General features: G+C 41.7%; 1 protein-coding gene across 1 annotated transcript; it reads left to right on the top strand.

Moving 5' to 3' along the window:
* The first annotated feature begins 38,185 nt into the window (after nt 1-38,185).
* On the top strand, nt 38,186-57,828 carry LOC144772143 (vomeronasal type-2 receptor 26-like). Its single transcript, XM_078656295.1, has 2 exons — nt 38,186-38,303; nt 53,904-57,828. Exons 1-2 carry the CDS (start codon nt 38,294-38,296, stop codon nt 54,821-54,823), a joined length of 930 nt encoding a protein of 309 aa, XP_078512421.1. The 5' UTR covers nt 38,186-38,293; the 3' UTR covers nt 54,824-57,828.
* Nucleotides 57,829-72,089: the final 14,261 nt, after the last annotated feature.

The following is a 72,089-nucleotide window of genomic DNA, read 5'->3' as shown; positions in this document are numbered from 1 at the left end:
TGAGACCTCTGTCTATGTCACAAGCTGTAAGTAGACCATAGGAAGCCACTGGGCTCCCAAAAAAGTAACAAGCCTGCTTGCTACCCAAATAGTTCCTCCTGTGGGTGTGTATACAATATAAAGTCTGATATAATGTATGTGATTTATAGTCAGCTAAACGAATCAATGCAACAGGTGTTCAAAAAATCTTCATAAAATGTTTGGAAACGTCTGATTGACTTCTAAAAGATAGCCAAAATATTTGCAGCGTGACATTGTATATTTATTTTCTTCCTATTATTTCTATGCAGATCAGCTTTGGGTCTGAGCTGCCCATGCTAAGTGACAAGTCTCTGTTCCCTTCCTTCCTGCGCACAGTACCCAGCAGCATCTTTCAGATCACTGCACTGGTGCGACTAATGGCACACTTCAGCTGGACATGGATTGGGATGATCATCTCCGATGATGAAATGGGATTGCAAGGCGGGCAAGATCTGAAAGAGGGAATCGAACATAACAAGGGATGTGTGGCGTTTATGGAAAAAACTCATACGGCATATACTAGAACAAAGATAATGACCATCGCCAATACTGTCCAGAGTCATGCAGTGAAAGTGATCATTGTCTACAGTTCTGTTGTCCATGTGAAGGATCTCTTGGAGGTCCTTTCTGAACAGAACGTGACCAATAAGATCTTCATCTTCTCTGCATCCTTCACAATGACTCTTGGGCTCTTCTCAGAGCAGGCGTGGAGGTTATTCAATGGATCATTAAAGTTAGTCCTCCGATTAACCAAGATGCCAGGTTTTGAGGACTTCCTTACTCGACTCAATCCCATGCGTGATCCCAACGATAGATTTATTAAACTCTTCTGGGAGAAAGTATTTAACTGTAGATGGGTGGCCTCCAATGGAAGTGAGACATTGACCCCTGTGACACAGGGCGGAACAGTAACATCCTGCTTTGAGAAGCAGACACTGGAAAAAATACCTCTAAATGAGTTTGAGTTGAATGATCTGAGCTCTAGCTATCACACTTACCTTGCAGTTTATGCTTTGGCCCATGCTGTGACATCTTTGATGCTTTGTAAGCCAGGAGAAGGACCTTTTGGCAATGGAAGCTGTGCTGATGTCAGCAACATTCAACCCTGGCAGGTAACTCAGTAATAACACATTTTCTTGTTACTGAGCATGCATGCCTTGAGACCCAGTGATAACAACTGATCTTCCATAAAGAAAAGGCTCTACCTCCTTAGTTTGGCTTGTTGAGCTTAAGCTCTTCTTCTTCATGTATTCATTTATGTAAAGTATTGCTTATCAAAGGATCTACTGGTTAAATTAATAATTTATGTAAATATGCAGTAACAGAAAATATCACATTGTGTTTATTAGCATTAGAACATAATGTGTAAATGTATATAGTTATCCTTTAAAAAGCAGGGAGTAATATTACATCCTTATATCTTCAAATCAACAGGAGCCCAAAAACTGGTCCAAAAGGTATGTTCATGAAAATGTTTCTCCAAAGATAGGAAGCCGGGCTAACGGATATCACTGGAAATTTAGCAAAGATCTAGAACTATGACCTACTAGAAATCCAGCTGACACCTTACACATTCCCCTCTATTACAAAAATGAAATTAAAATAAAGATCAACAATGTACATAGGAAGACAACAAACACAGAGAAATATGCATCTTATAATGAAGGTTTAAAACAAGTGACATGTGAAAGAATTACCCCCCCCATCATTCTTGACCCTCACTATAACAACCATTACATAATATCAGAGCATTAAACATAAACTGGATGTTAAGTGGCAGAGAGCCTTTCTATCCCTCATTTTTCCAAAAGGAGATCTGCCACCATAAGCCCTTGGTGTGGTTTGATAACTCCACAACAGCACTATGGTAGCAAACTTTTCGAGTAGTTGTATTCCTTCCTTCCAAAAACCTTATCCATCTGACTACAATACCATAACTCTGTGGCTAATACACAGAAGTGTGAATATTTTCAATAGCATGTCTTGATAATAACGACTTCATATCATTAGATATCATTTTTACCCCATTATCAGTCACTTTGGAAAACCCTCTCTCTCTCTCAAAAACATAATTCATAAACTGAATCATATTCGCAGATTTAACATGATTTATAGTTTTCATCTTAAGCCACAGTGACATCTGATCAATCAAAACTATAGCAAATACGTGCCCTTGGGACAAACACATTGAACTAGCAATAGTCAATGAAATCCTTTCACATTCTCTAATGGGTCTAGACAAAGGTGACTTATCATAATCAAGAGTCTTCTGTGATTTATCACTGATGGCACGATCTATACCTGATCTTACTTTATCTTCTACACTTCTATCTATACTAGGACACCAACAATAACTCCCAACCATACTCAGCAAGCTGTTCACCACAGGTAACCAAATTAGCCATTTGGAGAACAGTAGGTCTCAATTCCACTTGTACCACTTGTTGCTCACCCTGGAAAATTAATCCATCTTGTTCAGAACGTTTTTCTGATACATAAAAGTAGGAGAAGAAACATTCCTCTGTAAATGTCTTTATTGGCCATGGTGTATTATTATATTCTAGAACCTTCTGAATTCCTGCATTCTCCTCACATGCTTCCCTCCTCTACCTCTCCGTTAGATACCTTTTAGAAATTGAGTTTCTGGTCGTCAGAGTATGCACCCTGTAAACGCAGGAACTACCACTCTACTCATGGTAAGCTAGAGAAGTACTGAAAGATAACTTGTGCTCACTCTCTGATAGCATGGTACAGGTCAGTCAGACAATAAAAACACCACAAAAAGTACTCCACACTATGAAAAAACAGGGTGTAAATCACAAAAATACAATGAGTAGAATTTTTTTACTATTGAATCAAATTTAGTGCTTTGAAGCAATTAATGCTTAGGGATTACTTGAGGTCATGCTGGGCCGGGGTAAATCCAAAGTTCAGGCCGACTACAATGGCAGTAGGCTTCATACTGGACTCACTCAGGTCCCTCTAAATATGTACCTTTTATAAAGCTCCAGTCCACGCAGGTGATGAAGGCTTCATTGAAGAACCCCTTTATGATGCAGGTAATGTGTCACCATCAAGCAGCTCTGTCCAACGTCCTCAAGCTGAGCATTCTGATCAGTGCAAAGTCCTCACTTTGTCGATTTTGATAGTTCTATACAGCAGAAGTCACCTTTCAAGGGCCCAAGACTGCATTGGCACCACTTGATAGTGAAGGACTCACAGATGGCAGAGGCTATTGCAGGTTTAAAGGAAGTCTTTGATAGCCCTAAGATGTTCGAACAGGGGGAAGGCCAGCAAGCCTTTGAAGTCACTCTGAGTTCAAGTGAGATAAGTCCAGTCCTCATCTTCAGCAGGGTAGAGATGAGAAGGCAGCAGGGCAGCCCAGCAAAGCAAAAAACAGCTCTTCCGGAGCAGCTCTTTTTGCTCCTTAAAGAGCTCTTAAAATTTCTGGTAGTGGTAGTTTACTTTCTTGGTAAGTTCAGAGGCCCAGTACTTATACCAAGTTGTGCCTTTGAAGCGGGGTGTCTTCAATGCAATCCCTCAAAGTGCACAGGTCTGCCTTTCTTCTCAGTTCTGGCTCCGGACCCTCAGTCGGGGATAATCAGTCCTTTGTGTGGGAAACAAGGCTCTGCCTATTCATATGCAAGTACCAGCGACCCCTGTCTCTTCGTGCCCAGAAAGAGATATCAAAATGCAAAGGAATGCAGATGAATTCTCTGTCATACCCACCCTTCCTGTGTTTGCAGCTATCTAGAGGGAATATGCAAAGTGTAGGTGTTAGCCATCCCAGATGTGTTTTGGAGACAGGCTGAAAGGCTGAAGAGCAGTTAGAATGGAGAAATTACGACTTTCTAAAAATTGCATTTCTGAAATCGTAAAGTTAAATCCAACTTTTTCAATAAAGATCATTTGTCATTACCATTATTAAGGTATAACACATGATGTAGCTACTTCCAACTTCTGACCAGGATGTATAGCTTAAAAGTGTATTAAGGAATTTTCAATACTAACTTATGGTAGGAGTAGGCCTCACAGTAATGACAAATGAATGTAACTGTTTTTCATGACCAGGAAATACTAAACTTAAAAGCACATATCCTACCTATTACGATACACTGTACCCTGCCCTATAGGCTAACTAGAGCTTACCTTAGGGCTCACTTATATGTATGAAAGGAGAGCTTAAGGCTTGGCAAGTAGTTTTAAATGCCAAGTCGAAGTGGCAGCAAACTTCTCACTCAGGCCCTGCAGTGGCAGGCCTAAGACACATTTAAATGGCCACTTAGGTGGGCGGCACAATCAGTGCTACAGGCCCACTTGTAGCAATAGATTACAGGCACAGCTTACATGGTATTCCACTCTACAAGGGACTTACAAGTAAGCTAACTCTTTCAATGAGATATACACCAATGTCACCATGTTTAAAGTGGAAGCACATGCAGTTCACACTGCTCAGAGTCCTAAAGTCAATTAAAAGACTTCAACAGACTCGGACATGGTACCTTTCTTTTTGCGACCAAAATATCGGTGCATGTCGGTCGGGGCACACGTCGCAGTCGCGTTGTGAAGCGAAGCGTTGCGTCGGACGATATCCTCACGATTCAGTGCATGCAGCGGCTCATTGACGGAGTTGGTGGGACCAGGGCTGGCATTGAAGGGTGTTTTCTGAGGTGCTGGCAGGTAACGGTGCGGTGATGAAGCCGGTTGATGTTTCGGGCGGGCAGCCACGGAGTTGGTGACTTCCTTGCAGTGTGTAGTGAAGAGGTGCAGAGGTGCTGTGCCCACAGGATGCGGTGCAAGCAGTGGCTCGTTGATGGATTCAGTAAGACTAGGGTTGCGCTGTGAAGCAAGGCGCTGCTCTTGGCGGTGCTATCAGGACACGGAATCCTGTGACAGACTGAATTACAGAGTCAGTTACCCTTTTCTTCTGCGGCAACGATCAGAGAAGGTACAGCCAGACAAGATGACGTATTTGCTGTTCCTGAGACTCTTAGAACAGGGGGCAAGCTCAGTTCAAGCCCTTGGAGATCTTTTCCTCAAGCATGGGGACAAAGCAAGCAGCAAAGCCCTTTTCTCCTTTCCGTGGCAGCAAGTAGCCACTGTAGGCCAACCCCAGACAGCAAACAGCACAGGGGAAGTATGCTTCCTCAGCTTTTCCGGCTCTTCTCCTTGGCAAAGGTTCCTCCTGATTTCCCAGAGGTGATCTAAAAGTCTGGGCCCTCTTTTTGTACACATAAATTCTTTGTCCTGTGAAGGCAGAGAGTGTCTGTACCGAGTCAAAATCAGTTCTGTACTCAATGGTGCAGCTTCCTTGTAGGAGGTGTAGACAGGATTGTTGAAGGCAGACCAGACCCATTCAGGTAAAATGAAATCTCCCCCCCTACTCTAAATGCATCCCAGTTTTATTCATCCCAGCCCTGACTCATCAGACTTTTTGAGTAACTGCCCCTCTCCAACCCCTGTCATCCAAAAGCCAGACATGCAATACACAAACCTAGCAGAGGCACATTGGATGGTTAGGCAAGAAAATACCAACTTTTTAAAGGTGATGTTTTCAAACACAGAATGTAAAAATCACCCTCACTAAAAAATGCGTTTTAACATTCTGAGTTCAGGCATACTAAACTTTATTTTTCTACCTTGTTCCCAGGGCAATATTTATTAATAAGATGTCATAAACAAATCCCCATGCTGCCCTATAGAAAAAGATAGCCTTGCAACTGTGAAAAATTAAATTGGCAGTAATTCACTATCAGGACATGTCACACATCTCAGGGCATGTCCTACCTTTCCCATACAACACAACTTGCCCACAGGGGTACCATGGGCCTACCTTAGGGGTGACAAATTTTTAGAAAAGGGATGGTTTAGGCACTGGCAAGTGTGTGCACTTGCCAAGTCAATATGGCAGTCCCAGACTGCACACAGGCTCTGCAATAGCAGGCCAGAGTTACATTTTACAGGCTGCTTATGTGGGTGGCACAATCAGTGCTGCAGCCCACTAGCAGCATTTGATTTACAGATATTGGGCTCACACATATACACTATACTAGGGTCTGACAAGTAAATCAAATATGCCAATCATGGCATCACTAATTCATAACAACAATTTACAAAGGGAGTTCTTGCATTTTGGCACTGAAAAGCATATAGACCAGCAAAACGAAGTCCAACACACAGCAAAAACATAGGAGGCAAAAGCAAACAATGCAGGGGAGACCCACGCCAATGGTGCCAGGTCCAATAATCTGTTTTCTACACTAGAAGTGGAAAATAATATAAAATGTGTCTCCCTTAAGACCCAAGAAAAAGTTTCAAAATAGCAAACCTCCTCTTATCTGTAAACACATTCTCACTAATTACCTTAACTTACACCCCAAACCCATCCTTCCACTGTGCTCATTACAAAGTAGGATCGCAGGGATTAGTTAGAAAAGGTACATATGCTCAAATCTCTTCCGTATTGTTAATACACTTTGAACACTTTAATGATGGGAAATTCTATGATTCGAAAAATGATTGAGCACTGGCAAGCGTTAGACTGAACATATGTATATGTATGAGGACCATTCCAACAGTACATATTTGGTATGTGAATCACTGAAATAAGATGGACGTCCCTCCCACATACAGTTAGTTACATCATAAGGTTTCACAAGTATAAACAGCTGGTGTGCAAATCATTGTCAATAACAAAGAATTTACTTACATCAGCATAACAGGGTATTTTCAATATGGCCGCTAAAACAGCAGACATCGACGTTGTAGCTTTTTGAGCATTTCCTGTTGCCATGCCAACAGCTTGACTATGCAGCAATTCACTCTCCCAATCATATGCTGTCTCCATAATGGGCCTTGCTCTGTCTTTCTGTCCTTGTGCTGCCTGCATGCTCAGAATGAACCACTGCTTAACCAAATCCACTCAGATCGAAGCAAATAAGTGTCTCACCAATGTAGATGCCTTCAGAGTAATTTGAAATATATCCCAACAGAAGACACGCTGTTCTCTTTGCCGAAAAGTGTTCTCTGGTAATATTGCATTGAAGTATTCTTACCACAGAGCTCCAAGCTTCCCTCTGTAGAATGTTCATTGTCAATATTACATCTGAGTATCTTCAAATCAACTGGATCCCGAAAATTGGTATTAAACACAAATAGAAAAAGCTTCTTCAAAGATAGGAGCCCAGGCCAGCTGACATATCCCAAATTCCGGCAAAGATCTAGAACTTTGACCTTCTATAAATCCAGCAGAGACATCATAAGTAACTTAATTGTGAGAAAACAGGCTTTTTTGTAGGTTCCTCACGTTGAAAGTGCCCTGAAACCTGCTAACCAGGCTCAGGTTCCAAAGATGTTTGCTTACCATTTGATGGATGTGAATTGGTAATGGTAACCCCAACTGGTAAGGACTTAAACCCCCTTATAAGTCCCTGTTAAGTGGTACCAGTAGTTCCCAGGGCATCGAAGTTAAAAGGCTAACCAGGGCCTGAAGCGCTGATTGTGCCACCCTGAGTGACCCAAGTAAAGAGAGATAGAAGACCTGCCGTTGTGGAACGCAAGAGCTGTGCAAACTTCTCCAAATCACTCTGACCCTCACCATGAGTGGTAAGGTCACAGTATTAATTTAAATTTATTTGTAAATCACCCCTAAGGTAGGTTTCCTGAGCCCAGTAGGCAAGGTGTATTTTATGAAATGTGTGGGCATATTAGTGCAGGATTATATGTCCCTATAGTAGCTTCTTTCCAAAAAGGGCTACTCTGAGTGTTCAGGATGATATAGGATAACAAGTGCTGGCACTCCAAGGTTGCCACCTTCATTATGCTCCCACTGAAAAGTGTAATTTTTGTATTAAACAAATTCTGTCATTACATTTGACTTTTTCTCAAATGTGGCATGCACCCAGGTGGCTACCTTAAGGGTTTCCCGCCTGGTTGCCCCAGACTTTCCTGTGCACTAGAGGACAGCATGCAGCTGATGCTGCCAAGACAAGAATCTGACCTCCTGCCAGGAGGTGTGGACACTCCCAGGAGTCAGAAACAAAGGTCTGCCTGGAGAGGAGATGTCACCTCCCTCCCTGACAGTATGGCTAGTGAAGAGTCACATCAAAGTGGTGAGATCCGAAACTTATTTGCACTCGGACATATATAAAAAGTAGGTAGTCTAGAGGTGTGCCCCCCCAGAAGGCTAGCCACAGACCCTAGGGTAGGCTACCTGGTCTGAACAGCCATGGATGGGTTCTGTCATGTTTAAAAGTGGTAGAATAAAGGGTTCTGGGTAGAAAAGTTGACACACACCCTAGATGTGGTCACCACTGGCTACTTGCACCCACATCACTGACATTCCTAAATCTAGGATTTAATGGGTGCCCCTAGTATGAGAACCTCAGCTCTGCTTGAACTGCAAACAAGGACAAAGAAGGGACCTGAGACTACAACTTTTGGAATTGCACAGAGCTAAGGCACAATAACCTGCACATGTGGCAACCACCATGAAACTGTACAACTTCGATTGCACAAGAAAGGATTTTTCCCAAACTGTGATACGTGGCTACAGCAGCCACCCAAACTCTCTTGCTTTGCTGCTAATTGCGTTATTTGCACAATTAGAAAATTGATTTTAGGATTGTTTTTAATCGTAGTAAAATTGTATTCACTCACTGCAGTCACCCAAATGCTCTCGCCTCACTGATAAATCGCGCTACTTTGCACACCTAGACAAATGTATTTTTGGAATTGTTTTTAAATGTAGTAAATTTGTACTCAATCACTGATGTTAAATTGCTAAGATTGACCAGCTGGAGACCCGCGGTCCCATCTGTCAGAGCGAGCCCACCATCTTGAGGGTCAGCGGTCTAGTTCTTCTCCCTCTATGGCTATAAGAATCACGCTGGGCCGACCGCAGCGGGCGCGCCGCAGGCCCGCCTAAGGCACGCCAAATGCAAGCCCGTCTGCGCCCATCGGCACCCGGAAAGCACCCAGCGCCAGGACCCCTGGCCAAATTCCCAATTATAAATATAGCCAACAGCAACTCTATGGAATGCCGACTGGTGAGTGCCCGGCATGTAATAGCAGGCAGGGGGGTATAATTCCGGACTCCTACAAATGTCAGGGTTGCGGCTTTCGCTTTGTTCTAGTGTCCGGGATAAAGGGGAATGAGTCCATCACTTTAAGCGTAGGAGACAAAGACTCCTCTAAAGATAATAAAGGTCACTATTCTCCACAAGGTCCCCCACACAGACAAGTTGATAATAGCGGTCAGAGAAATGAACATAAAGTAGTGAAATTATCACAAAATGTGTCCTGTATATTATTGAACACACGCTCACTTGTTAAACATAAATATCAATTAGAATGCCTTCTTCAATTAGATAGCCCAGATATTGTTTTTCTAACTGCGACCTAGACGGATGCCAATTCAGATCCCAACTGGGATGTAGCTCTTCCTCCAGGATATGCGATGGTGCAACACGATAGGGTAGAAGGCAGGGGTGGGGGTATAGCCTTGATTTCTTGTGAGAATTTAAAGCTACGCCATGACTTTTTGAGGCTGCTTCCAGCAGAGGCATTATTATTTTCATTTAAAATCAATGGTGCCTGTACATTTCGGGGGCTACTCGTTTATAGACCCCCGGGACCCAAAATGGTGTTCTCGCAGGCCATTTTAAATGTTTTAGAATCAAGTGTAGACTCAGATTTCTTTACTATCCTAGGTGATTTTAATTATCACCTCGGATTTGAGTCTAATCCAGATACACTAAGACTTGTGCACAACATAGCAGCATATGGGCTCTCCCAAATAATATTGGAATCAACACATTTAGCAGGTCATACCTTAGATGGTATTTTCACACACCAGCCAGATACAACTATAATAAAGACTCTACCTCTACCCTGGACGGATCATAGAGCCATCTACTTCAATGTGACTAATAAAATGTCTACTCCATCTCCACCCCCTTCTGCCACAAAACACAGGGTTCAGAAATGGAATAGGGTGAAAAAGAAGGATCTGGAACAGGCATTGATGTCAGGCTCGTCCACATTAGACAGGGATAATGATATAGCAGCCAACCAATTTGATAATTGGATTAGAATAGCTGCACATGGTAATGTCCCTGAATTTACTAAAACTGCTACAAGAGCAACTTTAACAGTACCTTGGTACAGCTTAGAGCTAAAAACAATAAAAATGAAATGTAGAAGGTCAGAACGGACATGGAGGACCGACTACAGTATGGAGCACAAGCTCACTTATAACCAATGTCTTGAGGAATATAAGCAATCTATTATTAAAGCTAAAAAAGCGTATTTTACTACGAAAATAGGAGACGCAACCCACTCCTCAAAGGAACTTTTTAAAACTGTGTATACACTTGCTAAATCCCAAAACACAGCAAAATTTAGACCAGATCATGCCTTTTGCGATGTAATGGCCAAATTATTTCAAAGCAAAGTACAAGTGATCTATGATGACCTTCTAAATGTAGTCACTAGTACACCAGACAATACCCCATCAAATATAAATGTAGGGGCAGTAACTAGCAGGCTTGCATGCTTCAGGACATTTAATGTGGCGGAGGTCCTGATGTCCACAAAATCTGGCTCGCCAAATTATACGTTCCCCCCAGCAGTTACCCATCTGGTATCTAAGACAGTGAGTATATACCTCACTCCTTTGCTGAACCAAGTACTTGAGACTGGTATATATTTCAAAGTCTGGAAAAGGCTTGCATAAGGCCAGTTCTTAAAAAGCCAGCCTTGGACCCACTAGAACCAAAAAATGATCGCCCTATTTCACGACTACCTTTACCAGCTAAAATACTGGAAAGAGCCGTAAATAGGGAGTTCATAAAATATCTAGAAGACAACCTGTTGTTGGATTCAACACAACATGGCTTTAGGCCCTATCACTCAACAGAAACAGCGCTGGTGTTGGCTACGGAGGGGATTCGGAGGATAGTGCATGGGGGTGGCAGAGCGATCCTGGTCCTATTGGATCTCTCAGCGGCATTTGACACCGTAAATCATAAGGTGTTGGTGCGACGGCTGAGAGATGTGGGGGTGGAGGATGTAGCGTTAAATCGCCTTGCCTCCTTTCTTGAAAATAGAGAACAAAATATACACATGGAGAATGTACAATCTGGAACCTTTCAACTCCCCTGTGGTGTTCCGCAAGGATCTGCTCTGTCACCAACCCTTTTCAATATCTATGTGTCTCCCCGACTAACTGAGTCAAAAAAGATGGTTTCTGTCTAATAATGTATGCCGACGACTCGCAGCTCACCATTTCAGTTTCCGAACCACTAGAGCCAGTAGCCATCAGCTTTCATGCTTGTCTGAATGACATCATTAGCTGGATGAGTGCAAATTCTTTGAAAATAAATACAGATAAAACCGAGGTACTGGAGTTTGGTAAAGGACCATCGTTATGGAATACTAACTGGTGGCCTACAGAGGTTGACTTACTTTTACTGTGGGAAATGTTTTTAAAACAAAATCGACTTGTGTGTGTGAATTGCTTTTAAAAATGGAATTTATTGGATCTTTTAAAACTTGAATCACTGTTATTTTTTTTTAAAAAGGCACTCAGACTCAGCCTCAGTGAACTTGCACCTCACTGGGCTGATAACGGGTGACTGATGGCGTTGGCATGAGCACTTCCCCCTGTCCACTAGGACTTCTGTTTGGCCTGGAAATACGTAGGGAAAGTTACCACACTAAGGCCTAGATGTAGGTAATTTCATTTTACCACTTCTTAAATACCGAATTTTACCGATTCGGTATTTAAGAAGTGGTAAAATAGAGGGGGGGATGTAGGTATTACAGAATCGGTAAATACCAAATCGTTAAGATTCGGTATTTACCGATTCTGTAAAGTCTGATTCGGTAATGCCCATTGATTCCTATGGGCATTGAAGCCAATAGGAATCAATGGGCATTACCGAATCGGTATTTATTCCAGCAAGGGTGCAGGGGGTGTCACTTTGACACCCTCTAGCACCCCAAATACAGGCATGTGTGCCATGTGGCACACAGACATGCCCTAAGGGCATGTCTGTCTGTCACATGGCATAGGTGTGCATGCACACATGTGCATGCACACCTGGATTCGGTATTTTACCACCCAATTGGATTGGGTGGTAAAATACCGAATCTGAAAGGCCTTTGGGACTCAGAAGAGTCCCACCTATATCTAGAAGTTACCGAATCGGTAAAAGTACAGATTCGGTATTTTACCGATTCGGTAAAATTGGCCCCCTACATCCCAATAACCCATTTACCGGTCGGTAACGGCCGAAATCGGCTGTTACCGCCCGGTAAATGGCCACCTACATCTGGCCCTAGATGCCTAACAGGGGCATAAAAGTACGGCTGCACTAAAGGCGTGCCAAAGGCCAGCCCATCTGCGCCTGTTTGCGCCCGTCTGCGCCTGGCCCGTGCCTAGTGCCAGTGATGCTGCCGGTGTACGGCACCATTCAGCAGCTGTAACCACCTACACTCAGGAACAACTACGAACCCTTCACAAAAATGGTAGGTGTAATTTAAACACCTGTACTAGCACCTTTGCGACTCATTTTAAATGCACTGCTTGTAGATTTTCTTATCATTTCTCTAATCCACCCCAGCCCACACTTAGGGGCCCATTAGGATGTTGGGTCTATCGCCACCGCCATGCGGGTGGTGGCGATCCGCCCGACATCCTTGCACGCCCGCCATCCATTTTCCCCCGCCATATCACTATGACAGGGGGGACCGCGGCGGACGGAAACACCGTCGCCGCTTTTCCGCCCCGATCGCTTTGCGACCAGGGTGGAAAAGGTTTAATATGGTGGCGGTGTCTATGAGACACCGCCATCCATATTAGTATAGGATTTTTTAGATGCCTTTCCAAGGCGGCAATGCCGCACGGAAAGGTAGTCGGTGTTCACTTTGGGGGCCCCCTGTGGGCCCCCATGGTGAAGGCGAGGTGGGGGTGCACATGTGGGGTACCTGTGGTACCCCCCTGCATTTGCATACACATAGCGGCAGGCACCGCGCGGTGCCTGCCGCTTTGTGTATGCAAATGCATCACATGCATTTTTAGCATTGTGGCGGGTGGTGCTGCGAGCACCACCCGCCACAATGTTAAAAAATGCATGATGCGCCCGCCACTGTGGCGGGTGCATCCTAATACCCCCCACGGGACCCCCTCATCCTAATGGCCCCCTTAGTCGAAAGAATTTACTGGTGAAAAGAATCAAACAAAGGTATTGTTAGGCTCCCTTATTAAGGAGGATCTCTTTGAAAACATGCATCTGAGTTTGCTTTGTTTGTGGAAACACACAGTATAGATGTAGCCTTTATTATAGTAACCTGGGGAGCGGCCTCCTCAGCCCCTGAGCTGGCAATGGTGGTTCCCTTAGGATACACTTTATTCAGGCAAGATCAAGTGGACAAAAGAGGGGGTGGGCTGGCCGTATTGTTTCGAAGCATGGGAAAGGGGTTTTTACTTCTCAAAATAATGGTTGATTATAGGCAACCATCACACGTTTAATGGTTTCTATGCTATCAACCCCCAGGTCCTCGGGCTGATTTTTTGAAGGACATAGGCAATTCCCTGGATGTTATATCCCAGTCTCAAGATTTTACGCTCCTGAATGACTTTCACCTGGAGGATCCATTAGAAAGCGATGCTGCACACTTCATTGATGTGGCAAACAGCATGGGCCTTACTCAGCTGGTGACCGGTAGCATGCATTCTGGGGGTCATTTACTGGATGGATTTTTTTACAATAATGACCATTTACAATACCTCTCATCACTGCCACTTGCTTGGCCGGACCATAAGGCGGTTATGTTTTTGTTTCTGGCGTACAATCCTCAGACAGAGAAACTGATAAAAAGACAGCGGAAAATGGTCTGGCCTTGGAATAAGGTGGCATTGTTTACTCTTGAAAACGCATTAGTCCAAACACCTCCACAATTCTTAGAAGACTCAAATGAAGCAGTTGCTGCTTTTGAGAACTGGCTGAGGGAATCAAAAGATCAAGTACTACCAGATGTATCCTTGTGTTTTTATGCACACATAGATCTGCTTCATTTAGGTTTTCCTCTTTGTTTAGAGTGATTTCTTGACTTTCTATGAATTCACAGAGGTACTTCTGCCCTTTTAGAAGCAGTCATAAATATTCACATTGCAGTACAAGAGATAGAGTGTCAATTGATATCTTACATTGAAAATATATGTTGGTTACTCTTTCCAAAGTTAACACATATACTTTAGGCACATTCCCATTAGATGTAAGTATGTCACGTATGTTCCTTGCTGCTTGCACACCATCCTTCATTTGTATTGGGTTATTTTGGAACTTCTATTAGCAACAGAATACCAAGGTAATAAGCAGTGTGTAGGCATCTAGTGGTGATTGTAATGTATACACTGAAGAGTATAATGATGAGCACATTATTGCAATGATTGCCCAGTATGTATCATCTCCATATTTCTGATCTCTAAAGTTAGCAGCTTGAAAGTTTTAAGATTATGTTATCATGCATAAATGCAGTAGGATTGAATCGCTTGGCCCCATAATTTTTGCCTTGTTGATTTCGGGGGGTATACAATTTTTGTGGGAATTTACAATACATGGGAACTACTTATTTTTGTGTTTAATTCTCTAAATTTGTGTTTTCATTAAGGAATGAAGGGAATTTACTGTGATTGATAAATACCACACTGTGGGGTATTGGTACATACCTGGGGCCTCATTTATGAGAAATGACGCATCGCTGTGTGAACACAGCAATGCGTCACTTATCAGTGCACACTCCTTGCGACATATCTCATGCATCATATTTACTGTATGACGCATCATGTCGCAAGGAGTTACAGATACGTCAGTATTTCTGACGTATCTGTAAGTGCAAAAGTGATGCATTGCTGGAGTGTGTCACAAAAGTGACTCAACTCCAGCAATGCATCCTTTCACATGGTGCACGCCCCATGTGAAAGGGCCAGCATCAGTCTTACGCCTGCTGGGAGGCAGGCGCATGATATTGACGCAACAGCGTCCTAGAAGTGACGCAGTGAAATCTCATAGATTTCAGTGCGTCTCTTCTACAAAGCTTTTTGCTGGGTAACGCACCACCTGCATACATTATAGCTGACGCAGGTATAATGTAGCGAAGGGGGTTTACAAAGTGACTTTGATGCGTCACTTTGTAAATAGTGCGCAACAGGACGAATGTTTACGCCGCCGATGCCTCACAAAAAGTGACGCATCAGAAGCGCAAAACTGACGCAAGGACTCATAAATGAGGCCCCTAGTGTGGTAAATACCTCTCCTCATTCAGACCCTGTGATTTGGGTGAGTTCTGTGGCACTGTGACCATGGGAGTCATGTATGGGAATACTCTTTGAACTTAAGGCATCAACTGAAATAAACTACAAAGTCTTGGTTCTGCTGTAATAGGAAGAGTGCAACTTGAACTGCTAGTTCAAAACCTATTTAGGTTTCATCTGTGAAGTATGGCTGGAGTCTTATTGCACAGTGATCATTGGATCAACGTCTGGGAATACTTGTCACTCTTTAGCCGTCTAATGCAAAAACAACAATGTGATGGAACAAATGCCTAAATTGATCTCAGTCACTGGCAGTCGCTACAGGTCTGTCAGAACCCCAAAATGGAATGGTCAAGTGATTTCCACTCTCCAGTGGAAATCACGCAAGATAAACAAAGTTAATTTTCCTTTGCGCAATTAATGGAGAGTACTGGTTCACGATATGAACCTCAAGATGGGCGCCGCTAATGATTGCGGGTTGGCGGTCCAGTTGTTTACAGATTTGCAGGTGCTGCAAGTGATGTGAGGCGCGTGAATGCCAACCGCCCCGCACTTCACCTGAGAATTCGCCGAGACTAGTCAAGTGTTCCAGAGTTCCCTAGAAGTAATTTTCGAGTGCCGTTTTTTGACACGCAGTATTATTTAGCGCATTTGAAGTTTGCAGAGTGACACGTTTATGAGCGCTAGAATTCCTAAACTTCGAGTAGAACTTACCTGGTAGTAAAATCCTTTCACCAGTCTTCACAAGGCCTCCACCAGCAGCAGTCCACTCTGAGAGAGAAGCAGCACGACGTCAACAGACGAAGAGAAAAGAAGATCCAGATAAGTCACTGATTTAGCAACAAATATGTGTACACTGTAATTATTATTCGTTACGGATTACCTTGAACAAGAAATGAAAAAACGCTTACCTGAGGTAAGGAGTTCACAATAGATTTCTAAAAGAAGAAAAGAAGAGGCAATTACTAACTACTGTTATAGAACGTAGAATAGGTTTAATTACACTTATAGAGTAGGGTAGTGCATAGTCACAAGAAAATGAGGATACAAGTTAGTTTACAAATAGGCAAATAGGCACATGTAAAATTAGTGTTAGGAAGTAGAACAGTGAAGAACTTACTAAAAGAATATGGAAGATGTACAGCCGTCAAACAAATAAAGAGAGGTAAGAGTCCTTAACCCTGGGAGTTGTAGAAAGACAGAATAAATCAGAAGTTAATAATTAATCTCGTTAATGTAGGTTTATGCAGAAAAGATAAGAAAAGCCTCAAAAAGACGTCAGAGACGAGAAGCACATCTCTGGACAAATAAGGTTAAGAATTCTACAGAGCATCATTATCTAGGTTTCTCTGAATTCGAAGTCTGCAGGACGGACTAGACAAGAGAAGCAGAGGAAGAGTTCCAGAGCCTTCTACCATTTTCTTATTTTATCCACTCCCCCTTCTCCTTGGAGGGTTCCAGAGAGTCAAGTTCTAAGACGGGCTCTAGGGAATCTTTTAGAGGGAGTCGGGAACTATCGTCTTGGCTACTAAGCAAGTTCCCAGCAGGAAGAATAGAGAATCATCAACTTCTGCTCCGGCACAAGTTTCCAGTGGTAAGAATTCACTTAGTCTCTGACAGGGTCATATTCCAAAGCATATTTTATCAGGCACTGTGCCATTGTAGGCTGAGACTCTCCTTCTACTTTGCAGTAGTTTTTATTGGATTTCCAAGAAATAAATGCACAATTATTATTGCAGCAGTTAATTATAATGTTATATTATATATATCAACTAGTCTAAAGTAGCTCGAATACGAATTCACTTTGAAAAAACACAAGACAAGAGGCATTTGGCAAAACAGAAATTGTTGGTTTAATCAAATACTTGTAGTCTCTTACCCTCTGTGACATCAACTTCAAGACGGTCATCCGCCACATGGATTCAGCAGAACTTTAAATCAATCATCGTGTCTGCTCACCTCCCTTGCAGGTGCAGCTGCTACAGGTAAGAGTAGTGGGCCACTGGGGCGAGGCGGGGGCAGGGTGGGTTGGGATGTTGACATAAGACAAGATAGGGAAAATAAAATAAATAAAACCACTTACCTTGCACTCGCTGCATCGCGGAGTTGGCAATGCAGTGAGTGCAAGGTATGTGGTTTTATTTATATATTTATGTTATTTCTGCTACCCTGTCATATCTCGATTTCCCCCTGCCCCACATCACCCCCACGCTGCCCCTCCTCACCGCTCCTACTACTACTGGTAATGCCTGTTCCCTTGTTACGCAATTGTTAATCCATACGGTTGGGTTCTTCTTCTTTTGGATTTAATCAGGTCTGAGGTACCTATCAGCTACTATCCGGCTCACCAAAATGTTGATTGAATATGAATTTATGAAATAAATGGAAGTTATGAAGCGTTTAGCTAAACAGGAACAGTTGGTTTAATCAAACACTTCGGCGGGGAGAACAGTCACAGAAACGGGGTCTGAGGACTGTCTTAAAGCACAATCTATCTGAGCAGTGTTGTATACATTTTTTAGGGCATCAGAAAAAAATTAGGAAATCCTTTCTTGGTAAATAATGTGGGCTTTGTATTTGGAGTCATAAATAAGACCTCCTGATAACAAATGTAGGCGGGACGTGACCCTGCAAGGACACAGTGAGGGCCAGTGGGTAAACTGTCCACATGTGCAGCATGGGGGTGTGTGCTCACTGCATGTACTTTGTGTACTGTGTTCAGATTGGCTCAGTGTTCCCAACTTCATGTGGCATCTGACTTTAGGGTGTTTTGGGAACATGCACACTCCAGCTACGTATGCTTGATTGGGGCCAATCTCCCTGCACCATTCTGGTGTCAGATTGTGGGATTGATTTGAATTTCCTGTATGTATGTTGGCTAAGTGTCACCCCACCTGTGACCTGTCAATCAGTAACCTCAGGCCTAGGTCTCAGACCTTGCCTGACAACGTACTTCTGAGTTGGGTTGATGGAGAGTTCAGGATTAGCGAATTCACTAATACAGATGTGATCTAATGTTTATACATAAATAGATCAGGGTGCACATCGACTTTTCCAGTATTGGCACAAGGACTCCTGCATGTTGGCCTGTGCTGTACAACTTAAATCCATTAACAATTGCCTGATGCCACTTTGGCTTCAAGAACCGCCAAAAGAGTTCTCATGTCAATCTCAGCGAACAATAGCTGCTTGTCACAGACACCCTCCTTATGCACATCAGGCTTGGCCCTGCTCTAATATAAGCAATCAAGTCTCTCATGTATGAATGCCTGTGGGAAAATTGTGAGGGGACAAGTTCCCTTGAGCAGTACATCTGCATTTATATCATGAGAAAAAACTATCTTAACGTGAGGAAATGGCTACTGTGCTGTTAAAGAAGCAACAGTTTATAGGGGTGCATGTTTAACTCTCCAGTGCAGCATCTGCTGATTTAGCAATTTTTACATTATTCATGAAATACTAAGGATGTTACATTTAATTCAATATTTGTTACATTATTGTTCATTTCCCTTCATGTGTCAATGTCTTCTCCTTTTGTCCGCATCTGTGTTTCAATCTCATAGGTGCTTCACTATGTGAAAAAGATGAATATATCACTAAACATCGGGGCTAAAATATCTTTTGATGAAAATGGTGATGCGCCCAGCCTGTATGACATTGTTAATGTACAGATATTTAACTATGAAGAGATTCAACTGGTCAACGTGGGCAGTTTTGACTCCCAACAAGACGCACATATCAATATCAACAATAGTGCCATATTATGGGCTGAAGACACCCAGGTGAGTATTAGATATGACACAGAAATATTCAGCTTTGGGTAGCATACATGGTCATATAGACCGACAGTGCTGATGTACTGCTTAAAAGCACTCAACAGGTAGAGCATGAGCTGTCATAGTCTCCACACTCAGGCCTTTTCAAAACATGCATCTGGTCACATGGTCATAACTATTAAACAATTGTACAAAATAATACAAGATATGTGTCCACCCAATGGAAGGCTAGCAATGTCCTATGGTGCAAAATGCATGAAAGGAAGTCAAATTACATGTATTATAACACAATTTGTTTTTGTAATACGAAAATGTCAATTAAAAAAGCATTTTAAAAAAAGGTCACGTTGTGTGATTGCTTGTTAATAGAGAGGATGGTCTTGGAAAAGGTTAGTAAATAAAAAATCATTTGAATGGAGCACACTATTTAATGTCCAGTCTATCCTTCATGAGCAGAACAATGGAGAAATGCATTATATCCCAATCTCTTGTCGCTTCATCAGTCTGGATTCTGAGCAGGCTGTAGAAAGGAATGGCCATGTCTTCAAAGCCTTGATGGAGAGTAATCCTCTCTCCTTATAGTTTAAATACTTTTTGGAGATCAGAAAGGCTGATTGAAATTTACATGGTAAGCCTTACCCGGAGCATGTTTCCAACAAATTTATCGGAAACAAATTCATGGGAAAGTTTGGAATCCATTTCCATGGTACATTTTTCTCTGCGGCAGAGAAATCCACATAGGCGCATTTTTTAATTCTTTTTTTTCTGTGTGGAAAATTATTTTCCTCATAGAGACACTTCTTCCCTGAAACTCCCACAGAATGTGGTTGTGGTAAGGAATCTACACAGACACTTAGCTGAAAAGATAATGCAACTCTTTCCTATCTAGGAGTATGTGACTACCCAAACACAACTGGTTTGGAGGCATTCACAAACTTCCAAAGCAAGGCATCCCTTAGAACACCTATCAAAGGCCTCAAGCCCCCTCCCTGAGTAGAGCTTACTCCAAACTTGTGTTGGGGATCTTTTCACTAGTAAAACAGCGGAAATTTGGCAATACCTTCTTAACTTCTGTCAACCACAATTGAGGAAAATGTGATCACCAACATATGATTGTATCTAACTAAAATATTGATGTCTGTATGCTGGCTCGCTTTAGCATTCATCATTACATTTTTTATTGAAGTTTTTTAGGAAAACAATTACATTATGACAATTTTTGTATAAGTAAATTAGATTCTCAGAATGTTCTATGTTCTGCAGCACTTCATTTCCTTCTTGAAATGAGCACACAATCTTTAATGTAGCTCAAAGAAAAATAAATAATTTTCCCTTGGCATCTCATGTCAGCACTTTAATTAAAATATTAGTGGCATCTAAAATGTTCATTTATATGTGGGTTTTGATATCAATCACACAGTTATTAGGGAACTTGAGCTATGTTTTCAGGGTTAAGGCCAGTGACATCACATTCGGGGTGTGTTCAAGTTTAAATGATCCATATTTTCTAAGGTGACACAAAATACTTTGCCATTAAGGATATTTTCTTACATGGCACTCACTTGGCAAACATTCAGTGCATTCAACATTCTAGTAGCCCATGGAGACAAACTGGTTAAAGAGAGCAAAATTATTTTTAAAAGTGTCACCAAGTCCAAAGGAGTGTGAATAAGCAAGTGCAAAGTAACAACAGACATCTCAAAGTCACTGAGATGACAATGTCAGTGCCATGGCTGCTCTGACTTGCCATCTGCAGATCATATTGAACAGAAAGATAATGATTCAATTCCAAAATGTGTGAAGGGGATCACACTTGGAAATGGAACCTGAGTCTTTTCTACTATTTAAATAGAGAAGTGACCAGCCGACTGAAAAGAGATCTCTTTACAATCTGCCTGATGTCAAGCCCTAATTGTCTGTGAGCTTTTACTATGAAAGTTTCATCAAAGACAGTCATGAGTTCTAGTTGAAGGATAGTTCATGTGAGCTCTTCTAGTTTAGAATTTTAGAAGGTGAAGTTCTCAGCTGCTTACCAATCAACCTAGGGCTCCTCTTTATATATGTTTTCCTTATTTTTTCAAGCAATTCTTTTCTGGGAAATTGTTCTGATTAAGATGTCCATTATAAAGAATTGAATTAAGGCACGTGTTGTTTTCCCTCTGCACCTCACAAATCAGTGTCCTACGTTGCTTCATGTGATTGGCCATTTACTAACAGGAAGGTGCTAAATAGGTGCACACATTTAAAAAAGCTGTCAAAGTTGATTGTAAGGGTATTAAAAAGACCCTTTTTGCAACAACCCACCAGTCACATGTTAAGGTTCCATGCCATCTTCTCTCCTTTCTTCTACCAGTCTCTTTTCCTTATCTTTTAGCTCATAAGCTCTCTGGTGCATTCTACTAACACTGTCACCTTGTCCTTCCTGCAGGTCCCACGCTCTGTCTGTAGTGAAGAATGTCCAGAAGGCTACAGAGAGGCAATCACAGAAGGAAAGCCCTCTTGCTGCTTTGAATGTATTCTCTGTCCTGAAGGAGAGATCACGGACCAATGTAAGTTTAACCACAGGTTTAATTCATGAAAGCTCTTGAGATATACCTGGTCAACAGGACATCCGGATCAATTTGACTCAAAATGCAAAATCTGACATTCATTGGTGTCTCTGAACAGTCAGTGTAAAATGGCCAGGCCACTATAACGTGGCTACATAAACAATTTTTCAACATTACTGATTTGTGATCCAACCCCTTTCTTCTATCTATACAGTACTAAACATTAGTGTGATATCATTCTCAAACAGCACAGTGACAGACATCACTGACTCACTCTCAGAGCTGGCATTAGCAATATGTCGTCCAGTGCAACAATATCTTTGGGCGCCACCCCAATCACCTCCTTCTCTAGGGGTTCCCTCACTACCACTCTCCATGACCCGTCTCTATTATCCACTTCCTTTGTTTTGAAGTGCTACTCATATCAGTGTAGGATGAAAGAGCACTTTACATCACCAACACATATTACAGAGACAAGGCATCGTACTTCCATAAATTCGTCCATAGTAAATGTTACACAAGACAATAAGGATTACAAGGTGTAGACGTCACATGTCACCCATACTGTTCAGCAGTATATCTAAAGAGAGTTTGGTCTGGACAAGCACAGACTCAGGATTTCAAACATACCACAGAGGTTAGGTTTGACTTTACTAATAAGAATGTATTTCTACACCCACTCACACTCAATAAATACTAATCTGTTATACTGCTCTAGGGATGTTTTTAATATTGAACACAAGGCTGAAATTCTAAATAAGTTTTAGAACAAAACTGAATCATGCATTTTATTTTTAAGACTTGCGTAAGGGGGTGAAACACGCTTTTATAAACAAACTAGCAGCCCGTCCCGACGTTGTCCGGGTATGAATTGCTGCCGGCCAGTAGTATATTGTTTTGTAGGATTTCGTTTTGATAGCATTTCTTATCACAACACCCAATACAGCATTGGAAAGGGCAGTTGCAGCAGAAGTACATAGGCTATGCAGACGCCCACCATATACATTTAAAAGGTAAAAGAACCGTGCCAGCAAAGTAGTCCCTTGTGGGCTTGTCTGCGTTGTGCTGTGGGCGTGTGCTGGGGGCGTGACAAACGCTGGGGGGCATGTGGTATGTTCCGCCCTTCATGCCATGTCTCATATCGTGTGCTGTGGGCGTGTGCTGGGGGCGTGGGCATGTTTGCAGGGCGAAGGGAGCGTTGCGCCCAATATTTCATTGTTTTTTCTTCCCAGGTTCTGTACATTCCAGCTCCGGGTGTCCACCCTGCTCCCTTTAATTACCCCTGCACCCCATAATCATAACCCACCCATACTGCTTAAAATACCCCAACGCCCTTAAACACTAACCCATCTTAACCCTATTAATATACCCTGTACCCCAAAACTCAAACCTATCCCTAAACCCTAAAAATACCCCTGTACCCCAAAATCCAAACCTAACCCTGAACCCTATAAATACCCCTGTACCTCAAAACCCAAACCTAGACCCCTGAACCCTAAAAAACCCCTGTAACCCAAAAGACAAACCTAGCCCTGAACCCTAAAAATACCCCTGTACCCCTGTCCCCCAAAACCCAAACCTACCCCTGAACCCTAAAATACCCCTGTACCCCAACCTAAAACCTAGCCCTGAACCCTTACAATACCCCTGTACCCCAAAACCCAAACCTACCCCTGAACCCTAAAAATACCCCTGTACCCCAAAACCCAAACCTAGCCCTGAACCATAAAAATAACCCTGTACCCCAAAACCCAAACCTACCCCTGAACCCTAAAATACCCCTGTACCCCAAAGCCCAAACCTACCACTTAACCCTAAAAATACCCCTGTACCCCAAAACCCATACCTATCCCTAAACCCTAAAACTACCCCTGTACCCCATAACTCAAAACTATATCTGAACCCTTAAAATACCCAAACCCCCCAAAACATATACCTCAGTACCCCAAAACATATACCCCTATACCCATACTTACTTTATCCAAACATTAAAAAAAACATGTTTTTACCATTCATGCATTTACAACGAATTTCGTGGTAAATGTATGCGTGGTAAAAGCATATCAAATGTAATGCCATGCGTTATAATGGCATTGCGGAGTCATGGTACTATCGTAATGAAAGTATGCGGAGTGATGATATGCGGAAAGAAAGTTGCGGAATAATGGGTGTTTACCCTCCCCGGTAAGTACATTGGTGGCACGGGGGCCCACATCTCCAGCAACATATTCATATTTTTTCACCACCGATTTGAAAAATGCACAGGTCTCTCTCATTGATGGCCAGCACCGACAGACACTTTTAGACACACCTCCCGCCACAAGTTCTAGGATTGCGAACTTTAGAGCTGGGGAGCTACGTTCGAATCTCGGCATCAGCTCAACATCCTGTGATTCCAGGCAAATCGCTTTGTCTCCCCGTGCCTACCACAAATGAATGTGTTCTTCTGTAATGTAAATTGTGCTCATGCCATGTTGTCGAGTTCGCGCTATATAATATTGCAAGGAAAAATAAAGTAGGATAAGTGGAGTTCACCCACTACTGAACGTGCACTCTTAAGTGCATCAGCAGTGCACTGTGAATCGGAGCATTTCACAGGCCTGACACAAATAAGAAATGCTATCAAAACGAAATCCTACAAAACAATATACTACTGGCCGGCAGCAATTCATACCCGAACAACGTCGGGACGGGCTGCTAGTGTAAGTAGTAAAGACAAACATAAAGATAGTGTTAGAACAAATCAAATAATCAACAATCTAATGATTGATTTAGGGATTAGTAACTAACGGAAAGAGTAGCTTTATTTAATTTTAGTCACAACAGGAAGAGAAACACTAAGGAACTGGGGAAATTGTGCAAGGGAATATAATGGGATAGAGTTGTTTAGTAACTGACAATCACAACCAATGAAGTGTAAAACAATATTAAAACTCATCCGGTATGCATTAATCTACAGAGAAACAACAGGAATCAAGTATGCAAGTGTATGTAATACAGTATATAAGTAATAAAAATATAAATACAAATATCAAATCAAGGTTATTTGTGAATGCGAAGACCACTTTTGAACATTCATAGAAAATGTGCCCTCATTTAAGCTTTCCCAAAATGAACTTGGCACGTCCAATACATATTTTCTATTGTGACTAAATATTTATCACAATTTGTATATGATCCTCTTTGTGTACCTCAACACCAGGCATTCATTTTAGTGTATTACAATGAGACATGTTGGAGTCTCAACACCAAAATACAATCCAGCGTATGTACTTCATGTATACTTCCACCTAAACAGTACCATGAAAAGCACATCACATAACAAACAAGCTTGTGAAGTAAACCCATATTTTTTTTTAAAGGTATGATACACAATAGCAATATCACCCAAGGTAGTTATTGACTGGGGTATAAAAAAGACCTCCATTTTCAGTTTGGGCTTTCTAATTGCACCCTGGTTGATAACTACCTGGGAGAGTCCTATTGCTTAAATCAAACATTTTTCTTTTGCAGAAGATTAACATAAACCTTGTGAGAATGCTCTTTGAAAGAAATGTGACAAAGTAAAACTATATTTTGGATTTGTCCCTATTCATGAACCTAGGCCTTAACATTGAATCCTCTAGGGGCAATTCTACAGTGCCGGAAAATAAAATACACAGTATGTCCTCACTCTTCATTTGTGTTATTTATATCTAAATCTAGATCAATTGGCAATATCTAGTGTTGCCTTCACCCTTCCTGTTTTCTGAAATGTGTTTTTTGCATTAGCAATCTGCACGTTACCACTGCCAGCCAGTGCTGAAGTGCTTGTGCTCTCTACCTAAAACATAGTAAAAGTGGCATACATCTGATTGCAATTTTTAATGAAATTATAAGTTCCTTGTATAGGACTGTAAATTAAATGTTACTAGTGGGCCTGCAGCACTTATTGTGCCTCCCACTAAAGTTGCCATTTGAAGCGAATCCCAGGCCTACCATTGTAGCCCCTCATGCAGTTTTAAGCATCCAATTTGATCTGACAAAATACAAATTTTGCCAGGCCTAGAACTTTCTTTTTGAGTCATATAAGTTACCCCTAACAAAGTCCGGGGTGCATTTTATTCAAAACGTAGGACATGTGGGTTTGCGTTTTACATATCCTGGTAGTGAAGAACAGTTAGGAGCAGGTTGGAATATCATCTTTGGTCTACAATTGACTGTGATTTAAAATCCTCTTTAAGTTGCAATTCTGATATTCTAGAAAAGGACAATTTTGGAAAGTTGGCATTCTCCAGACATAACTGTGCAGGGCCTGCTGCCAATGTCATGACTGACTCACATGAATGACTGACTCACAGTGGGGCTTTGTGTATTTCTCCCTAACACTGTGACAAAAGGTCACTCGGTGTTGGCAGGATGGGCAATCCAGCCAGGATGGTTTGGCGAGAGTCTGTTTCCTGCCCCACTTACACTCCAAAGGGCTGTCTTCAGCACATACACAAAGGGATCTTATGCCAGTCTTATTTTGTCTCCAGACTTTTCAGAGCCATGGTAGGAGAAGGGAAAAACTTTCCAGTACTAGAAGTGGGTGTAGATTAAGGAAACCCCCCACTTTAAATGCTGGCACCTGGGACAAATGTCAGACCTCCTGAGCCAGTCCTCAGCACGCTCCTGGACATGTGGAGTACAGAAGAAGGACTGTCTTGTTTCCCAGACGACTGTGCCACTGCTGCCAGAAGACTGCCCTGCTGCTTCAGGCCTACTGTTGGTAGAGGACTTTCATGCTCCTTGAAACATGTCCTGCTCTCTGAGAAGAAAGACTGTACCTGATCGCTTCATCTCATGCTAAAATAAGTGATTCCAAGGCCAGTTGTCTGACCACCTGTTCTGAGCTGCAGGGACACACAAGCACCAGAGGTCTCCCTGCACTGCCCGGCTGACCTTCTACAACTGGACATGCTTATACCTTTAACTTGACCTGCCTGAACCCTTTTTACCTCTGCTGGAGGGAATCCCTTATCTCCCAAGAGGTGCATTTGTAGGGCATGAACTCTTGCGTGGCATCAGATGAGCTCCTCCTGGACAGAAATGCGAAATCCTGAACTTTTGGGCTCTTTGCCACTGTGAACAGGCCAGTTGGTACTGAGACTCTGCCATTTGTGATGGGAGTCAACAAGAGACCTGCACTTCACACTACAGCTAATGGCAGTCCACTGTGAAAGCCAATGCATTGCTCCATCAACCACCATCTGTGACACTCTAACAGACCTTCTTACTACAGCGATGACCATCAATGATGCCAGGCCAGCTCTTTACGCCATGCATTTGTTACCACCATGAACAGGCTATCTGAAAGGAATATCATAGTCCTGTCAGCGTTGCCTGACTCAGCACTGCCTTCATTCGGGACTGTGATTCAGACTGCTGCCCATCTGCGATCCTGTCAGTTGTAATTGTCAATGTAATGCTGCGGTGGGATCACCACCTACGTTCTGTCAGTGGCGGTCCCATTGCCATCATAATGAGGCCCTATATGACTGCAAACCATATTGTGGAGAAAAAAGAATATACATGAACATCAGGATTATTACATCTCTATGTATCTATTAAGGCTCCTCAGGAGATATACCTTTACGAAATATGATGGATGTATTTTTTACATCAATAAGAATTATCAAGAAATAGATACAAAGTTTGATTGCAATCACAACCAATACAATATTATCATTTGCAGTACTCATCAATTCCATTCTAAAGTTCTTCCAGAAATAAATATAGAACATGCAGCCTTATAGATTATAACATATCCTTACCTTTACAGTCCATACATGTCCATGTAAGCTCAGCATCTATCTTCTTTGAAAATATTTTCAAAACAAAATAATATTGTTTTTCGTATCAACTACAGAAAATGTAAAACAAATCTCCTACATAGAAATTTCTGGTTACTGGGACAAGTTGGTTAAGTCCCCCTCTAGATTGCCTAAAGAAAGGGACACTCTTTTCTGCACGCATTTTGCCAACCAGCACCAAATAGTATAGGTGAAATGTGTCAAGTGTCTCCTGAATAGGATATAGAGAAAATCTCACAAAGAGAAAAAATCTTCTTAGCAATTTTGTCAACTCTTGATTGAAGATTAAGATTAATAATTATTAATAATGAAGAGATAGCAAGGCATCAAAATCCTCCTCAATAACAATGAGGAGAAAAGATCCAAGAAGAATTGTAGGAGTAGAATCCAATGGAAAGGTCCAGCTGCAAGGAGCACAACTCAGGGACAAAACTGGAAGTAGAGATGAAGAATGCAACAAAAATTAAGGGGAACAAATGCTATCCTTCACTTAGAATTGCCTTTTTCTATATGATGAAAACAGAAAGAGACGCTAAAGGAAAAAGACCTTACTTTGCGTCTCAAATTGGGATGGAGGGACAACATCCTATGGCTTGTCCAGAGAAGAAGCCTGAATTTAACAATTTTCCCACTACTGCATTCCACAGTCTCTCAACTGCCATGCTGGACGTGCACTTCAAACAGCTTGTGGTATGTCCCTTTGGGCAGCCATAAATGTGGAGACACCAGGAAAGTTCTTGTGGCACAGGCAATCAGGCACAACTGAAAGCAACATCCTAGAACATACTGTCTGACTACAGATGCCTCTTGCAAGAGAGCTATTTCTGTTTTACACCTAGACAAAATTACAAAGACTATCTGTCTCTTAAATGCATCACAACTGTATGCAGCATCCCAGAACACATTGAATGACTACAGTTGCCTCCTGGACGGGATCTATATCTGTTTTCAACTTTGACAAAAGCGCCAGACCCTCTGTCTCTTCAATGCATTACCTACTCTTTAATCATTCTTTAAACAGTTCTCAACATCTGTAGATATATATACATTTAATACATGGATGAGTTGCAGAGCAGGAATGTAAAGCACAACATGCAAAACATGAAGTTAATGGAATGGGAACCCTTACAAATATCAAAGAAATCAGAAAACACAACTTAAGAAAAAGAACATGACAAATCACTAGGAAAAAATATAACCCTGAGTTCATATTAGTCTGTACATGGCCAAACCGGAAAATGAACTTACATAAAAAAATAAAATGTAATGATCACCACCATAATGACAAACCTACACTTACTCCAACAGTGATACAAACTGAGCAGAACATGATACCCTGACATACATTACCAACCTAAGAAGAAAAAATAACAGGAAGATAGGGGCTGATTACGATGGTGGTCGTAGGCACATCCGTGGTGCTGGCGGTGCAGGAAAATGTCCATTTTGTCAGTCCTGCGGTGGTCCTCATGACCCCCATATTACAATGGGCAAAGATAGCCCTTTTTCCACCCGTCGCGAGTTTCACGATCATCCCGATTTTTTGCTCCACAATGGTGCCAGAGGGAGCCAATAGAGAAAAACCGCCGTGCAGAATGACATTCTGGCCGCTGGGCAGATCACGATGCGTTTACCAGCGCATCTAAACGCAGTGTGGAAACCAGCTCATCTGAGATGGCGGAAGCACAACTGCAGAGATAGAAACTAGAGTCCGAGCCACCTCCACATGTTCCTGGCCACCACGGATACTGCTCTACAAGCCCTTCGCTGCTGTACCTTATCCACTACCAGCAGATAATGCGCTGTGAAATACGTGTCTTGTCTACAACAAACACCCTGGTGGAGACAGGAACACATACCATAGTCCAATTACACATGTCTAGCACACAACAAATTGTCACCTCAGCATCGGAGTCACCCATCTCCATAGAAATGATTGCAACTAGCCCAGTTATGCCGGTCACGTCACCGCAGCAATGAAGCTGCAGTAAAATCTGCCCACAATGTAGTACGAGTCCCGCACATTGTCCCAGGCAAGCAAGACATCATCACAACATCGACACCACATGTAGCCTAAAAGAAGCACCACTCTGCACAACATATCTGCAGCAAGAAGTCATGTGCAGGGACACTGCCTATATTGATATCTCATTAGGATCACCAGTAACTGTATAGTAACATGAGTTTGGATTGAGGCAAGAGTCCTTTCAACATGACAATAGTCATAATTGCAGCCAAGTAAGGGGCAGTCCACATACAATGTGAAACAGAGGAGTGCAGAGCAAGCAGGGTGTGTATGTATGTTTCACAGTAGTCCAGCAAGGTGTTGGAATGAGTCAAAAGCCCAGGTAGATGACACGTTTATGTGAGACACCACTGCTACATAATCACAGATCAGCACAGCACCAAACAGATATTGGTAGGCTCATCACATACAATGGCAGCCATATCACGTAATGACAGCCCATACCATGCAACACAATATACCATTTCTGACTCAAACAGCAAACTCAAACTAAGCACCACTGTGCATTTGACTCACATGTGTACTGCTGTAACAAATGACACAATGTGAGTATGTCCAGTACATCAACAACACTAACTACACTGCCAACACACAGAACACCTACACACCATTACTCCACCACAACTAAGGTAGCACCAACTATAAAGTATTCAATGAATGCCAAAGTGTTAAGGAAGAGTCCATCTTGATAGCATTAAATTCTGACCGGAGACTCGTGACAACCCTCCTCTTCCTCACACCTGCCTTCCACTCATGTGAATTAAAGTGAGTAATTGAATAAATGAAGAGTCACTGTTGCAGATTAACAACCTTGGAACTGTTCACACTGCATGTTAAGTCCTTGATACAGCTCACACACTTAAAATCTGCCTCATACACATACCATAAGTCAGCACTGCTGTGCCATAACAAGTAAATTATCCTAAAGTGGAGTGCACAGTGCATGAAAAACATGTAGAAATGGCTAGTACCATTTGTACATTGCATTCAAGAGGTCCCACATATGAAACTACAATCAAATAATAAATGGGTGGCACAGAGATTAAAATTGTATGACAGTGCCATCTGTGCAGTATCCATGTGATACAGCAATGCAAGTAATGCATTTGTCTGAATGAGATGAACTATCAAAAGCCATGCAGTGACCAGACCCTCATCTGTCAACTAGCTTGACCTGTGCATGCCACCAGCATTACAATCATGGCTCACGGTGGCATTCCCTGACTGTCAAACCCAAGTATGACCTTCACACACACCCCTCATCTCCCCATCTTACACCTTCAAAGCTCAACTCCTGGTAGATGCACCGGTAAATGTGAAAACAAGGTCCTATAAGTTCCCTGATAACCAATGCTACACCCTGTTGTGTATGTATGAATGTCTGAGTGCCGCTCAGGGAAGTCTGAACCAATGCTGATCCCAAACCAATTGACAAACACATGTATCACAAACCACAACACAAGAAGTTCACAAAACTTGGCCATGTGCAGCCAAAGATTGGATAGGCAATGTGATCCTAGACAACCCTGGAATAGATAACATTCTCCTATGGCCCACTGCACAAACATCATAATCAAAGCTAATCCAAAAATACATGAACACGTGTCAATTATAAACACAAACTGTGTGCAACCAGACAACTCTGCAAACATAGGCACTCCACCAGTTACAAAGTGAGCATGGTGTCAATGTGTAGCACAAGCATTCACATGCACAATCCTGACAAGTGACTGTTCAAATATAGGAGGCCATAACCCAATTGTGCACAAAAAAAAGCTTATAAACAAGACTCCACATTGCCACATGCGACATTCACATAAAAAAGGCACAACATCTGAATGCATTCAAATACAGAAACTCCTCACACACAATGTCATGCTAAAAAATATTACTCACACGTGGATCTGTAAGTAGAAAGAGCCAACACAGGACAGAGACTGCATCCCTCAATAACAAATATATAACATATGCACATATAAGAACATTGCATAGCAAACTCAGCTGGACATCAGGGGACTCATACCTGGCAAGTACAAAGTAACATCCACTGACAGCAGTGCATGCACCAAGCAGTGTATGGACACCACCAAAACCAGTATCATACATATTGGAGTTCACCACCATGAACTTTAACATCACAAATCATCACGGCATACACACCACATCACACTCAGTATGGGTAGCAGTACCTCAGCAAACAGGTACACACGGTAGCTATCACCCACTGCTGCACAACTCAGGAAAACACAGATGCATGGAACCTGACTGGAGGACTGCTGGAAATTCATCTGCACAGTACATGAACAACCATGACTGCAATCAAGTAACAGAAAATAGCACATAACAAATTGTGAAACAGTGGTGAGGGGCACAATGGTTCTGGACACAGATCATTCACCCACAGTATAGTGTCACACAATGTAGTGGTTGGGAAGGTCAACCACTGGCAAGGCATGGAGTGGAAGATATTAGACTGAAGTGGTGTGTACAATAGTATGGTACAGGTGAGGAGTGTACAGAGCAAAAACACATATAGGAGTAACTCACAATGTGTAGGCCTCAAAAGCTCTTCTTGGGGCTGTTATGACTCTGAATACCAAATAGTGGACAAAACAAAGTATACATTGGCATTAGTGTATGTGAAAAGTCAATTATATTGTTTGTTTGTCATTCAGCACAGTGAGCACAAAGGTAAGCAACAACCATCGATGATCACAAAACCACAACACAGACATTGCAGTGACACACTCTGCATACGCGTAAATGACGTGGACAACAAGTAGGTGTACTCCAGGACTACAAGGTCATACCGACACACTGCACATTGCTCAAGAAACAACTCCTACTTGTGCCCGCAATCTACAGCAGGTGTCTGAATATGTAATCAAACAGGCACTCATCAACTGGATAATACATGTGAGTAAGGGTCATGGTCAAGGGTACATACACATCAACACTTCAGCTAATGACAGGACAACCACTCTGTATGAGTACTCGAAAACACACAATTAAATGTACCCATGTGAGTAAGAAGCCAGATCTACACAAGATGATTACACATCTACACTGCTGTGTATTCATCAAGATAGATTCCACAGAGATGACGGACCCTGTCCACCCCTCAAGTTATCATGTGAATAGAAGTATCTTCTTTTGGGATGTACGTTGTTACAACGCATGCTTTTACCACGCATGCTTTTACAACGCAGGTTTTTGTAACGACTTGCGTTGGGGGGGTGCTGGATAGTGAATAGTTTAATTTACTATTTCAACTCCAGTCCCCGTGGACAGTAGGGAAGGTGTTGGATAGTAAATTAAACTATTACCTATCCTAGAGCGCCCCCCCAGCGCAATTCATTGTAATGACTTGCGTTGAAAAACCTGCGTTGTAAAGGCACTGCGTAGTAAAAGTTGCGTCGTAAAGGATGTTTCCCCTGCTTTTGTGGTACAGCATCCAAATATGACATGTGTACAACACTAGAAACCCAACAATAGAATGATTAGGACAAGAGTAGACCATCACAGACAATCATTATTGCACCCTCAAGCCTCTGGGTCAAGAAGCACAAAAGTGGCTGTAACCTCTGGCAACCTCTGCAAAAGACAATCAAGCAGATGCCAATGTGAATGTGGCATACAGAGGATGTATCAGATAAACATATACACATATATTGCACTGCATCATTAGCAAGGGCAGTGACAAAGTGCAGATCATAAATACTAGTTTTCATTACATAAACTCGACATAGGCATCAAAACTGCAAACTATTAAGGCAGTGACCAGTCCAAATTTCAAATCTGAACATGTGTGCATGAAAAGGTGCACAACAAACATGTAACACAGTCCACTGGCGTGGGAATCACCACATTATAGGGGCCTCACATGGGCAGTCTCTTGGGAGGGCGAGAACTGGCTGAGGTAGAGGAATCCTTGGATGTGGGAGTCTGAGGGCCGGTTGGACCGGGTGAGTATTGGCGCAGGGAGGTGGAGACATGCTGTGTGGAGGCCCAGTGGCTGATGGTGAATGTGGAGGGCTGGGTCTCACTTGTTTTGGGATCCCATATCCCCAAATGCCTTTCACTGTTCACTGCAGACAGTGCAAGTGTGTATTTAGGATCAGGTGTGGGGATGGGAGTGCTCTTGGAGAGTGAGGAACCGGAGGAATGGAATGTGAATGCAAGTTTTTGGTCCTTATGTCTCTGAGTGTCCTGTGATGGGCTTTTTGTAGTGCAGTCATGTGTGCTCTTTTTTGTGCAGTGGTGATGGTGTATGGTGTCTCATTCACTTAGAGTGCTGTTGTAATGTGCTGCATATTGATGACTGGGTGCCTGAGGGCTCAGGTGTGTATATAATCTGGTCAGGTGGGGGCACTGGAAGTGTGTTTGCAGAAGGGACAGGAGCTGGACTGGGAGCTTGGGACTGCTGAATGACTGCCGTTACTATGGAGGACAAAGACGGACAGTTTTGTGTAGGCCACCTACGCCCGAATGAATATCATCCATGAAAGCAACAACTTGTGACAACATTTTGCCAGGATCAGGATGGGCATTCAGGAGCGCAGTCTGACCCACACCCAGCTGCTACAAAATGTCTATGGCCTCCACACTGAGGGCAGCATTAGAGACAGGGGCATGGGCAGTGGTGCCTGGGGGGAAGGAGACTCTACCCGTCTTAGGGCTGCAGGCACGGATAACACTTTGGGGAGCATCTAGGAGGGTGGAGACAGGACGAGGTGTGACAGAAGAAGATGCAGATCCTGAACTTTCTGTGTCCGCCAACACTGAGGAGTCACCGCTGGAGTGGGAAGATGCAGAGGTTGGTGTTTCTGGGTGGGAATCCTCCAGGGCACCCCTGTCCCCCTCCGAGGGGCTGGTCCCCTCAGTGTCACTAAACTCCTGTGTACCAGTTGTGCCAGTAGCTTTCACAATGGTGTTGGGTCCCTCTCCTTCCCTGCCCTTGGTAGATCATGCAAGAGACAGAGACATAGGTTTAGTAAATTTGCATAATTACAAACATTATATGCAATACAGACACAAATACTTTGGCTGAAACTCCCACATTTAACTACTCCATGTACTGTCAGCATATTGCAAATGTGTGCAATCATCAGCTGATGCATGGAAACATACCTAGTCAATATTCATGCTCCAAGTTGCTTCGACACAGCCACATAGCTGTGCATGTACCTACATTTCAACATCGAATAAAATTGTCTGTAGGCACACCTACATGCCTAATGGTAAGATAGCTACACATCCAAGTATGTTGTCTCAGTCACATTCGAAGTATATTTCACTGAAATCCACCTATACAAAGTAAAACCTATCCATTTGAAAGTGATATTGCCTCCTGAAATCTACTATGGCACTGAAGCACAACTACAGTTGTACATTGGTGTCAACTTTGTAGATGTATTAATTTAGTTGAAGTGCACAGCAAACATCTCTAAATGCACACTAACATGATGCTCACTGCTCTTCACTGCCAGATGATGTCTCTGAAAATCACACTGCTGCATATGTCACACTGACACACCTGGTTTGGTAATGAAGTGCAAATAAGACCGATGTAACAATGTAGTCACATAGACAATGCACGATATCATGATAAGGGCAATGTAATTCAAGGCCTTCATGTGTTGTGACATCTCACACACCAACATCTTAGAAATTGCCGGACACGCCTCAATTGATCCAAGGCACAATAGTGCCTTCTGTAGATGAATTTGTGAGGGGCTTCCATTAGGATAGGTAATGTGTGCCAATATCTAGGGTCTTTTAATATCTAGGGTCTGGCATATGACATCCCTACTTTGTGCCGTCTGATGACATCGATGACACATGAATATGCCAAGAATTCACTCACAGATTAAAAGCAGTAGCCACAACTTCACCATGCACTGGACACCCCTCCACAATACACACATACTGAGAACTGGCACTCTGAGTAACATTTGCTTCTTTTTATTTATCAGTTTACAGTACAACGCCTCAGTCACATCACAATTGTCCCTACCCACTTATCACATCCAAACATGTTACGAGATGTAGGCTTGTCTTGTGTACTCCTCAGGCCTATGGTATCTCCTTCAAAAATAGGATGGTGGACAACAAGTATGTTTTTCTAAGTCCTTTTAGTGATGGGTCCATGAAACATTGTGCATTTACTGGGCAGGCCTGAGGGCTTTTCACTGCAGACAAACTTGGTCAATCACAGAAATCCCATGCATGTACGATAATGATGAAACAGTGCATACACATGTGAGACTCTACACATTATGGAATCAAAAGAAGGATGACATGTCGACTGTACATTTAGCAGTTGTGTCAGAGGTAATCTTTCCAAAAATAGTGATATATCCAGGATTTGTACTCCTGTGCAGAATGTCCAAATCTCTATAGGGTCAATTTGAAAGCAGTACACATATTATTCACTACCCTCTGGCCAATCTACATTTGACATGTCACAAATGAGCATATACATACTTAATGAACTATCCCATTAGATGGCACAGAGAATGTGTGTTCAGAGTGTGAGTGTCGCATATCAGCAGTGTAACTGTATAATTGCTAAACCACAGTCTGTCCTTTACATCATTGCATGCAGTCAGGGATCTGTGGGAACATCATGTGTGATCTTTGGCTTCAATAGAGCTGTACCTGTGTCTATATCACCATCCTCCCCACAATTCAAGTGCAAAACATTCCAGGTCACGTATGGGCCATGCTGTTGGCAAACTCCTAATGCATGAACATTGGCATGCACTAACAGGCACATACTAGTGTACAGTAACATAATGTGAGCACTCTAAAACTTTTACTCACACACTTATCAGTACCTCTGGAGCACCATATAGCTGCCCATACTGGCCAAGACTTTGTCCATCAGGAACACCAGTTCCTCTGTGGTGAAAGGACAGGCCCTCATGTTCTTTGTACGTGACATAAATGGGTCCAAAGTAGAGGTGCAGCAGCAGTTGGTGCTGATGAAATGCAGGCAGCAGTGTCTGAGTGCAAGTGACAGGTGCGGCTATCTCACAGACATTTATAGGCCCCTAGGGTTGTTTCAGTGGTACTCTGCTGTAATTGGTTCTGCCTAGTTTGCATCTTTCAATTGTGGCTAATGCCTGTGACCGCAGTGGCGGAGCAGGCCTACCGTGATGCTCAAATATTAAAGGCACTACCGCGATGACGGTTCCCATTGGCTGCAATGACAGTCACATAGGAAGTGTCACTACGTGGGGGCCAGGTGGTGTGTACCGCAATCCGGCATCTTTCAATTGTGGCCAATGCCTGTGACTGCACTGTCGGAGCACACCTACCGCGATATGCAAATCTGAAAGGCACTACCAAGATGGTGGTTTTCAGTTGACTGCAATGACATTTGCATAGGCATTGTCACCCGCGGGGGCCAGGTGGTGTCTACTGCAATCTGGCATCTTTCAATTGTGGCCAATGCCTGCGTCCGCACTGGTGGAGCACGCCAACCGCGATGTTGAAATCTGACAGGCACTACCAAGTTGGTGGTTCCCGTTGGCTGCAATGACATTCGCACAGGGTATGTCACTCTGCCGGTGCCAGGTGGTGTCCACTGCAATCCGGCATCTTTTCTATTGGCTGTTGCACTGTCCATATCTTGAGCAGAAAATTACTTGTGAGCAGACCAAACAGCTGTTTTGTTGCCTCTGCTGAAATAAGGGCGCTATTTAATTATTTGAATCAGGCTCCTGTATTACGAGGTTAATGGAGTAAACTCCTCTGTTGCCCTGGCAGAGGTCCTGAGTTATACAGATGTATAGGTTATCACCAATCTGACAGATTTCCTTTTTATGTAAAAAACAAATCCTGTTTAGGAATTATAATTTTTTAAATAGAAAAATATGGTGAGGGGGTATTATTTCTTTTATAGTGTCCCTCACAACTAGGGTTTGCTTGGTGGTGACAGAAAGTTCAATCAAATGCTATTTCTCCGCCGTCCTAATAGAGTGGAAGGGTATATAGCTAATTCTGCAATGGCCCTTACTCTGTCAGGCTGTCTGAGAAGTTTGACTACGGCTCTAACAAAGTAGAAATATCCATTCCCAAATTTAAGGTCCACCTGCATCAAATATGGGAGGGCAGTCCCCTATATTGGCAGGGACAGTTGTGGCAGAGCTCCCTTTCTGCCAATAGATAAATTATCCACTACGTGCCTTCTTTATATCGGTAAATTCAAAGGAATTGACAATAACAGTCCTAGGTTTTACAGTCTTCCTATATAAGAAACGCTTAGGACCCAAACAGTGACCAGTGCACTATTGTAGGAAAACATTTCTTGAGAAAAGATCACCATTCATTATTTATATTCTCTAAAACTTCAATTTGTGTGTAGAAAGCTTCAGTTTCCAGATTCTATATTATTACTTCACGAATTGTTTGCTCAATAACTAATATTTTTGTTTAAAATAGGATCACTTCTCAACAATTCTGTGAAAGGTGCCATTGATTTGAGTTAAACTGGAATAAAGTTGCAAGAAATGTCAATGCATTGACATATCATAAACATATCAATGGTTAAACACAAGTGTAAAACATGGAATATGCAAAGTGAAATTGATCTGGGTTAGTGTTCTCCAAGTTTTGTCTTTTATTTGTGGTGTGTTTCTTATTCTATTACACAGTGTTTATGAGAGCAGGATTACTGCTTGAAGTGGATTGCTTTGTAAGTAATCCATCACATTTTAAATAGAAGTCAATTGTGGAGACTAGCCAAAGGCGAAAATGAAATAATGGAGAAAAGTGAGTATATATTTTTTTCAAAAGTTCCTTTTTCATTGCTGAAACTCTAGTGTTGAACTTTGCAAGCAGAGAAGGGTATTTCTTATCAAATAAGGGTACATTTGCTAGTGAACTATTTTCTACTAGTCTTTCTGTACAGTTCTTTTCTCAGTAGACAAGAATACTATGAACAGGATTCTTTATTTGGTTTAATTTTCACCTACATTCAATGTATCCCTCACTACAGCAAGCAGGGACACTCTAACACAATAATGAAACAGACAACAAAGACAACTGGGCCATGTTAAATACCATAATAGATCAATTACTGAAATGCTGTTATTTCATCTTTGTTTCTCAAGCAATGAAAATGATGTCTATTAAACCAACATATAATGCAAACAGCCAGGTAGAGAACAGGATCCCATATGAACATACATACAAAAAAACAAAGTGACTCCCCATGCTGTCAGTATGCACACTGCTGACCTGGAAGTAACCACTGACTGCACATAAAATCACTTAAATGATCTAAGGATGAAAATCAGCAAATTAGTATATGTTAGGAGGCCCACCAGCCTGTCCTCTGCTGTACTGGTAGAGGGTCACCCACCATAGCTAGAGATCCTTGCTGTGTCATCTCAGATCATATCAGATCATTTTAGCAAAAATGATCTAGCCTAATCAGAATGAAAATGTTTATCAAAATTGTGGAGTCAGCTAGCCACTATATATTACTCCTTGAGGATTTGTCCACAGAAATTTGTCTGGTAACATGGTGAGTTTCATAATTCCATTAAGCAGAAACAAGTATGTACACAAACTATATGAAGGGCCACTCACAATTAGGGAATATATTGCACATGAGCTAAGAAAGTGCACTCATCTGATTTGCCAGTGCTATACCTAATGTAGAATCTTGAGCCTAACTAGGAACATTTCACAGATTTATGATATCCCTTTTAATAATCGAAATCCACGATAAATGCAGCGAACACCCATGTATTTCTACACAGGGATTTCCTAGGTCTACATATTTCTGTTTTACTGCATGATTGCATTATTTCTATGGTTTTCTATTGTCAGCATCTATTATGTTCACTTCCAATAAAACTGAATGTTGCAGTTTCCTGAAAGCCATGTCTAACAGCACAATATTTCAGATATGTAGGCTCAGCTAAACTTCTAGTAAATAATCAATTGTGTGCTTTTGTAGAGGTGTTAATTTGCCTCAAGGCATATGTAATTGTGTGAATAATTAACTAGAATCAGAATAATTAAATTCTAATGAACATTTTCTTGTCTTTAGGTACCAAATCTGCTGCAATGCAGTTGGATACCATATGTATGAATGGGCATAGTGACAATATCTGGTGTCTGTCTTTTGTTCTCTTGTTCAATTCCCCTTTAACTGGGTCACTGCTGCTCAGCATCATACATTTTCATGGCTATTGGTGAGGACAGGGGATTACAATCTCTCCAGTTTCAACTGGTTTTGCTTTGTTGTTGCAAATGTAATACAATATCAAATATATAAGGGAAGGTGCAAAGACAAAATATCAATGTAAAAATATCAATTTGCACAAATATCGAGGTAAAAATATTGTGGGTCAGAAATATCGACAGAAAAAATATTGTGGTCAAGAATATAGACCACAATATTTAGGTAAGAAATATTGATTAAAAAAATATCAAAGTGTTAAATATCGTTTGTCAAAATATAGATGTTAAAAATATTAATTTTGTATTAATGTTATGTATTTTAGTATATATTATATATGTCTGGGATGTTTGTTTTTTGTATAAGAATTGTTTGTACTTTTAATGTATGTGTTAACATTTTAGTAGTTAATAATTAGTTTTTAACTGAATTTTGCGTTTTTAGTTCTGTAGCTATTTGTGGGTTTATAGGGGAAGAGGGTGGGAAGTAATTTAATTTTGATACATTTAATTGATTATTTATAGTAGTTAATATGTTATTTTTAAATTGCATTTTGCGTTTTTAGTTCCGTAGCGGGTTGTGGGTTTATAGGGGACTAAGGTGGGAAGTTATTTAATTATATACAATTTATTGAATTTGTATTTTTTAATATTTGTATAATTGAGATGTTATAGTGTTAAATGTGTGGATTAGTTTATTAATAATTGCTAATTAGTTGTTACGTAATTTAAATTAATTGATTAGTAATTACTTATGGAAATTGTGTAATTAATTTTAGCTGTGTATTGTGGTGTTTATACATGTAAATGGTGGAAAGGGTGGGAAGTAATTTGATTTTTATGGATGAATTATTACAGAGGTGTCTATTATAATGGTGGGCGGATCGCCACCGCCCGTATGGCGTTGGCGATCTGCCTGCAATTATTTACCACCCACCTCCCTTTTCCCCCCACCATATTAGAAAAGAGTGTCCACCAGTTTTCCGCTGGTCAAACAGGTGACCGGGCAGAAAAGTGGCTTGATATGGTGGCGGTGTCTGCAAGACACAGTCATCCTTATCAAGATATAGGTGGTGATGTGCCTGCAGCCATGGAAAGGCATGCAGAGTCTTCATGTGGGGGCCCATTGCGGGTCCCCAGTGTGTTGTGGGTGTGTGCATGGGGGGGTGCCTACGGTACCCCCCTGCATTTGAATGCACAACATGGCTGTCACGTTGTGCATGCAAATGCACAAATGCCTTTTATACATTGTGGTGGGTGCTGCTGAAAGTACCGTCTGCCTCAATGTAAAAAATTAGGATGCGCCGCAGTGTGGCGGGCACATCCTAATTGGCTTTGCGGGAACGCCGCACACAAAGGGGACAGTCCCATTTGCCGATACGATGGCCTCCTGCCATGTAATAGACCCCGTAATTGTTAACTAATTTAAGTTAATAAATTAGTAATCAATTATAGTCATTGTGTAATTAATTTGAAATGATGGGAAGGTTGGGAAGTATTTTACATATTATTGATGAATTATTAATTAGTTAATAATTAGTTTAAATCAGTTGTTAATTAATTTAAATTAGTTAATAAGTAATAAAGTATGGTAACTATTTAATTAATTTTCGGTGTGTGTTATGGTGTTTATATGATTAAATGGTGGTGAGGTTGGGAAGTAATATATTTTTTATTGATGATTTATTACTTATTTGAATGATTTAATTACTAATTATTAATTAATTATGTAAATAATGTTAGGTGTGTTTTGTTGATATTATCGTGTTTAGGAATGTTTAATCAATGAATGTTCATTATCTTTCCTAAATAAAAATATATTTAAATGTATTATTAATTATGTTAACTATGGAAATACATTTAAATGAAAATGTTGATGTATTTTTTTATTGGTGTGGTGTTATAGGGTGATAAATAACAAATACAGTTATGTTTTAAATAATTTGTATGTGAATATTTGTTTCTTTTAAATAAATATTGTTTATAAATGTATGTTTTTTTATATTATATTTGGAAGTTTTTATTATACGTAAATAACATTATTATGTGTTATTTTTATATGTTTAATACATTTAGGGGTCGATTCCGATTCGGTAAATTATATAGCGGTACAGAGCATTTTTCCCGTACGAATCGTACACCTTCAACGTCCCCGTACGTTCGATGAAGTACGATCCGAACCCAAAGTAGATCTCCGTATGAATCGTACGTAAGACCATATGACTTAAAAATTCGTACAAATCGCATTCGGAACACGCAGTACGTGATGTCCATATGGATTGAAGCAGCTTTTGTTACGACAACACTCTGTACGACTCTTTTTTTACGGGAGCTGAAAACGTCCGTAAAAGCATATTTCGACTCGAACCGCGTACATAACGGACCCCCTCCAGGTGCATGAGTACACACCATGATTGCAGGGGTACGGTGCGTAGGGGTACGTTGCATCGGGGTACAGAGCATAGGGGTACGGTGCGTAGGGGTACGGTGCATTGGGGTACGGTGCATAGGTGTACGGTGCATAGGTGTGCGGTGCATAGGTGTATGGTGCGTAGGGGTACCGAGCATAGGGGTACGATGCGTACCCCCATGATTACAGGGGTACGGTGCGTATGTGAGGTTCTCCATACGAATTGCTCATACGACGTTTTCGTACGAATCGCGTTTTCGTTCCCCGGTCCGGATCATACCTGTCGGGTCATACAGCATGTTTACGATTCATACGGTCCACCATGAGGGTCCTGTATCATACAGATTTTCCCTTGCTTTTCGTACGGTTTGCAAGGATTTGTACGTATTTTTTTCCTACTGATCGTACTATGCGATTCGGACGGATTTGTACGATTCGTACGGAAACAGCTATGAATTTGAATCGGCGTACGGATTAGTTTCCCGAATCGGAATCGACCCCTTAATGGTATATTTTTAAAATATTGTATATTTATTTTTATGTATATATATTTTATTTGTTGAAATGTTATTAGTAATTTTAGTTCTTCTGCTATCCCATACTTTTCCTACTATTGCACTTACTGGAGTGGGAATAACAATTTGTACCTCTTCGCGATCCAGCACTTTCTCTTCTCTTGCACTCATGGAGTGGGAATAGTAATTTTTACCCCTCCACTATCCAGCACTTTCCGTACTTTTTCATTCACTGGAGTGGGAAAAGTAATTTTTACTTCTATGCTATCCAGCACGTTCCCCACTGCTGCACTCACTGGAGTGGAAATAGTAATTTTTACCCCTCCGCTATCCAGAACTTTATCTACTTTTTCAGTCACTGGAGTGGGAATAGTAACTTTTACCCCTCCACTATTGAATACTTTCCTTACTGTTGTACTAACAGGAGTGGGAAAGGTACATTTTACCCTTCCACTATCCATCACTTTCCATACTATTGCACTCACTGGAGTGGGCATTGTAATTTTTACCCATCCGCTATCCAGCACTTTCCCTACTGTTTCACTCACTGTAGTGGGAATAGTAATTTGTGCCCCTCCGCTGTTCAATATTTTTCCTACTGTTGCACCCACTGGAGTAGGAATAGTATTTTTTTTCCATTCCGCTATCCAATACTTTTCCTACTGTTGAACTCACTGGAATGGGAATAGTAATGTTTTCCTCTCCGCTATCCAATACTTTTCCTACTATTGCACTCACCCACGCACACAAGGCCCTCCACGGCACCGGACCAGCAGACCTGAACAGCCGCCTCAAATTCCACGCACCCCAAAGGACCCTACGATCAGCCCAGCTCTCCTACGCCGTGGTCCTCCGCACCAGAAAGACCAGATCGGGAGGCCGCTCCTTCTCCTTCCTCGCTGCCAAAGCATGGAACGCCCTTCTGCTCCACCTCAGACAGACAACATCTCTCCCCATCTTCGCAAGAAACCTCAAAACCTGGCTCTTCGACAGACCCCCTCCTTGATGGAATGGAACCTGCACCCCCCACCCCTAGCACCTTGAGACCCTTATGGGTGAGTAGTCGCGCTTTAACAAACCCCTGATTGATTGATTGGAGTGGGAATAGTAAGTTGTACTCCTCCGCTATCCAATTCTTTCCCTACTGTTGCACTCACTGGAGTGGGAATAGTAATTTTCACCCTTCTGCTATCCCGCACTTTCCCTACTGTTGCACTCACTGTCGTGGGAATCGTAATTTCTACCCCACTGCTATCCAATACTTTTCCTACTGTTGCACTAACTGAAGTGGGAATAGTAATTTTTACCCCTCCACTATGCAATTCTTTTCCTACTGTTGCACTCACTGGAGTGGGAATATTAATGTTACCCCTTCTCTATCCGGCACTTTCCCTACTGCTGCACTCACTGGAGTTGGAATAGTAATTTTTACCCCTTTGCCATCCAGCTCTTTCCTTACAGTTACACTCACTGAAGTGGGAATAGTAATGTTTACCCCTCCGCTATCCAACATTTTCCCTACTGTTGTATTTATTGCGATGTGAAATGTATGTTTTTTTATATTATAAAGTTTTAATTATTATAGAATGTATTTATTTTAAATTATTGATATATAAATATTTTATATTGATATCATTTGAAAGTTTAAAAAATAAATAAAGTCAACTCATTTTACAGTAAATATATGTATATATATATACATTATTATGTTTCTGTGTTTATATTTTTTTAATTAGGTTTATTTTTTTAATTTAGTTAAAATGTATCTTAAATGTAATGTACTATTTTTAGGATAACATTAATATTTTATATGTTTTTATGTACATTAATTAATTTTTATAATAATTTTAAATCAATATTTTGACTATCAATATTTTTATCAGCGAACCATAAGGGAATATTCAGAAAAGTAAACTTGCAAGTGAGTAAACTGCATCTGTAAGTTTGCTATTATACTTTTAAAAACATTTACTTCTTTTGGATATTCACCATTGACAAGTTCAGAGTTACTCAAACGTGTAGACTTTAATGTCTACACCCCCAAAACAGGGGTGGAACCAAATGTGTAACTTACTACATTGAAAAAGGAGCTGGAGTAAATTCACCACCACACAACACCATCTATTGACACTTCAACATCCTCAAATAGAAAATGAAGAAAGGCAGGGACTTAAAATAGAACCCCATATTGTTACATTAAAATATTGATTTCAACTGTTAAAATGACACACAAATTAAATTCAATGGTAAATAACCTTATTTGAAAAAAATATATAATGTAATGCTACATATTTGAAGGCTCTTTATTACTTTAAAAAAATGTTTTGAAAGAAAACATTTAAATTCATTTCAGCTAATCTTATAATCGTTTGCAATTATTAATACATAATAGTAGATACTTACATTATCCTTACGGTACGATTTTTTAAAGAAATCCCTCACATTTATTTTAATTATTTAATTAATTTAATATATGTAATGAATTTATTAAATATGAAAAGAATAGGTTTATAGTTACTACTAGTAATATTCATGTTTAGTCACATGTCTCTGTAACTAGGGCAGATATATCTTTATGGTAAAGCATAAGAATAAGTGTAAAATTATATTACATAAAATATATTTTAATTCAAATATTAATGTTGAATAATTGTACATACATATTTTAATTGCAGAACTATATAAAAATGCTACAACATTAATACAAATTCAATTGTGGTTATTTCTAGTATATTCAATTAAAATGAAATGTATTAACGTTATCATTACATCATACAATATTCCAGCTAAAGTGTTGTTTTATTGTGTATTAAAATTATTAAAGTGATAAATTAGAAGTAATCTCATTATATTGACATGAATATGACATTGTTTATGTGAATGCTAAATGAAATATATTTATATTTTTAACTACTTTGAACAATTTCATTTATTTTAACATTATTCTTAAAAAGTGTTATGTTACGTCCATGCCACTATTTTTCTCTATGAGTGGGTTTTCCAGTACCAGTGGTTGTAGTAACTAAAAAGTACAGTTTGTAAATAGAAATTGTTTTTTTTCAATAGCATTTCTCATGATGTCAGAAGTGCTATTGTAGCTCTACAAACATACTACAAAAAGCACTGTGTAAATAGTCCATTAAGACCGTAACTTCACATATCATGCTTCTCTCCATTTTCCCCCTTTCTCCCATCTGCGTATACTTGCCACGTCGTAACATCTGCGTTGGCTGGTGTAGGCGGAACGGAGCATGGGGGATCTACAGCACTCCCACAGCACTGCTTGTATTGACGGTTTATGGTCTGACTTCTGCTGCTAAGATGGTCACCCTCAATAAAGATGTTGCAGAAGACTTGGAGCCACTTAACAGTCCTTCTCATCTGCTTTCCTTTCAATAAATATTGTGATAAAGAGAATATTGACAGGTGGAAATGTTTGTCTTTGTTTCACTCCATAATATTTAACATTTTGATAGAAACAATTAAAATTATTTCTGAATGTCTATAAAACCAATCCTCAGAAACATTGTGTTTTTATGTTTGAGCACTCTTCAGACAGCCCTTTCATAAAAAAGAAACCACTTTATTACCCCTCATCCAGACAACACATAGCATAGTCCTTTCTATGTTTCAGTCATAACATACAATCTAATGAAGACAAATCGTGTGCACAAATTTGTAAAATTGCTTGGCTCTTCATAAATAACCTAAAGAGTAAAACAAGGTTCAATAAATGTACATGATTGCCAATTGCTTGGTTCTTCAGTAACAACCTGATGAGTAGGACAAAGTTCAATAAATGAGAGATCCAGCGACGTTAGATGTGTGTTTATAATTAAATTCTGATCAGTACATACAAAATACAACCAGCCAACACGTGTTTCGTCACACCGTAGTTAATGCTGTGACTCTTCAGGGCTGTTGGAATCAAGAATCATGGAATGGCACGCAGGTCCGATGAGTATCAGGACCAGGCTGCGTGTCGAGTATAGGCAGAAAGCATCTAAAAGGTGGAGTGGACCTATGTTTGGCAGTGGCTGCCGGTGAGGGAAAGCCTCAGGACGGTTGTGTCCACATCTGCGTTCAGAAAATAGATTGAGGCACCTATGTGTGCATGGCGGTAGCGTCCATATCCAGATAACTCACAATCTACATCGTAATTGATTTGATGATGTAGACTAAAAACATTTTTACGATTTGTAGGTAAAATGATACTTGAGCAAATCAGTCTATTATTTGCATGTCATGTTCCAGTCCTTCAATTAAAAAGCGTTTTTTTGCATTTCTGGAAACTGTAGGTTTTGTTGAAGACTAATATTAATTAGAACTGTCTACAAGGCAAATTCTTGAAACGAGAAGAGTTGATTGGAGCAGGCATATGCACAACTACACTGAAAAGTGTTAAAGTCCCCAAGACTGTCCAATCTTAGTCTAAAAATGTTACTAGGTGGTAACAAGTGGAACTTATGTGTATATTCAGGGGTGTGCCCAGAGCTGCAAGATGGCGAATGCATCTTACATGAGCTCCCAGCCAGTGATGCACATCCTTCGCAATCCTGCCCCTATTCCGATGCTTGATGACCTACAGATCAACCGAAGATGCCAAGTGTAGCAGCTCTGACCATGTAGCCATGACTGCATATCGATGGAGCTGGGATGAGTTCTGCAAAACAAGTGTTAGGGGTAGCTGATAGGGGTAGCTGATATGGCGTGGCAATAAGAGAAGCCCTCGTAAGCAACATACAACGAAGGTGGAGCGACACCAGCTACAGAGAGGAGCAGCTACTTGAAAGCATCTGAGCTCCGTGGCAAAACATCAGCTGCAGGAAGCAGTGCACCAAACTTCAGAAGGAGGCAGAGCTGACTCCAAGGCGTGCCTTGGTGGTGCAGGCCATGATAGGCCTTCCTACGTGATCTGACCTCACTGGACAGCGCCTTCTCCCTGCCTTGACCTTACACCACCTGAGCTGCGACAGACCCCTAATTCACCTGGGAACCAACAGCAGAGAGAGATGGATCAGCATCAGATAGAGACGCAGACTGCAAGAGGTTAGCCCAAGGGCAGTAAAAGAGAGTGGAATGGATTTGTGGGTGGGCAGCAGAAATTGGGGTCGTTTGAGGACTCTGTGAAATTCGCAAGTACTGACTAGCAGATTCCCATACTCTACCCTATTGCAACCAGAGAGGTAATGGACCCCAGTATTTCACAAACCGTAGACTGTGGAAATTGAGGAGACTCTTCCTGGGATTCATCAGGGCTACTTGAGTGTGCCATCAAAACAGAAGCCCCTGGACTCTTACTGGGTGGGACTTACCTACTTTTGAGCTGGTATGTAATTGTGTATGGCTAACCTGGATGTAGGTCTTGGAGCCTCCACCATCAAAACCATAGAGTTTTTGGCCAGAGCTGTACATGCCTTCTGCATGTAAGGGCTGGGTGGCCTTGTGGCCAGAAAGGGGCCAATGTACAGATTTGAGTGTTACCTTCTTCTGTAACAGGGTTGAGGATCCTCTTGTGCTACCTCACAGAGGGTCTGAAGGGCTCAGACAGACTCTTCTGTGCATTATGGTGAAGGATAAACTGTAGGAATGTAGGATCTGCTTTTTATGGTTACCCGCACTTTTTGCTTGATGTGTTGCTGGTTTTTACTAGTCTGACTGGGTCCTGCTAATCAGAACCCTAGTCTATCTGCATTCTCTCTACATTTTTGTGTGCAGTACCTAGCTACGTCCCAGATTAGATATTAGGGTACCCGTGTCAGTCCCTAGTATATGATACCCATATACCCAGGGAATAGATACCCCAGAGGTCTCCCATGGGCTGAAGCATGCATTATGCCACCCATGAGAGACATTTCAAAATAGAATTACAGGCCTGCCATTGAAGCCAGTGTAAGTTGGTGCATTCACCACTTGCTAAAGATATAGCTTTACTGTATCTAAGAGTCACAGCACTTACATTCTATAGGTCACCCCTATAGCAGGCCTTTACAATCCGGATGGCAAGGTGCTTGGTTCTAAGTAAGAGGGTGCCCCTCCATGAGCAGGACACCCCTGCAGCCTGAGGAGTCCATTCTCCTGGGCTGTCACTAAAGCAGCCATATACAATATAGAGGGGCATCGTGTGATCGCATGATGACCATCTTGAAAATGGCTGCAATGAGTTGTATCATGTTTAGTATCAAACATGTTGGAATCATACCCCCACACTGTAAATGGTGTGGAGGTGTGAATCCAAGCACCAGGAGAGCCCTCCGTTAGGCTCTCAATGTTGTCGGTACCAGCCTTCTAGTCCTAGACGATTCAGAAAAGGGGGTGGTGATGAACAGAGTGCCTGAATTAAGCAGACCACTCTTACCCAGTCCAAAGATCAGGGCTTGATCCATCACCGTTTTTTAGCTCACTGCACCATCCCAGCTCAGAGCTTGGCTATATGCAAATTAGTCTGTTCCTGTCCCAGTGCATGATGGGAACAGGGCAAACCAAACTACCAAGCCAATTCTTATACTGGGAAGGAAACAAGCTTCCGGGGACCGGTTTCTGCCATTTCAGGCGTCGTCGGCCCGGCTTGCTTGACAGCACAAAATGGTTGCTGCCGACCAGAGACACATTTCGGCCCTCCTGCTACTGAGCCAAGCTTGAGCAGGGAAAGGCAGAACAATAGGCATCTTGTCACAGTGAGACACCTCCCAGACAGGATTTAGTGTATTAGGGTTGGGAGGGTGCCTCAAAGTCTGCATGAGGGCCACATTTGGTGCCCCTGTACATAGTCCAGTACAAAACAGTCCTGGGAGCCATTGGCTCCCACTCTGACATGCATCTGGACAAAGGGATGTGAGTAACCTCCACCCTGTCCTGTGAATCTTCTCAACCCTTTACCTAGGGTACTTAAGGGCTTACCTGGGTGTAGGTTACTAGATTCATTGTTAGATAAGATTCTGAACTGAAACCATTGCACTTCTACCGTATGGGCACTCCGGATTTCGCTGAACTGCGTTTGGGCCTGACTTCGTCTCCCTTCTAGTCTGCTGCGTTGTCTGTGTCTGTGCATCATACAGGAACCTTACAAGGCCTGTGAAGCTTCAAGGACAACTGAAGTATTCTCCCTTGGAGTGAAGGAGTCACTCCCCTGCATTTGCAAGCACCACAATGAAGACGACTGGTCTAAAGATCCCGAGCTCCTCCGGACTCGGTGGGCTCTGCAACAGAGATGGTGGTTTTCCTCTGCTCTACCCTCATACCATGTTTGAGGCCAGTGGTCCTTGTGGGAGCGGCAATGACCAAACCCCTGGGTACAGCATGCATTTGCAAGGACAAAGGCTTGTTGTCATCTTTGCAAGAATACCTGCAGGCTTCAAGTAGCCCTAACCTTGAGCACCCTGATTGCTTAGGGCCTGCCCTGACTCCCCTGCTTGTGGTGAGTCCCCTGAATTTTGCTTGTCCCAACTGTGCACCTTCATGACCCCCTGTGTGGTTTGCATTTTCCAAGGCTTGTTGGTGCTCCTGCCAGACAACGACACCTCAGCACTCGACATCCTTTGTGGGACAGCTCATATCTAGGTCCTGGTCAACCTCAGCATCATCTGGTCCTTGCAGCTGCAGAGTCATGGTCACCATCATCTTACCTGAAGCACCCGACTTAGGAGGCCATAACTCTTCCAAGTCCCCTGGTCACTCGTGAGTGACATAGACACTGTCCCCTCTGCTTTCAGGTACTCCTCTTCAAGAATCCACATTTGGATTCATCCGGACACTTTTTCCTCTTCCAGCAGCGGCACTTTACTCCATTGAGTTTGATGGCTGTTTCCCATGCCACTTCACACTTATGCATGTGGCTTCCATAGGATAGGTAATTTGGGTACCATGGTATCTACGGGTGGGGTGGCTCTCCAACCTTCTGTCTTTCATGGGGTTTCTTCAGGCTCCACTTGAAAAGATGTCTAATTTTCAAAAATCCAAACTGCAATTTGCACATTGACTTGTAAGGAGCACTCGGTTGTGTTCACACACTGCACAAGCTCTCCATGGGGTCCCTATCTACTTACCTTGTGTGGTTCTGTGGGTCCCCAGCAATTGTACATCCTCTCAACATTATCCTGATTTATTTAAATAGTCAGGTCCTGAGGGCCATTTGTTATTCCGTATGTGAGGTAATGGTCTGGAGGAGCGTGTGAAGGCTGTTTCCGGTCTTCGCTGCATTATGGGCAAAGGAGTGTCCTCTACTTCTCTTTGGTAGAATCAGGGAGTATGGGCAAGTGAAATGGAGGTGAAGCATAGTCTTCCTGATGGTTGGTGGAAGCTCAGGTGGTGGTTAATGTAGGCAAGTCTTTGGCTGTGTAGAAACTTGTGTACGTGGGTCAGCATCTTGAATTGACATCTCTTCCATACGTAGAGTCAGTGGAGTTTCCTGGGGTAGGGTTTATTGTGACTTCACCTGAGATGGCCGAGGATCAATCTGGCTGCAGCGTTCTGTATGGTTTAAGTCTCTGTAGGAGATATGCAATGATTCCTATGTAGAGGCTATTGCCATAGTCCAGTCGGCTGGTAATGAATGCTTGTGTCAGGGTGCATTTTTTGTATATGGGTTGCCACTTGAAGATCTTCCATAGCACGCAGAGAGTTAGGAAGCAGGTGGAAGAGATGGCATTGATATTTGATTTCATGGTGAACTTGTTGTTAATGATGATTCCGAGGTCTCTGGTGTGACTGGATGGAGTGGGTCCAGGTATAAGATATGGTGGTCACCAGAAGTCATTCCATGTGTTGCTGCTGTTGCCAGAGATCAGTACTTCTGTATTATCTGTGTTCAGCTGCTAGAAGTTGTTTTTAATCCAGGCGGTGATGTTTGTCATGCATCAATGGAAGTTGCTCGTGGTAGTGTTAGGGTTGTAGGTGAGCGAGAGGATGAGTTGAGTGTTGTCTGCACCAAAAATTATGTTGGGAATGAGCAATCTGACAATGTTGGTCAGTGGGGTCCTATATGCGTTGAAGAGCTTGGGGGTGAGGGGTGAGCCCTGGGGGACACTGCAGGTGATGTCTTTGGGTTTGGAGGTGAAAGGTGGGAGGTGGGTGATAGATCATCAGTGTTCTCCCAGTAAAGAAAGAGGTGACCCATCTGAGTGTTTTTCCTTGGATGATGATGTGATCAAGTCTCTCGATCAGTGTGTGGTGGGATATAGTGTTTAAAGTTGCCGAGAGGGTGAGTAGGATCAAAGCTGCTGTTTCTCCTTGGTCAAGTAGAGTTGGGATGCTGTCAGTGTCTTCAATTGGGGCTGTTTTAGTTCTGTGATTGCTGCGGAAGCCGGATTGAAAGGTTCCTAGCAGCTGGTTCTGTTCCAGGTGTATCATGAGTTGATTGTTGATGATCTTAACCAGTACTTTCCCTGGGAACGGGAGCAGGAAGATTGGCTGGTGGTGTTTTAGTTTGCTGGGGTCGACGGAGAGCGTTATGGGTAGTGATCTTCTTTTGATGTGTTTCCAGACATCTGGAAAACAATTGCAGTGGTGATAGAGCTATTGAGTAGGAACGTTTCTTTGGTTTCAGAGGTTGAAGAGGTGGTGCAGGCATGGGTCTGTGAGAGCTCCCAGGTGGATGAATTTCACTGTGGATGTGGTGCCCAGGGTGGTCAGTGTTTGTTTCGTGTTAGTTACGGTGGTGGAAGTCCGTAGGTATGAATTGGGGCTCAAAGTTTCTGTATTTGGTTGCGATCTTGTTAAGGAAGAGGTGGGGGAGGTTGTCGCACAGCTCCTGTGAGGGTGGGATGTTGTTTTTTGTGGTAGCTGGGTCGGAGAATTCCTTTACAATGTTAAAAAGTTCTTTGGTTGTGTTGGTGCTGGCTTTGATGTGTGCTGCAAGGGCTATCTTCTTTGTTGTCCTCAACAGGTGGTGGTAGTTAGAGGTTGATTGAGCTCTTGAAGACTGTCCTTGCTTGTGAGCCATCCCCTCTCCAACTATTTGCTGTCTCATTTCACTATTCTGAGTTTGAGGGTGCAGCTCAGGCCTGGGGGTTGATATACAAGTGTGCCTCTGATGGTTGTCTTGTTATCCGTAAGGAACTTGAAGTTGAGATGTTCCAAGAGGGTGGTGATGTTGGTGTTGGTGGTGATACACTGTATGGTCTCTTTGTTGATGGTAATGGCTGAACAGAGGAAACAATGGAACCTGATAGTCTGTACTGTTCATTAAAGCTGGTTTGATATTTTTATGCAGTACTGGGAGAGTTGAAATCTGTTTTCACTATGCCATATTAGGATTATTCACCACAATACCATGATCAGTTCCTTCTAGTTCTCATTGTGGATGCCATAGCTGTATGTTGACATATGCTGTGTCTGTTATTTAAATCCATTTCATCTGTTTTTTAATTTCCCATGCTGTCCATATGCTCATCTGCTGAACTATAATTCATCAAAGACAACATGGAGAGTCACTTTAAAGGAGCACAAGTTTCTGTATAAACACATTATTTTCCGTATGCATTTTTCTGTAGAAATCCATACAAACAAAACACAGGGAGCCTTAATTGAAATCCATCCATTCTAATATTATAGAGAGCCCAAACCTTTGAGGCGGGTAATCTCAGTAACCACAGCACCAATCACAACACCCAATACAGCGTTGGAAAGGGCAGTTGCAGCAGAAGGACATAGGCTATGCAGACGGCCACCATATATATATTTTCTTGCTGAGTTTTATATAGCGCAAACTTGACCCAAATTGAATCAGGTATCAGAGCGCTTTACATAGCACCAGTTACATTACATGAGGACACACATTCATGTTTGTTAGGCAGGGGGAGATTAAGTGATTTGCCCAGAATCACAGGATGTTTGGCGTCGTTACCAAGACTTGAACCCAGATCCCCAGGTCCAAGGTCGAGCGACTTAGCCGTTAGGCCAACTCATCAATACATTTAAAAGGTAAAAGAACCGTGCCAACAAAGTATCAAAGATATCAAAGATAGTGCTAACCACACCTACATCAAAAATATTCCATTCCAAAAGAAACAAATATCAGGTCCCAATTGTCTAAATCTGAAAAAGAAATACCCCAAATATTCCAGAGGATGGGCACACCAACATGAGATTTTCTAATGATATACCTACTATCAAATATGTGAGAGGAAAAGTCAAAAAGCTTCCTATATAGAAATTATTTCTGAAATAAATAAACATTACTAAATCAATAAAAAAAAGATAAATGTGTACCTCAGTTTTTTAAAGGAATAATAACTTGTGATCTTTTTTTTTCTTCAGCTACAGATGAATGTATGAAATGTCCAGATGACCAATTGCCAAATAGTAAACATGACCAGTGCATCCCAAAAGTGATAGAATTCCTTTCTTTCGATGAGCCCCTTGGACTTACACTCTGCTTCGCTGCTGCCTTCTTGGCTTTCATAGCTGCATGTGTGCTAGGAATCTTTCTTAAATATGGTTCCACTCCTATCGTCAAAGCCAACAACCGCTGGCTCAGTTACCTACTCCTCATCTTCCTGAAGCTCTGTTTCCTCTGTTCCTTTATATTCATCGGTCGACCCACAAAACTATCCTGCATGCTACGTCAAATTATCTTTGGTATTGTTTTTTCCATCAGTGTCTCCATTATCCTTGCAAAGACTATACTTACTGTTATTGCCTTTAAAGCCAAACTTCCCAACAGCCCGGCGAGGAAGTTGTTGGGAGGAAAGACTCCAAGTTTCATAGTCTGTCTTTGCTCTCTGATACAAGTTGTTATTTGCGCTCTTTGGTTGGCGAAATCTCCTCCATTTCCAGAGCCTGACCTCTTGTCATATAATGAAAAGATAATTGCTGAATGTAATGAAGGTAAACATTTCTTCTACTTCATGCTGGGATACATGGGCCTCCTAGCCACAATCAGCTTTATAGTGGCCTTTCTCTCAAGGAATCTGCCCGGAACTTTCAACGAGGCCAAGCTGATCACCTTCAGTATGGTGGTATTTGTCAGTGTGTGGATCTCCTTCATCCCAGCCTACCTGAGTACTCAGGGGAAATATATGGTGGCCGTGGAGGTGTTTGCCATCCTGTGCTCCAGTGCTGGACTGCTCAGTTGCATATTCTTTCCTAAGTGTTATATCATTCTGTTCAGGCCTGAAAGGAACAACAGACATACTATTATTGGAAGAACACATGTTGGTACTATCAGAAAAAATTAAGATCACAAAAGAAGCAGTTTGCTGGTGAAGGCATGTGCAGAATAGGCAAAATCTATGTGCTAATAATGCTGCTGCAGGAGGGGTTGTGACTACAGATAAAGTAATCAATCCATAGACTGGAATTCAGCAATGCAGGACCAATGGAGCTTTTACAATCTAATATGAGGCACAAGGAGGATATTGATGAGTACTCCTAACAACATGTCACTTTTAGATTTTGTGACTGTTTTCAATACACACAGGACTTCCAGGAATTATTTCAACATTAAAGATATCTAAACAGGATTGTGCAATGCTATGATGCTGTACAACTAGTGGATTCCCAAGTGTGTGAACTTTGCACTTCGCAAAGATTGTGAATTTAAAAAAACTCAGCAAAGTGCAGGCTCTCCCCAGGAGTAGAAAATGGTCCCCATTGCCAAGAGGGTCCACCTAGGCCAATGGTAGAGCTGCCTCTTCCCAGGAGGTAATGTCACAGATGCTACTTTTCAATGCTGTTCCCCTTTTCAAGACTTTCTGATTTGGCCTGAGGAGTGGTCTGTCCAATCCATGAACTCAGCCGTGGGTTTCAATCCAGTACTTTAATGCACCCACAGTACAAGGTGCCCCATTACTCCGCCATGACTGAGTCAGGCTTAATTGTCAACCGCAGCTCAGGAAATCAGCTGGGAGAAAGTACAGAACTGGGCAAAAATGTGGAGGCACTTTAACAGGACTTCAGGGATGGTCTGCAAGTCACACTGTGCATAATATCTTAATAGAGACAAAGCCACAGATAAACTAGGTGACAATGTAATTGCGTATTTATAATTAACCCCAGAAGCAGCATTATACTTGAAAATTCTGAGAAGGGAAATTATTATTGAGGATTGATGCTGCTGAAAGTAATAGTCCTTTAGATGTCTTAGGGCTTTAGTTAGTTTGATGGCCAGGATACTTCAGCACAAACAAGACACTTCTCCCAACTGAAATATTACAAGTGGATTATAGCCTATGGCACATGAAATATGGCGGCAGATAGGATACTTGTCATATTTTGGTATTCCGTTCACCAACTCTAATTAAGATCATGTATCATTTATCTGTGCCAAAGGTTGGGTACAATATTATGATTGTTGAATTTGGAGATTCACAACGATGCAGCGCAGGAGCACGTTGCATCTTCCAATGCTCACTTGACCCTGCATATGGAAGCATCGAAAGCAGGTGTTAAAACATGTTGTGAGGTAATAGCAGGCATGGCCTGGAGAGCAGTTTAATCACAAAACTCTATGGCTGTTGGTATCTCTGGTGTAGCAGTTAAACATTAAGCCCTTGCTGTCTGGATTTTCTTCCTAGAGCTAGGAGCCTTTTGAAGATCATTTTTGGTCAGCGGCTAAATATTAGTTGAACAATCATTGGAAGGGCTGCCATAGGCAGCTAGCTTGGCAAAAAGCCTTTTCACCCACACCTTTGCTTAAGTCATTAAAAGAAAAAATGACGCCACCACTGCTTAAATGAGCCACATTTGCCCTAATTGGTAGATGCCATACCTTAGGGTCACTTCTTTCCACTGATCCCTCATCTTTACTCCTTCCTATACACATTTATCTTTCCCTCTTTCCCTCTGACTTTCTCTCGAGCATGTCTACTTTCAAGTTCACTGACTTTACAGATGCCTTTTACAGTTAACTGCATTTTTGGGAAAATACATAGACATCTTCTGGAATTAGGTAGATGTACTTAAACAATTTCACATGAATAAATCAATGTGTATCTTAAAATGTAACACTCAGATAAAGGACCCAACAGTCACAACTCAGTATTTGAGAACAAGTAGACACTGGCATTGATTGTGCATCGGGACTGCATCACTTTTGTTACGCAGTCCAACAAAAACATTTTTGAGCTTTCACTAAACTACACATAGCCACTGTGCATAGCATTGCATGGTTCAGTAAATACAAAGGAGCACACTGCTGTGTATAGTGCTTCCTTGCATTACCTTGTGTCATGTAGGCATTACATGGATGAGGCCTGTCAATTACCATCCAGTCATCCATATATTTTAATGCAAGCCCAGATTTTCAAAGACTTGAAAACCTGGGTTTGCACCAAAGTGGTGAGACTGCCTGACAGAGGTGTAACGAGAAGAAATACCTTTATTTCTCCTCAATGCTTCGTCTTTTCATATGTGCTGCATTTATGTGTTATGGTTGCAAAGCTCTATATATTAGATATCTATAAGAATTTTTTTTGTGCAGGGAGGTGTCTTGTTGTGTAGCTTACATTTAGTCTCCATTTAATGTTTAGTTTTAACTTAAAATTGTGTTCTAATGATAGTTTACACATATTATTGCTAATGCAAGAATATGACCTGCATGCATTTTTTTCTGATAGTCATTGTCACACTGTAGTTTGCACATTCAGTTCCAGGGTCACACAACTCAGAATATGATGGCATATTTTATCTTTTTAGTTTTGGTTGTAGGAGATGACTATTTCTGTCCAGACTCATTGTAGATGCTGTTATGCACCACTGGCACAGTGTGATAAGCTTGGCGCTTCATTATTTAAACAGCATTCATGCTGAGGACGATGATAAATTCACTTTCCACAATAAGTCATCATGGACAGCTGCTGTGAGTTATGACTGAGATGCAGTTCCACAGTCCCTAACCTTAATGCTGAGAAAGAATAGTGTGCAGGCCTGCACACTCAGATTGTGGTGTATTTGTTAATGCAATGAGACCAGCATCCTCACGTACAGTACCAAGGTATGGGGTTAGGTCAGTCCAATATGCCTGGCACATAGTTTCTGCTTACATGCTCACTTTAGCATAGAAAAATTTGTACTAGATAGGAGTAAGCATAGTTACCTGATGTACAATTAACATGGTTGAATTGCTTATGTTTTTCATCATTCTAATGATGCTTATAATAATGATGATTCTCATCTTCTGATGATTGCAGTTCATGCTTTATTTACAAAGATTTGAGCATTTCAATAAACGTTTGAAAATGCATTCTGATGTCGTTTCTGTGTGACACATTGAGCATGCAAAAGTGACAATTGAAAGGGTTAGATCTGTTTCCACAAATTCCTCGGTTATTTAGAGTCATGTGTGAATTTACCAGCAGCATCTATAACTATATGGTTAGGAGCTTAGATGTTGTACTGTGATCCAGCCAAACAAACCAACATTTAGGAGCCGATTCACAGAACTAATTAGAGATAAAATCCTAAACTTACTACTTTTGGTATTCACAGAAGGCATTTAGTAGAAGTAAAGTTAGGACTCCTAACTTTACTACTACTAAATGCTTTTTGTGGATACCAAAAGTCATAAAGTTAGGAGTTTGTCTCAGTTTAGTAGTAGTAACTTTAGGAGTCCTAACTACTACTAAATACATTCCGTGAATACCAAAAGTAGTACGTTTAGGATTTTATCTGAGATTAGTTCTGTGAATCAGTCCCACACTGATTATATAGGATGACTCAGCCTCTGCATTATCAAGTTAAGTTGTTCTAAATACAAAGACCTGCTAGTCTCATAGGAACCAAATAACATGGCAACACCAACATTCTAGGTTTGGTACCTTTTTAATGGGTCACCTGAATAGTTTACTAGTTTTGCCCAAGGTTCCTTTAGTACCTGGATACAAAGATGTTCATGATCATAAGAGTTTATCCTCTTTCAGCTTAATAGAAAGCACCAACTTATGTCTGTAAGTTAATCAAGCTTCAATGTTTGAAATGATTTTCCCCTATGGTGTTGTCCTTCCTTCAAATTCAAATCATTAAATATGGGGCAATCGGTAGTCATTGTTATTAATTGCAGACAAGCTAGAACTGCTCACTTAACTGGAAATGGGCCCGCCAATGGCTTTTGAGAAGTTACCTTCGTGGTTGAAGCTCACCAAGCTTACAGATGTGAAGTTTGTTATTCTATTTCCCGCAGTCAATGCCACTACATGCACATATCACACATACACTGAGTCTGAAGTTCCAGCTGCAAATAGGCATTTTGAATATTTATAAATACAATTAATTTACCAGGAACATCATAATTGGTTCCAAGGCACCTTCCCACATAACTGCACATTGCAAAACTTGGGTTCTCCTAGTAATGAAGTGGCAACCCGCCAGTCTTATTAGACTATTCACCTTAATCTAATGCACAGGGATTAACACAGCATGAGGGACTTGCCTTGATGTCAGAAGTGATAGAAGGTTACTTGAGGTCGCAAGGGATCTAGGAATACCTAAAGTTCAGGCCAATTGTGATAGAGGGCAGGACAGCTACAAGGCTCAAGCAGGCCCTGCTGAAAAAGAACCTTGAATGACGAAAAGCGTTAATGCTGGGTCACTGTATCTTTCTCAAACTCCACTGAGATGCAAGCCATGTATTGTTGCCATGCAGGCTGCAGAACGAATGTCATCAAACAACCTCTGCATCGGCGTTGGAGGGCGATGCCTCGGTCCCGACCAGCATAGTGGTGACCAAGTGTGGGTTTTGTAGAGAATCAGCTTCAGAACCTTCTTCTGAGGCCTTGGACTATTGGGGGCACCTCAGGCAAGGATTGGACTCACAGAGGCCAGAGGTCATCAGCACCAGCAGGATTGTAGGACGTCTTTTGTGTCTGTGAGACTTCAGAAAACAGGAGGTAAGGCAACAAGTCCTTGGAGTCACTCTGAGATCAAGTGAGGTAGGTCCAGTCCTTGACTTCAGCAGAGCAAAAATCAGCAGGCAAAAGGGCAGCTCAGCAAAGAAAACAAGCTGTTCCTTAGAACAGCCAGCCAAGGCAAAGTTGTAATCCTTTCAGCTCAGCACTCTTTACTCCAACAGAGATAATTTCAGGTCAAGTAGTGTACTGATTTAGTAGGGCCAGAGCCCCAGTACTTATACTCAAATGTGCCTTTGAAGTGGGGGATGACTTCAAAGCAGCTCCTTGAAGTACACCTGTCCCCTTTCACCCCAGCCCTGTCTGCCAGGCTATCTGTGGGGAATAATCAGTCCTTTTTGTGAGAACAGGATGCAGTCTATTTAGATGTGTGAGTGTGAGCTCCTTCTCACACTTCCTGCCCAGCAGGGCTATCAGAATGCACATGAGTCCTCTGTCACACCCACCCTTCCGGTGTTTGTGGCTGTCTAGAGGGAATGCTCAATGGATAGCTCTTATCCAGCCAGAAATGTATTAGAGACAGACTGCAGGCACACAAAGCAAAGTTAAGAGCATAGAAAATTTCACTTCCTTAACGTTTAGAATAGAAGGTGGGTGTGGCTGGGCAAGTTTTTGGCAGCAAGGCTAGGACATTAGAAATTGAACAAACACTGATATACAGCAGTACCGACACAACACTACAGGAATCTTTAGGTTATATGATCACAACTCTTAATCAACTAGATCAGAATTGTTTTATTATCATTGTTCACTGGTAGTTCAAACATGTTTATGTCAATTTGTGTGAAGAGGACAGCCATACACATTTAAGCCTGCAACACATTTGTCAAGTAGTTTGACTACAATTGTGACATATTGTTTAAGATTTTGGATGGCTGTTTGTTGTTCTCTCGTTAGAGTATGTTATTTGAATTCTTTATTAGCTTCCGAATGGACAATGCTAAAAACACAGTTTGCTCTGATGTCAAAACCTCCTTTGGATTCAATTGTCGTTGTAGGATCATGATGAAGAAAGAAGATTTCCAATGTTATTTTTCGGAAAAACTCAAGTAGTTCTGTTTTTAAAAGTACAAAGTTTGTCTGTTTAGGAGGTACAAAAGACAAATCCTTCTCAAGAAGAGATTGTGAATTTCTCTGTAAAGATTTCAATCAATCATCATGGCCTACAAGAAATAGGTAAGTTAGCAGGCAGAAATACCCAAAAAGCTTAATTTTTAAGAGAAGAGTACTATATTTTTAAACATTTTGTTTAAGTTCTAAAAGTTTTTTCTCCCCCTTTGTTGTTTCAGTATATCTCGGTTTGATGTCCTGACTCAGTATTAGAACTTGAAAAGGCCAACTGAGACAGCATTGCCAACTGTGGATGATTATAGATGGCATCTGTTGCAGAAGACATGATATTAGAAGCAGGCAGTGAGGCAGGAAAAATGACAACAGAGGACTCAGCTTCTCCCTTCCCCAAGTCAGGGAGTATTAGCATCAATGGTGCTCAATGACTGAAGGGAAAAATCCTGCGGAAAGCAACAGCTATCCTTAAGCATATTATTGAGTATCAGCCATATGGTTTAGTTCGACATGCTTAATGGAAACAAAGCGATTCACTTCAGAACCAGGAAGAGGTGGCAACAAAACAGGTTGCATACCTTGAAGACCAAGGACTGGAACAGGAGCATGTTAAGATGTGCCAAATTCTTTTTTGATGGTCACCTTTTCTCAAAAAAGGTCTTCCACATTTGGAAGCCAGATGGAAATTGGAAATGTGACTCCTGTAGTTGAAGCTTGAGATGCAGGCAAATGTTTGCATGAGTTAGTGTCACAGAACTGTTGAAGGTTCTGCAAGACAGCACAATGATTATCTGCATCAAAGGTTGTGGCAACTGTCACAACATCTGGACTGTCAAGGTCTGGAACATACAGTGTGGGGGAAACTGTCTACACTAGTTTATATGGGGTGTGGTGTATGTATGCTCCTATGGCTACCACAATATATGTATTTTGGAAGGATAACACTATTATATTACCCTTCTTGCGTTGCGATTGTCAATACCTGTTGAGAGAAAGGCACAAGCATATCACAACGAGCTGTTGTTAGAGAAGTACATCATTGACTGTCACATCAGTGCGTTTTACATGCCAGTGGTGGTCATTGCGTGTCACAACACCATTGTACAAGTGTAGCAGGCACTCTCATACGTGGTAGTTCTGTGAGAGTGACTTGTGAATATATAATCAGATTAGAAATTTACGGGATACCAATGTGGGATCCTACAACTATTCAAAACTCACCTAGCATTAAAAACAATCAAACAACGACAGTGTCCTGCGGGTAAAGCTTCAGGGAGATCTTCTACCATGAGGCTGTATGTATAGGGGGAACATCTTAAAAACGGCTGGTTTATGCACATTCATTGGTGAGAATTACCCTTTAGTAAACATACTTTCATTAGTCACATGACCAAGTTAAATAATTGGACTTCACTGGGACTATGAATTCCGGGGATTGTTGGAAAAGGTAAACAATGATATTTCTGTTTGGTGATTTTAATTATCTGTACTCATTTAAATAGGTTATTTACTGATGGCGTAGTATTGAAAGACATATACCTGACAATTTGCTGTGAAGGGGGGACTTAATAAACTGTGTGGTCCCTCTTTCTGTTTGTCCCATCGGAAATTGTGTGAGGAGTATGTACTCATAGGTATTGGTGAGCAGTCACCGTGTTTCCCCACAGAGGGCCTCCCTAGATGTTATGGAGGCGGCACTAGAAAAAACCGAATGGACATCGGCAACACCAATTCCATTTATCATGGAATGTGCTGAAAAAGTTCTTACTGAGAACTTCTTTGAATTCAAGGGCACGTACTACCACCAGATACAGGGCACTTGCATGGGAAGTACAGAAGCCTCAAGCATAGCGTGCCTGTACATGGCCGACTTTGAGGAAAACCACATATCCTCATTATCAAACCCCTGCCATGAAAATATCACACTATGGCGACGTTACATAGATTATATCCTGATTTTTTTGTCAGGAAACATAGACTCATATAACGAGTTCTTTGAGTGGATCAATAGTCTGAATCCCTATCTAGCCTTCACTGTAATAAATGATGATGCAGAGTCCACTTGATAGGTTATGATCCTTTATTCAGGTTCCTTCCAGCTTAGACAGATAAGTTAAGATTGTAGGTTGATAGAGAGAAACCCCACCAGGAGCTCGCTGTTGGTAGCTCAGCCTCAAGTGACCAACTGCCACAACAGGGAATAGAAAGGTACAGTCAGCTAGAGAGACTCCTTGGCATTCTATGATGTCATTAGTATAATAGTATTGTCTAGCCAGAGAGGAACAGTGAAGATAGTATTTACTACATATCCTCTCTCTTTATGGAGTAATAGCAGAACAAAGGAATAATCAATAATAATACCTAATATGTTTCAAACAGCAAGGAAGTACACATTTAAGAATTACCAAAAGTAGTAGTGTACAACGAAAGATGACTTTAACATGAGGTACTATTATTTAAGAAAAGAACAAAGATTCATCATTAAGACATCAGCATTATGACATAATATGCCACATCCCCTCTCCTTAACAAAAGAGTGAGGTTTTGAAACAAAACTAAGACTACCCTTAACACAACTCTTGATGAAGATATGTCGACACCTAATGTATGACAAAAATACAACTCGAAATCTCACCTAAATGAAGCCCTGGCCAGTAGCCACAAGTAGGTAGACTCAGATAAAACACAGTGTACACACAATCTCTACCAATAACAGGAGACGTTGAACCTCTCCTGAGAAGGGTACGTTGCAGGACAGCATGGGCGTTGACTACCCAACAAAACCACAAAGCCTCCCCTGAATAGGGTACACCGCAGAGTAGACAAAATATCTCTGGGAAAAGGGATTAACACTTATGGAACATACTATGGGCGTTGACTACCCAAAAAGAACACTTAACCTCCCCTGAAAAGGGTACACCGCAGAGTAAACAAAATATCTCTGGGAAAAGGGGCATGGACTATCCATTTATACTTATAGAACATACTACGGGCATGGACTACCCATCAACATCCCCAAACAACCAACCATGGGCATGGACTACCACAGACACTAACGTCCCCAGACGAGGGTACAGCGCAGAGTAAAGACTATAACCCTGGGACAAGAGATGGGTATGGACTACCTACTAATACCAACATCCCCAGAAGAGAGTACAACCATTGGTATGGACTCACAAACACCAACATCCCCAGAAGAGGGTACAACCATGGGCATGGACACACCTTGTGAATTGGTATGGGCTTGGACTACCCACAATGACACTACACCCACTCTAATAATCGAAACAACACCAAACCCTACATGGAATTCACTATGAGGTACTCTATAACTCTAGAAAAATGATTTCGGTAGAGTTAAAAGCTGTCAATCTGATCCCACATGCAAACGATAGGGCAAACACTGAAGAGACCATTAACAACACAAAAGATTATGCTGAAAACAATATGCAAGGTAAACACTTCAAAATAAAATAGTAAATAATGCCAGCTCCGGTGAGCGACCTCTCACCCGAGTTCCATGCACTCAGCTTCTTGTAGTCAGCGCTGAAACTTGCATAAAAAACGGAATGTTACCCAGTCTTCGAATGTCAGGCAGTCTTGTAACAAAAATATGTCAAAGATCAAATGGCTATACTCTTCTGTAGCCAGACAGCACAACGTTTCTCGAAACCACCATGCCGAGATTGTTAAGATGGGCGAAATACAGCAAAGTAGTAAAGATGTTAGGCAAGTTGAAGTATTGTCAAAAAAAAACTAAAATGGCGGCACGCCTCTTGACGCTGCGCCGGGAGGTTCAAGGCACGTTGGTGCACTAACGTGTTGCCAGGCAGCTGGAAGGCAAGACGTCACAGCGAAGACGGAGGCATGACGAGACCGGTAAGATTATGACCGGTAAGAGCGTGCGTGTAGAAAGGCTCGTGACATTTTAAAAATGCGGCGGTTCGACTCTCATGAACCAAACTGCATTGAGAATCGAATAGAAGGTTAATAAAAATGTCCTCCACTCACAAGCAAAAATACTGTTCATAGTTGCGCCGAGTCTTCTTTCAACAAGCACTCTTTTGAGCAGCTCGCACTTGGTAGGAAAGCTAAACTGCCAAACTGCTCCGGAAAATTGAGGCTCTCCGTGTTCTCCGTGTCCACTTCAATGTGCAGAAACGCACAGGAAAGCCATAACAATCCTGTAACTTTACATAATGCTGCAATACACCTACCAGGAAAAGTCTCCACTTGTCTTGTCAGAGGTTCCTCGCAAAGCAGAGCCTCCGCAGAGCGTGCGAGAAGGTGGACACAGATGGTTCTTGTTAACCAGTGTTATAAATCACCCAGACAGTTCCTCTGAGAAAGGTTAGAAAAGTTCACCGCAATAAACTTCCTCACATACGCATTTACATAGCGCAGGCTGTGAAGAAAATCCCAAGTTGCAAGTTGAAATGCACAGCCATCTTTTTTTTTTTTTTTTGTAACTTGCCAAAGTATAATTTGCCAGTTGCTGTCAACACTTAACGCTTCCCACACTGGATGAAGGCCAGACGAAATGGGTACACATTGCAGGCCTCAGGGTAGAGTGTTGCTGGTGAAACTTTTCCCAGATATGAACAGCATGTAGACAGGCTAATTAGTAACAAACGCTCCGGTTACAGGTTGTCCAGATACACGCAGACATAAACATAAAGATGTATGCCCAGGGTGTAGGCTGTCCAGGTGTGATAGGACACTGGTGGGGTGAGCTGGGCATTACCTTTTGTCATATGTTTAGTTTTCACAAAGTCTTTAATTCCTTACTTTAGTTTCTTTTCTTCAAGCAGCTTTCTTAGAGCACAGATAGGTTCATCCTCTTCAAAACGTCGCCAAGTTGTAATAAATGATGATGCAGAGTCCACTTGATAGGTTATGATCCTTTATTCAGGTTCCTTCCAGCTTAGACAGATAAGTTAAGATTGTAGGTTGATAGAGAGAAACCCCACCAGGAGCTCGCTGTTGGTAGCTCAGCCTCAAGTGACCAACTGCCACAACAGGGAATAGAAAGGTACAGTCAGCTAGAGAGACTCCTTGGCATTCTATGATGTCATTAGTATAATAGTATTGTCTAGCCAGAGAGGAACAGTGAAGATAGTATTTACTACATTCACCATCACAGCTTCTGACAACCAGATAGCATTCCTGGATCTGAAAATAAACATTGAAGGGGGATCGCTTAGCACTACTCTATTCAAGAAAAGCACAGACCGCAACAGCCTTTTGCATTATACCAGCCACCACCCAAAGGCCTTGCGATCCAACCTTCCATTTGGACAATTCCTAAGAATACGACGCAATTGTAGCACTATGACTAATTACAAAACAGAGTCTGCTATACTATCCAGAAATTTGAGAGAAAGAGGATACCCGACCAGAGACATAAAAAGAAGTATGAAGAGGGCACAAAATAACAATAGGGAGAGTCTGATAGAATTAAGAGAGAGAAAACCCACAACTGCCCAACCAATGACATGTGTGACCACATTCACTCCAAAATCGAATCAGATAAGAAAAATAGTGAAACGCCATTGGTCCATACTTAATACTGGTACCCTAAACATAGACCAACCAAGGTTTGCCTTCAAAAGGTCTAAAAACATAAAAGACATCCTGATCCACACTAGACCTAAGACCAGCAATGAACCGAACAGACAAACTACTCTATGGAATCTACCACCTGTAACTGGTCACTACCCTTGTGGCAATTGCGCAGCATGCCCATTTACTAAAAAGTACAAATGCATCACCTTATCTGAATCATTTAAATGGGAAATTAGAAACCATACAAATTGTAACAGTACCAACTGCATCTATTTGATCATATGCCCATGCAATTTGTACTACATTGGCTTGACGACACGCAATGTAAAAACCAGAATTTCTGAACATCGCAGTAACTTTAGATGTAAAAAGGACAATACAAAAATGTGCAAACACTTTCTAGAAAGGAATCACACCCCAGACTCAATCCAATGGCTCGTTCTGGAAGCGTGCCCATATATCTCGAAAGAAGGGTTATTCCATAAGGAACAACGGTGGGTCCATAGGTTATCAAGTGACAGTAATGGTCTGAACGAAGACATACCTTGGACCACCCTCTAATTGATTCCCTAACCTTGGACCACCCTCTAACTGAACCTCTAGTTGTAATCTATCCCCATTCCTCAACCAAACGAGAGACTAAAACTGAGAATAAATAAACACAAAGATATACTGAAGATAAGTGATTTTAATTAATGATGATAGCCACCTCCCTCTGTAATCTACAGTTGGATAACCTCTTTTACATCAACTTCACCATTCCAAAATGGCCGACACTTTTTCACCGCTTTGACCAGACGGTTTAAAAGCTATAGCACCGCCATGATTTATGCCAACTAATACTAAACTACCGATATAGCAATAACAACATGAACATATCCAATGTCCTAGTATCCACCCACTAGTCCCCGACATACACACACGCTTATTTGTGTATTTAAATCACTACACTATAGTTGTATCATTACAAAGTCAAAGTCAAAGTTTATTGATTATGATTTGGCTCTCGTTGAGGGCCACATAAAATAACATACATATTATCATGGCAAAATAAGCAAAGGTTACATACAGCTTCAAAAATAAGCACTGGAATATAGACGCATAATACACTCATCAACCTCTCCCAAAATCACATTAATATATGTCTAAAAATTCTTTAAAATAATTAAATAATCTGAAACAGAACATTTCGTTAGGGGGGCAATACAGAGCATTGAAAAACATTTTTATATTCAAAATTCCCAACTGTAGACAAATTGGTTTTATCCATTTTTTGCGCAATAAGCGTAATATCGGGCAAATAAACAATACATGGTTGAGGTCTTGAGCAGCATTATTACATAGGTTGCATAACGGAGACACACCATACCATCTTGCAAGGAGTGTATTAAGTGGAAGCAAATTATGGCGTAAAAGGAACCATATCCTCCGGACACCATGTGGGATATTCCACCTTAAATATTGTTGTGCTTGTTTAGGTGTATAAGTTAGGACCAGGGCTTCCCTTTCTTTATACTTCTGTTGGGCAAGTATATCCATCTTATAACACAGTTCCCAGGACCTACTTTTTAGCTTTAGCTTTAACTCTGATGGAGAGAGAGAAAATAACGTACTTTCATCAAGTTCCAAGAATAAAACAGCTTTTCTGAAGTTTTTTAACAGCTGCGAGAACTCATTAAAGTTACCTAAAAGCTCCTTTTTTAAGATTTCACGTAGGGTTCCTGGTTTACCTCTGGCCAGGCATGCTACCCACCTTACAAGAGCGGCCAGCCCTTGAGCCCAACAGCTTCGCAGACCAAATTCCAGTCTGCAAGAGGATGTGGAGCAGGCTGAATTAAGAGAGGAAATTTTCCTTAATATCTTTCCCTCCGTTTTTTGCATAAAATCCCATTGATTTAAGTCCACCAATTCTAATCCATACAGGAGGGTGGCAGGAATCTTCGCTCGAAATACCTCCAAGCAAGAAGAAAGGTGCCTCTTCCCTGTTGCATTATATAAGGAACATAATCCCCTGCCATGGGCCATTGCTTTTCTAGAATTATTTTCAATGTGAGGCTTCTCACTAAGATTAGAAGATATTGTTTTGCCCAGAAATGTATAGGAGTTAACTACCTCAAGTTTTTCTCCGCTTAATGACCAATTAAAGCTCCTAGATCTGCATTTCTTCTTACCAAAGATGCACATGATCTTGCTTTTTGAGCTATTAATTTTCATATAGTGTTTATCCGCGAAATCATTCAATGTATGAAGACGATTAGCAAGCCCTTTTGGGGTCAGATCTAAAACTAGTATGTCATCTGCATACATTAGAATAGATATGGCAGTCCCTCCAATAACTGGGGCAAGACCCTCACAATCTGCAACTGTAGTTGGTAAATCGGCCATATACAGGGAAAACAGAGTGGGAGCCAATATACAACCCTGTTTTAAACCATTCCGGGAGGGGATTGCTTGAGTGAGTCCCCTTTCTCCGCCTTGTAACACTCTACACCAAGTATTACAATGTAGGGACTTAACTAAGTCCAATAAGTATCGCGGCATACCCAATGACGTCAGTTTTCTCCACAGCGTCGGTCGGTCAACCCTATCGAACGCTGCGGAGAAATCTATAAATGCTGCATATATGCCCCCACCACGAACCCGCACATATTTGTCTACGATTACATGTAGCATAGTTAGGTTATCTAGAGTTCCATGCTCTTTTCGAAAGCCTGTCTGTTCCCTAGGAATAATATTATTTAAGAGTGCCCAGTCTGTTATTAAAATTAATAAAAGTTTCGCAAAGATTTTTCCTATCGCATCTAGTAAGGCAATTAGGCGATAATTAGAGGGATTATCACGGTCTCCTTTTTTAAAAATTGGAATCAAGATACTTCCCCGCCAAGAGTCAGGAACTGATCGATTTTTAAAGCACGCCTGGAACACTGGAAGAAGAATCCTGCTCCAAGTGGTTACGTCTTGCTTAATTATAGACATGGGCACTTCGTCCGGTCCCATGGCCCCGGAAGAGCGCATGCTCTTAATTGCGGTAGCTATGGAAGACTCAGTGGGGAATTCCATTTGAGCATCAATATTACAGTCTGGAACCCGAGCATCACCCCCTGCCTCATTTGATGCATATAAGGTGAGCACGAATTGGGTCCAGACATCTTCAGAGATAACAGAAGGAGTGGATGTTTTTACAGCACCACATCCTTGTCTTATTATGGACCAAAAAGCTCTAGAGTTTTTACTCCTGGATGCTTCTCTTAGACTGATCCAAACCATATCTTCTTTGTCTCTTTTTAGCTTGGCTCTCAATCTCACCCTCCTTCTCTTTAACAAAGCCAACTGTATCCCAATCTCTCCTGATCTATTGAGATATTGTATCCTAACCAATTTATTAATCTCTTTATTTAACTTTAATAGAGGGCTAGGAGAGAAATATTTCTTTTTAAACTTTCCTCTACTCCTGGCCATTTCAGTATCATTACAAAGGATTACAAGGGTGGAATAAATGTTTCAAGCTTTTCTAGTCTATTTTAGTGTCTGAACCGCCAAAACACTTCTGAGATAAAAAGTCCAGACAACCACTTTATAATTATTAAGCACGTACTCTGGGCCGTTTTAGACACGTTAAGATGGCCGCCAACTTTAGAGAACCAATGGGAGGCATCCTAACTTAAACATATAAACAGGAAGTCTGATTCCACCAACCATCCACCCGGTTCCAGCGGCGATGGGTAGGTGTTAGACACGCAGCTCAGGATACTACCAAGTAAGTGACCCACACCCGAGAATTGTTTTAGAGCAGGATAATTATTTTCCTAGCTTCTAAGTTCATAGCCGAACATCTAGTAGAAACGCGCATAAATATGCCAACACGTGCTACCGGTATACACTTCACCAGCGCGTAAAACGGGCGCTCGAGTGATATAAAGCTTTAATGACCGTGGAATTTACATGCACTCACGGCAAAAAGCCTCGAGATTTCGCTATAGCGCTACACTGAAGAGCCTTTTTCACCACGGGCCAGCGTTAGCTTTACAATGTTAACATGCACGCATTGTTTGCTATGCTTAGAGGTCCCCGCATAACGTACAAGACAATACAAGCGAAATGACCCGTACATCCGTTTTGTCGGACGATCTGCTTAGAAACACGGTGACTGCTCACCAATACCTATGAGTACATGCTCCTCACACAATTTCCGATGGGACAAACAGAAAGAGGGACCACACAGTTTATTAAGTCCCCCCTTCACAGCAAATTGTCAGGTATACTACGCCATCAGTAAATAACCTTTTTAAATGAGTACAGATAATTAAAATCACCAAACAGAAATATCCTTGTTTACCTTTTCCAACAATCCCCGGAATTCATAGTCCCAGTGAAGTCCAATTATTTAACTTGGTCATGTGACTAATGAAAGTATGTTTAGTAAAGGGTAATTCTCACCAATGAATGTGCATAAACCAGCCGTTTTTAAGATGTTCCCCCTATACATACAGCCTCATGGTGGAAGATCTCCCTGAAGCTTTACCCGCTGGACACTGTCGTTGTTTGATTGTTTTTAACGCTAGGTGAGTTTTAAATAGTTGTAGGATCCCACATTGGTATCCCGTAACTTTCTAATCTGATTATATATTCACAAGTCACTCTCACAGAACTACCACGTATGAGAGTGACGGCTACACTTGTACAATGGTGTTGTGACACGCAATGACCACCACTGGCATGTAAAACGCACTGATGTGACAGTCAATGATGTACTTCTCTAACAACAGCTCGTTGTGATATGCTTGTGCCTTTCTCTCAACAGGTATTGACAATCGCAATGCAAGAAGGGTAATATAATAGTGTTATCCTTCCAAAATACATATATTGTGGTAGCCATAGGAGCATACATACACCACACCCCATATAAACTAGTGTAGACAGTTTCCCCCACACTTAGATACCTGCTAATATAGTCAACTGTGGTCCTGAAGAATCGCTAGATATTTTCCTTATAGCGTGAAACATGTTGACCTGACTACAACAACCTTTGGATCAGAGTTGGAAACATTAATTTCCATTACTCCCCTCCAGGGTAATCATTTTTAACCAAAGCAGTGGCCCTCTGAATAAAGTACCCTAGGTACCACTAGCTTTATTTTAACTCACAATACCCACGTCTACCACCTGTATCTGGCCCCATACCCACACTTCATCTATTCAGCAGTTGGAAAAAGATCTCCGCCAAAGAGCCCCTCTTTGAGGTGTCGCCCGTTGGGTATTGCACCGCCGACCCAACGAGGAGCAAGCCCAGATGATGAAGCATGACACCTGAAAGGGTGTGTGAGGGCATTAAATCTAACAAAATGGATTCCCAGGTGAACTTCTGACCACCCTCCCATAATCCATTCACATCACTGACTGTACCAATACGTCATTTTCGTTAGGAACAGCACGACAACTCTTTATATAAATGTACTTTCAGGGCATGTCGTGTCTGGACCTTCTGTTCTTCAGTAATTGCCCTTTACGCCTTAATTTTGATACCTAATTAGATATAGCCAAAAAACTGACTGGAAATAAACAGTTGTGTTTGAGGTGGACGAGACACAGAAGAACATTTCATTGTCACAACCTAAAACATATTTTCGTTTTTTTTGGTATAAACCTTAACAACTATATATATGCTATGAAAGTTAAATGGCAGCCACATCGGCATGAGCAGATGCTTGCTCTTCATGTGCAGTCACAATTAAATCATGTGTGCGGTCACCGTTGGGAATTATGTGTTCACCAGCGTCTGGTCTAGTTACAAAAGGAACGTTCTGGTAATTCCAATTATAGTAATATTTAGAAGGAAAGCCTTTCCGTATGGGCATGCTGCTTTTAGAAGGATAAACGGCAACCAAAATATCTTTGCCGATACGACTCTTAGAGAGAGTTATCACTGCTATTTTAGCTGTGGCAACTGCAGATTTGGCAGCTTCATCAGCCA

This window comes from Lissotriton helveticus, chromosome 8 (assembly GCF_964261635.1).
Source record: "Lissotriton helveticus chromosome 8, aLisHel1.1, whole genome shotgun sequence".
In the NCBI taxonomy this organism is placed as follows: Eukaryota; Metazoa; Chordata; class Amphibia; order Caudata; family Salamandridae; genus Lissotriton; species Lissotriton helveticus.
The sequence above is the reverse complement of the archived record's forward strand: the minus strand, read 5'-3'. Positions and strand labels throughout refer to the sequence as shown.